At 40.3% G+C, this 72,089-nt stretch overlaps 1 long non-coding RNA gene and 1 pseudogene across 1 annotated transcript; one reads left to right on the top strand and one right to left on the bottom strand.

Moving 5' to 3' along the window:
• Nucleotides 1-28,791: 28,791 nt before the first annotated feature.
• LOC134165083 (uncharacterized) lies at nt 28,792-39,707 on the bottom strand. The gene is made up of 2 exons (XR_009965359.1): nt 39,560-39,707; nt 28,792-29,200 (listed from the first exon to the last, which is right to left on the bottom strand). It is a non-coding gene; the product is annotated as an uncharacterized LOC134165083 (long non-coding RNA).
• Nucleotides 39,708-40,157: 450 nt separating this feature from the next.
• On the top strand, nt 40,158-41,596 carry LOC134165128 (uncharacterized; annotated as a pseudogene).
• The last annotated feature ends 30,493 nt before the right edge of the window (nt 41,597-72,089 follow it).

Below are 72,089 nucleotides of genomic sequence, written 5' to 3'. Positions count from 1 at the left end.
ACAGCACCTTTTTCTTTTGGAGGCAGGGTATTTAAGTATTCTCAGTGTTTAAAGCTGTAGTTTGGCCCCACTCCACTGCGGTTTTCCAGTGTTATCTTGTCTGCAACATTCAGTATAAGATACTGAGAGATCATTCTGGTACATAAAATTGAGCTCAGTCTAACTGTCTTAGACCAAGGAAATGATTCAGACCTGTTCCCTCCTTCATACAAGAATTCTACTTTTATTGGGTAGCTACATGCAAGCTGCAGAGTGCCTGGGTTCCTGCAGTGAGGTACCAAGGATGTGTGGAAGTCACTCAGCTTAGAAATTTATGCAGCTAGTTATTTTTCTAAGTTCTGGAGACCCAGCACAGCATTTAAAAAATGCTTAATGTGGAGAAACTTGATTTTGCCCAGCCCAAAGAAATGTAGTTGTCACCACTGCCAACTTTTGCACTGCCATTAATTAGCTGCATTTGGCTTTATTGGTTTGGAAGACAGGAATCAACAGCTCCAGGGACCTGTATTAAAGAAAGTGCCAGTACACAGGTATAATGGATGTCCATGGAGTCACAGAACAGATTGCTGAATGTCCTCATAGTAGGATACACATCATGATGACACTCCAGCCATCAACACACATTATATTTGTATAAAAATTAATGAAAAATTAAGACTCTCCAAAAGCTGTAGCCCTTACATTATAAAAAGTGCAAATACAATCACTACATGAGAATTTCAATAGTAAAATTAATGTCCTTGACCAGGAGCTTAGGAGATAATATGTGGATACCTTTTAGACTGAGGATTTAGAGCTCCCAACTACCATTTCCAAAAACAAAGCCTTAAATGCACCATGTTGAATATTTTGGGGCCATTATGTAGCTAGATGTATAAGAAGAGGAAGACACGGATTATGGACTTTGTTCCCAAGTTCACTTCTGTGTATGTTTTGTTATTTGGGGTTTTTTAGAAGTGAAACAGCTCTGCTAGGAGGAAACCACTGAGAATCTCATTCTCCCATGTCCATTTAGACTACACATACTTAGACCAAGGAAGGGGACCTCATTCAGTGAGATCACAGTTCAAATTTTGGCCTCTAATTGGCAAATAAATAGTGAGGACATGAAAACAACAGTGATATTTCTGATGTCTGTATGGCTCCATCAAACTCTTGAGGAATGTGGGGTGATTTCTGTGGAATGTGATGCTCATCATCTAGTTCAGCATTTCTGAGTTATCTTGAACGTACAACAGCATTGGATCCCTCCCCTTTTTGCAATAATGTGACTTTGATTTGCTCTCTGGCCACACGAATCACCTCTTTCTAACTATACACATAGTGCTTTATCGTGTGAAAAAGTGCTCCATCCAAACAATGTGAATTAAAGGTAAAGCAGGTCTAGAGAATTCCTTCTTTGTAATAAGTTATCCATTAAATACCACTTAAGCTTTTCTTGTTTTAAAGCATATGTCAACATAATCTCAAATACTTTTTATAAAGTACTAGTAGTAAGTCATTAAAAATGACAAAAATGTCTTTAATCTATAAAAAATATTTTAATCAACTAAGATATCTTTTTCAACATAACAAAATAAACACAACCCAGACTGGGCTATCTAATCTTCAGCTCACAATGGGATGACTTTACAGCAGAATAACAGAATCACCAGCTAAAGTCATTAGGTGCTTACTGCTCTCAGAAACTTTCAGGTATGTATTCCTCACTACTGTGGAATATCCTAGTTCTTTTTAAATATTTACAGATGTTGAATGTTTATATGCCTGTATTTCCTCAGGGGCAAATGCTTGCACTTTCTGAAAGGTGGCATGATTGAGAAGTAGGAAATAAGGTTTTGGTAGCCATTGATCCAAGGTAAGGTAATGATTCAGTACTATTCCAGCCATTCAGAATTTCCATCCCCTTCATTTGACTGAAATGACCAGGAATCCTGGAAAAGGCAGAAGAGTTAGGAAAGCAGGAGAGAAAAGAGGAGGAACTGGTGAAAATATATGAGAATTCTGCAAATAATATTTGCCTGTCTGCTCTGACATCATTCTTTGGGAGAATTCAGTCATGGCAGAGTTAAACACCTGACATGTTTAACTTCTAATTTTAGGTAGTTTAAAACACACTTCTAATTTGGGATCTAAACCATACAGTCTGAGGATGCAATGAAGTCACTGTTGTAGTCTGATCTGTGCCCAGCATTACAGAAGCTTGTAACGAGTTCAATGACAGCAGAAATCAGACAAATTAGCCTCTCCAATTTATCTTCTGGTTTTGCTAATTGCTGTGGCTGTGCTCATGAAGTGGGACAAAATTTATCTCACAGAAAATGTAAGGCAGCATTGCAGGGATCATGCTTAGTGTGTCACTGGGAGGTGACAGTGCTTGCTGAGGGTCCCACACTGAAGAGGGACCATGAGCTCCAGCCATGTTGCTTCTTTTGAGCCCTCCATCAATGCGGCCAAACTGCAATCTGCAAGATGTCCCTGAGCCATAGAAATCCCTCTGTCCTTCCACTTGAGAGGAGAAATCTCTTAAAGACCACAAACACTAGCTGGAGTCCTTGAGTGCAATGGAGTTTCACAAGGTGTGGGCCATGCTCATCCGTGAAATGCACAGAGGTTTCCACCAGTATGGAATAAACATGTTTATGTGTTGAGACCACCACAAAACTTAACCCTTTCTACCTTCAGCACAGGTCTGCCTTGACTTGCTTTCACTACTACCCATCTATCTTAGCTATTTTAGGGACAGTCTGGAATAATCATATATACATAATATCAATATTTAAATTTAATATTTATCCATGTAACACACTGCATAGTTGAGAAACTATGCTGGAAGATGACCATCTGTTTTTAGAATTACTGTAATTGAAGCTGATCTGTATTTAATATGGTGAGGCTGTAATAAAGATCAACACTCAGCATAAAAGTTTATGAGAATGAGCATGGTTCAAAACATGTGCTTGATCTCTATTCATACTCTATATTTTATTGTATGACAATTATCAAATACTTATTTTCTGTGATCTTTGTTTCTTTTCATGCTTCTTCTAATTGTACAGAAGAGATCTCATCAGGGGGATTTCTATCATTTAGGTATAAAAATACAGTTTTAAATCTCTTCATGTTGTCTCCCCAAGTAAATATTTGTTGAGGTTTAGTAATCACAGTGTCTAGCAGTGGACAAATATAATTTCCATTCAGACAAATTTTGTAAGCTAAATTTCATAGATTTATCTCCTCTCCTCAAATTTAAGCTACTTTATGTTTAATGTTGCATGTTAAGTTATGGCCCGGTTCTATAGCCCATAGGAGGAGCTAGGCCTATAGAACTGACTGATGGGCAAAGGTTTAGTTGATTACCTTGGGACCTGAAGAACTGAGTAAACACAAGATCATCCTCAAAGCCTGAAAGCCACTCTCCAGGAGAGAAGGAAAAAAAAAAAAAAAGGCATAAATCACTCTTTCTACACCTGAACTGAATTATGGACATCACGAAGAACAGCACAGTGGAGAAATACAGCTCTGCATAGCTGTTATGGTGTGCAGGATGGTCAAAAAGGCCAAGAAAGAGTGGACCTTGGCCTTGCCTGTCTTTCCGTACACCCAACACTTTGCCCAACACTCTGCTTAGGAATGGTAGGGAGAACCAGGTGATGGGCTCTGCTGTACTCTACCTAAGGACAGTGGTCTGGTGCTGAGGTGGGGGCTTCTGGTCTAGCTGATCCTTGGCTGGGGATACACATAAGTGCTACCACATGCCACTCACACAACACCTGACTGGTTGTCTTGAGACCCACAGTTCATTCAACCCAAATTCATCTGATGGGAAAGGAATGGGAGATCCAGAGAAGCTGTTTGACCAAGGGACTTCTCTGAAGCCCTCTCTTCATATTTGAAGATATGTAGGTGATATGTTGTTGCGGCTTGGGGTTATGTGATGGTTAAGATCTGTTGCTCAGTGTTGGGAAATTTGGTCATCCCCAACCTAGACTGTCAGTTTCTGTTTTCTGCTGTCCCCAAACACCAGGAGGACCTATAGCTGTGACACATACTGAAGCACCTTGAATAGAAGTGAACATCCTGGCTTTCACCTCCTGAGAATTTGCAGGCACAAAGAGCAAATATTTTATTTTTTTTTTTTGGTAGTGGATATGTGTCAAGAAACTAATGTCTGTATTTGCTGTCAGTTGCCTGGTGGCCATGTCCTAATTCCCCTTTATTAAAACAGTAAGTACACTGGTGGGGTGTGTGTGTGTGTTTTGCAACATGCACACTAATGCACGCAGATTTCTTTCTCAGTACAGGGATTTTTATACCTTTCTTGCAATAAATGGAGCTGTAGTGTAAAGGTGAATCACAGCTAGCAAGAACATGTTTATTGTTTATTACTTATATTCTCATACACTATGTATCAAAGGGTAGACAAAAGTCACTCAGTATTTGTTTTATTTCTGAGATAGAATCATAGAATCACCTAGGTTGGAAAAACCTTTAAGATCACCAAGTCCAACCATTACCACAGGACTGCCAAGACCACCACTAAACCATATCACTGAGGGCCTCATCCACACAGTTTGGGAACAGTTCCAGGGACAGTGATTCCACCACTTCCCTGGGCAGCAATTCCACCACTTCCCTGGGCAGCCTGCTACAACACCTGATCACTCTCTCTTTGAAGAAACTTTTCCTAATATCCAGTCTAAACCTCCCCTGGTGCAGATTGAGGCCATTACCTCTTGTCTTATGACTTCTCATAGTTTATTTGCCTCCATTTTCTTCAGAAAAGTGCAACCAATGTTTAAAAATTTTTGTGAATATGTGTTAGAATTGCTTATTTGTGTAAGAGTTGTTAGCAATGTCTGCCCTTGGAAAGTAGCATGCCTCCTCTACAAAGAAGTATTTCAGTAATGCTTATATTTCTCACCTCTGGGCTGGAGAGACTATGAAAAGTATCTCCTTTTTCTTTAACAAATCTTTCAAAACTACTCAGCCCCTTAATTTCATTATAAATTGGACTTGTACAAATCCTTACAAGTATGGTTGCCCTTTGACAGTTCTTCCTGCTTTAGTCTTAGAACAGCAATGGGAACAGGACTCTTGATCACAGCAGGAATGCGTTTATGATCATGCATTGCTCAAGTCTGTTTTTATTTCTCATTTTATGTAAAATGCTGCAGTAATCCCTTTAGAATTCCCCTCAGCTTAAATCTCAGAGACTGTTCAAGACTGCCTCTTAATGTCTCAAGAGCACTTCAGCTCACATAAGCCTCATATTCAACAGGTAAAGCCCACTTTGTTCTATAGAGATGGCTGAAGTAATGTAAAATTAAAGGTTTAATCTTCTGTGGTAACTCAGACTGTCCTCAGTCCAACACAAAGACGCTAAAAGTCTGTTAACTTTTAAGTAAGTAGAAAATTCTTTGATTGACAGTGGTCTGCTGTATTGATCCCCAAAACTATGCCACAACAAATTTTATTACAATTGGGTGAGAAGACTTACTGCACACTTTGGGAACGCAAGGGGATTCATTTCATTATTAACAGGTTTTCTCCATTATAAACTTTAATTGACAGGATTTAAAAGCAATTAAAGTCGAGACCAAACATTTTGGACAAATTAAGGAAGGATTTTGGGGGGTTTTGTTGTTTGGGGTGTTTTTAAAAGCTAAAATTGGACTGAAGCAGTCAAAGGAGGGACTGGGCACTTGAAAGTTCAAACGACTGGTAATTATATGAAATGGAATATAGTCTGTATGCTTCTATTCTCAGTAGGAACTTCACACAGGAGCTTAACCCATCTTTATCTTTCGTGTGTTTTCTCCTAGTTAGTGGCCAGATGCTTGCACAATGGATTCCACCAATTAAAGTAGCCTAGGCTGACATTTAAAGTGGGTTAATACGGACACAGACAAATTTAACATATATTTCCTCAGCCACAGATCTATCAGGTACCTCCAAAACCCCCTACTCTTCCCCCAGCAAAGCACAGAAGGTATTTCAAAGTTGCCTGGGCTGGTATGCCACACTTCTACTGACAAATTTGCCAAGAACAAATGCAACTCACAAATGATTCCAGAAGCAAGGAGGCCAGACATTTGGTGTTACTGCTCTAGGTAATTCTGATATTTCAGGGATGCTTTTCTACCTTGAACTGAGACCAAAAGTTGAATTATACATTTCTTTGTATAATTCAGTGTTCTGGGAAATTACCATTTGCCAGGCACCTAAATGAAATAATTTGTTTGAGAATAATTAGTAGCAACCTGCTTCCAACACTATAGCTCCAAATCCTCATCAAAGATAGGGAGGAGCAGGCAGGTACCTAATACAGGATACGATGAATAGCTCCTTATACTAGACCTTACTTTAGATAGTCACTGACAGCAGAGGAAGCTCAGACAGCTCACTCCTATGAACAAATACTCATAAACCCATATTTAGGCATCCCAATATGTGAGATGAATCTTACCCAGAGTGATTAATCTCCTTTAGCTCTCTATTTTGCACAGGAAGATCACAGACTTTATAGTCTATTTCCTTTTAAAATGCAGCACTGGATCATTCCCACACTGATATTTCTGCTGTATTTTGAATTTCATATTTGGGAACTGTATCTCTTTGGAATAAAGTTCTGAGATTTGTAAAATAGATATAAAAGATAAAAAAGAACTGAGGTCTACGGATCATTCATTTTGCCTCTGTTTTGACAGCTCACTATCTAGAAGTATTCAATATCTCCCCTTCTTTGCCTTTCTTCCTGTGCTTTCTCTTGCTTTTACATCATAAATTGCATCCAAAATGATTGATTCAATATTTTGCCTTGGTCTTCATTGGTGAGAGCTGCAGCCACACCACACATGTTGCAGGAGGCAAGGGCAGGGACATGAAGAATGAAGGCCTTAAGCCCACTGTAGGAGAAGAACAGGTTCAAGATCATCTAAAGAACCTGAAGGTGCACAAGCCTATGGGACCTGATGAGATACATCCACGGTTCCTAAGGGAACAACTCCCTCCTGCTTGTTTGGGAGATGGCACAAATCTGCAGCCAGTGGATACCTTGAGCATGAGGAGCAGAGAGAAAAGGCTGATTCAGCTGCCCCTTCTTATCCAAAACTCCCTTGTAGCCTGGCAGTAAGGCAGAAAACTTTTGGGGGTGCTGTCCTCAAAAACTACTCTGGGCATAGGTGAGTCCTGACCTTGCACAACAAGGCTGTGCGTTGTGCTGTAAGCAGAAGAGAAATAAGTCTATTTTTATATTCTTTTCTCTTTCGGAATACAAAGTTATTTGTTTTCAATTTTTAAATACCCTCAAGTGAACAAAAATACGTATTTGGGCAAAGATATCTTCTGCACAATTTCTTAATACCCCTAAGTAAAAACTCCAACATCTCACCCAGGTCTACTCAGCTCCATCCAAAACCAGGCACTTAGCTGTGTCTCAGAGCTGCAGTTCTAAATGGTTTGCTGAAAGTGTACAGCCTATAGACCATTTCATTTTGTAAATGTAGGCTCTGTGAGCAGTGCCAGGATAAATATAGGACCCTAATTACTTAAAGAAAAGACAAGTTAAGAGGCAGTGAAGGTTACTCTTGCAGCATCCGTCTCTCTAGCTTAGAGCTTTAAACTGTTACCCATCACCATCGCAGCCGAGTGCCTGCTTTGTGATAGACTGTAACAATATATTGAGGTTGGAAAGAAAAGGCAATACATCTGCAAAATGTCCCCCAGCTCAGCTATTATCTGACCACTCTGTCATGGTGTTGTTTAGTCTAAAGCAAATAGTTTAGCAAGATCTTTTGGAACATACAACTAGAAAAACATTGGCAGTGTTACTCTACTTAACACCAGTGAGTGATAAATGCCTAGTCTGTGGGGTCCTATTAGCTTACTAGTGCCTTAAAGTAGGGTCTCAGATAAGTTTTTGTAAGTTTTCATGTTCTCCGTTTCTTATCCTCAAAACAGGAGCAATTCTGTAGTTTACTTAGCATCTAATACAACATAGAGGAGAAGCTCTGGGGCCAAGAACCAGAACTGAGATATCTTTATCTGCTTAGTTCCCAATCACTGCATTAGAGTTGCCACATCTAGATTTTTAATAACCTTTCCCCCTCCACCATACACACTCTTGAATTTTGTACTCCTTTCACTGGTAAAAAGCCAAAAAAGAGATGCAGATTGACCCACTAAGACCAGGTGGTGGGTGTGAATCCAGTGGCTCTCTGGGATCAAACGAATTTGATCACCTCAGATTGAGGGAAACTGGACCTGGCTGAGCTCCCCACTGACTAGACCCAGCTAGAACTACATCTTGGGGAGACTTTGCTTCACTTAAAGACCCAATCCCCCTGCGTCCAGTCCTTTAGGCACTAAGATGACATCATGAATACCTGCAGAACAAATTCAGTTCTAGATGCCTGAAGTTTCCTTTCACTGTGGCCTGTGCATGTAAATGCTGAAGTGCTTGTTTAGCTATTACCACTTTTGCAGGATGACATTCTCACCTCAGGAAAATCAATGAGTGTTTTACCACTGACTACAATACAGCTGAATTTTTTACTTAATGTCTTGGAGCTAATAGCCTGTTACTTGCTACCAGCTATGACTGGACAATTCTTGATTTAACTGCGAGATGAAACATTCTTGATGTCCCAGCTAAAATTTTTAATCAATGTGATCTAAACCCCTTCTTCTTCCTACTAGAATATTGTTTCTCTCCTCTCCCTGGGAAATCCCATTATCTTCTGTCATGTGTCAAAATATACCTACTAAGTATTGACATAAAGCAATTATATGAGACAAATCATTCATGTATGGTATGAAAGCTGATTAAAATGACTGCATCCTGAACTGCATCCCTTTGTAGCAATGTAGTGAAGGCTTCAAAACTCGTATGGAAATGAGCAAGGCAGGTAAATTACTTTGTCTAAATGGATTTTCATTAGAAGTGGAACCTAAGCCGTTCAAAATCACTAATGTTCACTGGCAGGAGCCAAGTGGCTGAGTCAACATCACTTTTTGTCTTTAGTACCTCTTTTCTATAATGCTGAACCACTGAAATAGTCTGATCAAACTTGGCATTGCAGAAAGTACACTGTGCCAGATTATTTAAGTCATAGACTGACTCATCCTTGGTGTATGACAAATGTTAAATGTGTTAGTGATCCTTTGGGTAGCTGGGTACAGTTCCCTGTGAGACTGGAACACAGACAGTAGGAGATATAATTAGTGGGTGGCTCTGTCTGTCATTCAGTTTAATTATTCTTATTTATTATCCATAGGTTTCTCATCTTCACCCTAGATGCTGATTATTTTAGCTGTGGTGGAAAGGAGAGAAGCCCAATACTCATAAATAAAAAAAACTATAGAGTCATCAAGATTCTTAAAGTAATTTTGAGCAGGACTCAAAGTTTATATTTTAAATCCTTCACCTATACATGCTACAGCCTCCAGGATATGAAGGGAGAGATATAGAGTCATAGAATGGTTTGGGTTGGAAGGGACCTTAAGTTTGTAAGATTCCAAACACCCTGCCACAGGCAATGACACCTTCCTCTAGACCAGGTTGCTCCAAGCCCTGTCCAACCTGGCCTTGAACACTGCCAGGGATGGGGCAGCCACAGCTTCTCTGGGCAACCTGTGCCAGTGTCTCATCGCCCTCACAGTAAAAAAATTCTTCCTAATATCCGTAAGCTCTAACCAGTTTTTGCATTGAAAAGGGTAGGGACTGTGCTCTGCTGTGCATCCAACAGCATCTCTGTGCTCAGACCATGCCTAACAGATATGTCTCTGTTAAACAGGCTGGACATAACTGCTCATGTGAAAGTAGATTCCAATATAGGCATCCTGAGATCCAAAACATAGGTGTTGACTGAAAGCTAAAACTTTCAGTGCTCAGTGATGATTTTTGAGTATATGCATCTGAAGTCTGCTTGTGTGTTGTTATAGGAGGCTATCCTGACTTGCATCTGTTCATCTGTATCAAGTGCAGAACAACAGACAAGAAACATAGTGACAAGACCCCTAGCAGTCTTTCTTGCTGCCTCTTTCAGGATGCACAAGTTTTCTCTGTAAGTCTTAGCCTACGATTCTGAAAGGACTCGCAGCTTTATAGTCTTGTGCTTTGCATTTGCTTTGTTCTGAAGAATTGCTTTGGATTCAGTCAACAAGATAGACTAAATGGAAAGCTCTTTTCCTTCTAGTTGTATTTCAAAGCAGTTTAGTTTGCATTATTGGCCATTGGGGTCATTCTTACCATGCTGTTTGTGTGCACAACTGTCATAACTAACACAGCCAGGCCTGCTCCATACTTGTTTCCATTGAGCTCCGTTTCATTCAACATAGTAGCACAGTTCACATTTACAATATGAATTGGATGACAGCGCATTGAAGCAAAACGAAAAACCCAAACCCAAAAACTAAAACAAAGAATAACCAACCACCAGAAAAAAAAAAAAAAGAAAAAAGAAAAAAAAAGAAAAAAGAATCAACCCCAAATTAAACAACCAAAAAAAAACACCAAAACAAACCAATCAAGATGTGAGAGCTGGCTTGGTTTTGCTTTTTGCTCATGGCCAGAGACTGACACCATTCTGCCTGAATCTACCTCTGGTGCTCTCCTACATGAAATGTGTCAGGGAGATTTTTGCCATTTTTAAAATAAAACAGAAAATATGTTTAACAGGAAGGGATGATCTGGAATGCCTGCTCAGTTGTGATATGGAGGTCCCAGTTTGCAGCCCAGCTGCTCACAAGCTGTGCAGGTGGTTGCAATGAGCACACCAGCCTGTGCTAAGGTTGTCCACACTGTCCTGGCACAAGATACAGATGGAAGCAGATAACTGCAGCTGGAAAGCTGTATCTGAAACAATTCCTCATCTGATTAAAGTCTTATCAGGTAGCATCAAGCACTGACAGCAACCTCCCATCTACTGTTACTGGCTCTGTCCCAGCTGAAACTGAAGTTTAGGTACAAGCAGTTCTCCTGCTTTCTGAAATGTTACGTGAAACTGTCTAAGTTGCACCTAAAATTGATTTTGCAACAGAACCAAATGTTTATGATCCTTGGGCATTTTCACAGAGATAACTGCATGATTATGTTCCCCAGGTCTTGGGTTGCAAGTTGTGGTCCGCTGTTCCTTGTCCATGTCGCACAAGACCCCATGCCAATTGCTGAGACTGGTGGTTGGAGCTGCTCCCTGGCCAAGCTGCACTCACCCCTAGTTCGACTGCATGCCCGCTGAGCAGCTGTGGTGCACATTCGGCTTCATTAAGATAAGTCAAAATAAACATTGAAACTTAGCAAATTAACTGTTACTTATACAAATTCCATTGTACAGAAAAAGCTGATGGTATACCTCTTTTTTAATATCCTGGAGGTTGTAGCAAATCAGTGGCAGTCCATTACAAGAGCTCCCAGAATAATAACGCAAGTGATGAAGTGCACTTGCAGACTGTAGATAGAGGTTTGAACAGCACCACTTGGTCAGCAATAGCAATCCTTCACTACCTCAATCTTTGCCAAATTAATTCCACGTTTTGGTATTAAAATATTGGTAAGCTGGAAAAACCTGGTCTGGAGAATGAGGTATTGTCTTAGTTCAAGAAAGCATGCAAGCCTCTAATGAAGGCAAGTATGATGTCAAACTAATAATCATAAGATTAGAAACTGCTAAAGGCTGCGAAAAACTGCTCGCTGTCCCTGTATCTAGAGAGTGCACAACAGGCCCGTGTAGTAGGAAACAGATACTTGTACTGACGGCTCATGAAGCAATGAAATATGTCTGACATTCACTTTCCAGGTCTGTTAGTCACAGGGGTACCACATTTTGCTTCAGCTAGCAACGTGACACACTTTATCCAACTAATTGACCAGATGAGGCTATTCATTTGACCTTAATTACCCAAGTGTTCACCCAATACTATGCAGACAGACAACATCAGTTGACACATTGGTCCTGCTAATAGTGATACTTAGCACTCCCTACCATTATTCATCTTCAAAGCACTTTCCAAATTTCACTTAATTAATATCTTTGAAGATGCCAGGCTGTTTGCTGATATTTCACTGATAGATTCTACTCTTTCCAGAGCAGAGGAAAAGATGCTATTTCCTAATTAAATTTTAGTAAAGACACAACTGAACTTCCCCTTCTCATCTGGTTTTCAGTATCCTTCTGTTTCCAGGAATCTGACCTCTTGCCAGTCAGCAGCTGGGGAATTATTGCCTTGCTTGCCTTTTAAATTGCAGATAACAAATTGTTGTCAAAGTTAAACCTCTTCATCTTTTTTCAGACAAATGTAGATGTTATACCCTTAACTTTTAGAACTTCAATCTCTTTCCTAGGAAAAAAGTAGGAGTCAATTAGTTCCAAAAATTAAGTTCCGTGTTACAGTTTTTCTACCTTTTTAAAGTTTTCTAGCTAGAGTTTACTGTCTTTGTGATTGTTAGAGTCTTACAAACATCTATCAGATGTTTGAATTATAGTCAGCTGTTTCAGCAGAAGCTTTGGCAGGTTGTTGAAATATGGATGTGATTCTGGATCTTTCATGTTTTCATGGAGCATCTAAAGCCACATACAGTATATGACATGTCATCAGCACTACTGCATCTGTCACCATCAGAGGTGAATGGGCTATTGGCAGAGTGCACTCTTAAGTCACAAACAAGCATTTCTACTGAGGTCATGAAGCTCATAACATTTATACACAACAGTGTATTAGCAAAAAAAAAAAAAAAGAAAAAGTATCTGCAAAGGATGGTTTTATCCTATAAAATGAAATGGAAAACAGAAGAATTTCACTAGATAGGAGGCCAATGTATTGCTCAGATAGTTTTACAAAGTAGACAGAGAGCAGGTTGTTGGAGACTGCTCCAGTGACCCCTAGGCCACTTGAAAATTGCTGAATTTTAAATTACCTAGACATTAAGGAAGATTAATTTTCTTCTTGTCCTTTTCTTTTCACCTTGTTTCAACCTCTTAACTATTTCTTCTAATTTGGTAGAACTGTAATCATCCTTCAAGTATATATATCTGTCAGACATAGTACTGTCCATCGGTTGTCACAGCTCAAATACAGACACTCACACACTCACACTGCACACACGTGTGTGTGTCTGGCTGTAGTTCTTTCATCTGCAGTTCAGCAAAGAATTGAGGCTGCTTGCATTCTGTTCAACAAAGCACTTCAACATAAAAGTGAGGATAAGGCTGAAGCTAAGCACACTGCAGTGAGCAATGGGCTGTCTAATGAAAGGTTGAGATGGACAGTACTTACTGGTACCTTGCGAACTATACAAAGAAACCTCCTTCCTCTAACTTTCTGAGAAGCAAAAAAAAATCTATTTCAGACAGGCAGTGGGTACTTCTGTCAGCAGAAAATCCATCTTCCCTAACAGTAATAGGATGTTAAGACAGTAACCGTGAGAGAAACACCCAGATAAGAAATACTTGCTAAAGATATGATCAGCAGCCAGTATGCTCCTCTGGGACTCACTGTTTACTCCTCTGGAAATTGAACATGAGCTTTTGTAAAAGAATAAAATAAATGCACCCACTCCACTAAAAAAAAAAAAAAAAAAAAAAAGGAAAGGAAAGGAAAGGAAAGGAAAGGAAAGGAAAGGAAAGGAAAGGAAAGGAAAGGAAAGCAAAGGAAAGGAGAGGAGAGGAGAGGAGAGGAGAGGAGAGGAGAGGAGAGGAGAGGAGAGGAGAGGAAAAAGAAAAAAGAAAAGAAAAAAAAGAAGAGAAAAGAAGAAAAGAAAAGAAAAGAAAAGAAAAGAAAAGAAAAGAAAAGAAAAGAAAAGAAAAGAAAAGAAAAGAAAAGAAAAGAAAAGAAAAGAAAAGAAAAGAAAAAAGAAAAGAAAAAAGAAAAGAAAAAAAAGAAAAGAAAAGAAAAGAAAAGAAAAGAAAAGAAAAGAAAAGAAAAGAAAAGAAAAGAAAAGAAAAGAAAAGAAAAGAAAAGAAAAGAAAAGAAAAGAAAAGAAAAGGAATTAAAAAGTAATTTGGAAGTATTAATAAAAAGAGGAGAGAGATCTCAGAGAGGAACAATTTTAAATCAGTTTACTACTTTCCCCACCAGAAGCCATTTGAGGAACAAAAGGCCTTTAAGAAGCTGTAAACTAAAAGAGCTCATAGAGGAGGTACAGGAGATAATTTGTTTAAAAGACAGAGCAGCAAAGCAAAGGTCACTTCAAAGATAGAATCCGGGAATGTTGGCCTGCTCCTCCCTTTTACACTGCAGTGTTGTCATGTTAGTGTGCTCTATCCTACTTGTGAAATTATTTCTAAACACAGATTATCGTGGTACTATTTCCCCTATTCTCTGCAGTTTCCAGGACCAAACTGTCCTCAAAGCTCCAGGACTGAAACACAATATAATTTAGTTGTAACACACCCTCCTGCAAAACAAAATTTCTGGGTTGTTTGTTTGTTTGTTTTTGCACAGCTGTATTTATAATTCTTCACAGATATCTCAGCTGTGTTTTCAAAGCTTTCCTTTAATTAATTGTGCACATCCTGCACTGGTTGAAACTGGATGACAAAGAGCAAAAGAAGAGCTTCACTGTCCTGTAGCAGCCAATAATGAAGCAAGCACATACACTGAAGAGAAAGAGCTTTGTCAAACAGTTAAGAAACCAAAGCCATATTATCCTTCTTGTTTCTGAGGTATTTTTGTTAGCCGTCAGTTTGGACACCCTTTCAAATCTAATTTTCTATTTCTGGCCATCCATAGTATTTCAGTTCTCATTTGGCATAGCACAACATATCTCAAGGTGGGTCTCTGCTACTGAAACTGAGAGGATGTAAAGGTTCTGCATGAAAACAAAGCAGTTTCCCAAAGATGTCTTTAACAGTTCCTTTTTCTGATCATTATTTTTCAAGAATGCAAATTGACAAATGCATCGCAACTATCAGGAACATGTAAGTTGAAGTAAAGATTGTGCTGGAGGAAGATTGAAACCTAGTAGTATATGCAAATCCATTCTGCTTTTGTAGTTCTTTCTTCTGCTAAAAATGAAGGAGTCTGAAGAAGACACTACCGACCTCTACTTCTCTAGGACTACATCAAGTCTGGTCCTCATTGGCCATGCTCTAGAGCACTGTCCTTTGGAAGCATTATGAAAATAGAAAAGAAAAGATTTCTTTGCCTGTCTGCTGCTTACCAATTCTGCAGACTTATTTTTCTCCAAGTACCTATACTGTTACACTTTCAAAATGAAATCAGCATCTAATCCATCCATGAGTAATTTAACTTGTAGGAAATAAAGAACAAAAAGAGTGCTTTTAGATAAATCCTAATTAATTGTACATGCAAATGTCTTAGATGGATGTGGTCATGCAATTCAATTAGATGACTAATTATGTTGGAATTATAATACCATATTTAAATAGATAAACACACATAAAAGTGCCTGCCCAGGAGTTTGCATGCTGGAGACTGGGATAGAATCATTTTTTGGCTCTTTAGTGCCACCTGTTGAAAACTGAAAACGAATGCAAATGAAACTGTGCGCCAGTTAGACATCCATTTAGAAGGGCAATGTCCATTTGCTTGGCAAGTGTGAAAGAGTTATAATCTTCATAAACTTAACAGTTGGGATGGATGTATTCAAAACTCAGTTGTCACCCTACAAAGGAAAGCATAACATACCATCGAGGATGCTGGGAATCAGGAGCTCTTGGGATATGTGATAAGTTCATAGTGTCACATCTATTAAAAAAATGAACTGATTTCCCTTTTTGCCAGTAAGTTGTCACAGGGAATATATCAAAATAGCCATCCTGATTACAGAAGCCTCCTCTTTCATGAGCAAATCCATAGCAGTAGATCCCTGCTAGTTAAGAACTAGATTATCACTGCCTTACTCATGCAGAGTTTTGCTGGAACCAGACTGACCACTTGTAGAGTACCGTGCTATGCAACATGAGGAAGGGAAAGTACCTGCTGTGTGTGTGGGAAACAAGCAAGACTGAATTCAATAGAAGTAGCTCTGCTAGTATGTTGTGTCTAGCTGTGACAACACAGTGACCAAGTTGCTGACTTAATCTTTGAGGTTAAAAGAGCAGATCAATGCAAAGAGAGTCCTAGAAGTTCAGTATTTCTTGCCTGCTTTACTATTTTACTCTAAAAAGAGTATCCCTTTTAAACTACATTTTCCTGTTGGTTTTAATTTTTTATCAAGTTCAATCAAAAATGCAAAACATGGCCAGATCTCAGGCCTAGGCTATGTATGTTCTTCATCATGGTAAAAATGTCTTACGGTTTGCAAAGAAAAAATAATGTAAAATTTCTTATTAAAGAAATCAAATCTATTTCTTGTGCAAAACCACTCATTTCATCCCATTACCTACAATGTGAAAAGACACTCTGCTAATTAAAAGAGAACAATAAGCTTGTTAGCAGTAGGTAAAGGTAAATCACGTGCCTACTTCACAGGCATCCCTTTGGTGGTAGGCTGGTGGTAGAGTGGCTTGGTCAAATGGAGCTTCAGGTGAAAAAGGGACATCCTGGTATAGCAGGATAAACCATGATGGAGATTGTAAAGAGTGCAAGGAAGCTAGAACAATGTAAGCGTGTTCTGTGCTCATCAATCTCTCTCCATCACTGGAGGAATCTGTCAAAGAAAGGCAGTGAGGGTTTAAGGCCAGCAAGTTTTCCTTTCATTGTGGACTTCAAGCAGTTTTATGGTGATAAACCCCACGATCTCAGTCTCTTTGCCTCTAGCTCGGCTGTGCCTTAAAACATAAGGGTTCATGCACATCATTACCTAGATGTTGAATGAACAAAACCCGATAAGCTGTGCACAGAAAAATGATCTCATCTATTTCAGAGGATATGTTAGGTTTTTCAAAATATGGCCTCATTATCAATAGAAACAATCCTCCCCAGATATTAGAAGCCATGAAAGAGAAGATGGCAGGTCCGAGCCCCACAGCTGTGCACCTATCTAGCTGTGGTAGGGCCTCCATTCTTTCCCTTAGGACATCCACAGGGTAAGCTGACATCGCTGGGCAGCTGAGGGACAAGACTTAAATTCTGCAAATGTCTGGCTAAAACAGAACTTTCTCTATGGATCATCTTCAATTCACTGCATTTCTTTTAACCAGCCTTTCCCACAAATTTAATCAAAACATATTATTAAATCCAACTATTACAATTGTCTACAGCATTTCTGACCTCTCTGGTTGACTCTCACTAGCATTGACAGATTGGGTTGCCCAGATGTTTGCCCAGGTGTCACATTCACAAAATTGCCAAAATAAGGGGTGTGTTCATCTATTTGCCTGGGCTTTCTAACATTTCTATGTAGGTATTTGAAAGGATAATAAGATACAGAAATCATTCCACCCAAATGAAAGTAAACCTTTGTCTGAAACATCAAATTTGAGATCATGAGCAACCTTAAGCACAATATTTTTGGCATAAAATACTTCCTGTTTCAATTTTAATCCTTTTTAAACATTATTCTTTTCAATTTAAACACCTGTTTTAGCCTTACAGAAGCTGATTCTATAGAATTATATTCGATACCCATTATTCTTCGAAGTGGGAAAAAAATCAGAAAGAATAGCAGAATAGCTATTATGACAGTGGCACTTTATTACAGAGTATCTTTTGGAAGAAAAAAGGTAAGTTGGTGGCTTTGACAGATAATTATGGACTCCTATTACACAGCAGAATATCTTAATTAAAATGCATAAAATGTCTTTCACATTTCAAATAAATGCCAGCTACTTTTTCCTCAGTTAATTGACTTACGAATTTAATGAAGCTGAGTTCTTTTAAATGTAAAATATGCATTCTTTGGGTTTCTTGCAATCTTTATGTTAAAAATATTCTAAATATTGCTTTCATGCATTATTTGGCTCTTGAGGAGAATTGTTTGGAAATTATTCAAAACATTTAATCCTGTTTGCCTTTGTAACAGAAAATGAGAGCAGATTTCACAGTAAAACACACAACTGTACTAATGTTTTATTTCTCTACTAATATGGTTTGAAAATACAGTTTCTGGATTAAGCACAAATATACAGCACACAAAAGGTGCTTTTTGATTATTTGTAGTGCATTTACATTGTGACATCCACCTTTACTTATAAGTAATCTGGAAAATTTTTGTTGCTGGACTGATCTAAGCACATGAAGGTGAGTAGCTTGAGCCACTTAGAAAAGGCCCAATTTGCAGAAACTGAAGGATCCCCTCTTTCAATCCACTACTACTTTTTAAACTATGTTACTTTTAAGGAGTTTCAAGTTGGATACCCCAGATCAATACTCCGTTTTGAAATTGGAGGTCTTAAGCTCAGCTCCAAATAGTGAAAGACCAGACACCAACTGGCTATATTGTGCTGTCTCAATTTCTGGGCTCATGTAGAAGAAAACCTCAAGCTGTTTTTGCAGCCTCACAAAAAGCAGACATTTATTTTTGCTAAAATGAATCCGTTTGCATGCTGTGTCCTACCTATGTACTTCCTGCAAGTTTATCTTAAAGAAAAGTTAAATAACCTATTTCAGATCTTCATCCCTATCTTAAGGGAGCTATCAGCTTTCACTGTATTGAAGATGATTTTACCAGTACACCCAATATACAGAGGGTTGTTTCAAACTAGACAAGATGAAATCTCCTCAGTATTTGCATTTGCATTCATATTTACCTGGGGGTTTGTTAGCTGGTGCAATGTTGGGAACAGAAAAATGATAACAGCAATGGGATAAAGCAAAGTAACATGCCAAAACCCCAGGGTCTCTACTGAACTGAGATAACTTGTTCCATCAAAAAACTAAATGGAACAACTATTCTCTTTCTCCCTTTTCTCCAAACACAGCAGTTATTAAAAGAATCCACTCTGAGCTTGTCTTTTCTGTGGTATCCTGTTAGGAGTGGCTGTCACCTCTAGCAGATAACAGGAGTATCTCCTGCAAGGCTTTACGGGAGAGAGAAAGAATTGGAGGGTAGATGGCAAAAAGCATTTCTAGCACCTATTCCTCGTCATTCACTGATCACCTTTCAATTTTTCTATTCCTGAAGGACAGGAATTGCTATACTGGGAGTAGCAACTTGAAAGATCACTTTGGATGTCATCTAAAGAGGTTTTTTTACTGCTTGCTGAGGATGCTGCGATCCTCGCCTGCTATTCAACATGGTAACAGTCCTGCTACATGACAGCAACTTATTCTACTTCGCAACACAGGTATTTCACTGATTTCAGTTAAAAAAAAAACCAACAAAAAAAAGAAAAAGCAGCTTTTATTAGATTGTATCTACACAAACTATGCACTAAAGGTACCAGACATGTTAATGGAATGAAAAGCCTGGGAAAAAAATTAAGCTAATAAATAATTGAAGCTCAGAGTAAGCAGGTGAATTTATTCATATTTCATTTTGCAGGTAGTAGGTTTACCCAGTGCTAACTTGGACCACATCTACAAATGATGGTGATAAAAACACACTCCTATGTTTCGGTTGATAGACATCAGAGAACTCCACTACCAAACCAAAAACCACACTCAAACATGTTCCTGGGAGAAAAGTAGGCTAAAGATATTGTCTCTACTTCCAGACAGGGCCTGTTCATTGTGGCTGGTGAAGATGGTTATCTCAGATCCAAATCCAGTAGGAATAACCTAACCAGCTGCCTGGAAGACTATGACTGTTCTTAAAAATATAGTAGCTGTTGCCTGTTCACAGCTGTTATTTTCAAAGACATTGTTAATTTGGGGAAGATAATTGTTTGGATTTTTTCCTAGTGGAAGAAGTAACTTTATTAGAATGATGAAGCTTAAAGGCCAAGGAATAGGTTTACATCAGAATTATAACTACAATCAAAGTTGGACAATGGTATGCAGAATGTTCACCTGCAACTGTGCTCTCGGAATTACCCTCTTTTGAATGTAGAGAATAATAGCACTATGCCAAATAAAGACTGTTGGTCTCCTATTTATCCCTGGGATCCACTTTCTTATTACAGACTTTTCTTCTTGATTAGCTCTTCTCTTAAATTTCCTTGCATTTTGTACAAATCCTTTTTGTTGTACATGGTAGAAACTGACTGATGCCTTTTTGCTCTGCCTCCAGTCCTGTGGCAAGCTGCCAGGACAGCCCGCTGATACATAAGACCCTGTTCAGAATCATCTTAAAGTACCTGATGTATGTCTCTATCTTCTTCTGAAGTAGACAATCCACTGATCTGTGTGAACAACAGGGACAGCAATGAAATACTAGGATTTCAACAACAACTTGCTTCGAGTATTTGCTCTAGATCATGTTACTGACCCTACATTCACCAAAATAAGCAATTGTTTGTGTTAATACATATGTTTTTGGATTCACATACAAAGGAGCTTCCCTTTTAAACAGGATGGACTGGATTCCTGATGACAGCCCAGGTGAGTAGCACCGCAGAAATGATGACCTGGGATGGGCAGCAGCAACAGCGCAAACCTGATCCTGTGTTCTTAGGACTTTTACAGCATCAGGGGTCTTATGGCTGTTAACAGTGTTAGGTGCAATCATGACTCTGTGGTTATCTTCACTGTGAACCAAAAACAATTTAGAATAATCTCTCCACACCTGCCATTCTCTGCTTACACATGTTAATTACTCCATGCATTTGCAGTGTGACAGACTGAGACCTTACTTCTATTCAGTGTGAAGGTTCGATCCAGATTCATTTATGACATATTTTTCACATTCAGGATATTTCTAGGGGGCCCAAATCAGAGTAGGGCCTTTTCCAAATACAGTACAAATGCATAGCTATAAAGAGTCTTTATAAATGTACTTTACCAAGAAAGAAAAATCAGAGACAGGGAAGAGGTGAGCACAGACCCCCAGAGTTGTGCCTGTACCACTTAGCCTTGATCATGATTTTTCCACAGATGTTTACCTAGCTGTGTACAGACTTGCTTGATGAAGACCTTGGATTTCTTCGATCATAACTCAGTTTGGAAGTGGCCACAATCAAACATTCCCTCTCAAATTAATTAGATCCTCAAAACATGGCAAAAGGCCTTGAAATGATATCACCATTGCCAAGGTAAACCATCTTCCCAAAAGCCAACCATTCATTTTATACAGTTAGAATCACTAGACCATTATCACATACCATACATTTAAAATCCCTCTTTATAAATGGTAATTCATCACTATTCCTGCTGGACCTTAAGCTATGCTCATCAATAGAACATTAAAACTTCAGGGAAACAGAACAGCATCTTACTCCCCTCACACCTCCAAGTAGTAGACAATTTGCCCCAAAATCATGAGCGTATTTGCTTCACAAGAGTTAATGGCATGACTTGTGGCAGCATTTTCATAGAAAGCTAATCTTGCAAACTTGACTTGTCAATCTGAGATGTTGTTTTATCTGCAGCGGCTTAGAGAGTGTGGAGCGGAGAGCACAGCTGAAATGTGAACTCTGACAAACGTAGACAAGAAAGCATTTGCAGCCACTGTCTGTTTGGTGCAAAGTTTTGGTTCATTAGCCTTGAAATGTTTCATTAACAGAGTGCGTTTGGTATGCTATAAACAAACTGTGAGTGCCCTTGCATGCAACTGCACCCTGTAAAAAATGAACATGGTTTATACCCTTTTATAAAATATTTAGAAAGGGAATGACAAAGTTAAGCAATGGTCACATTTGTGTGATCTAAACAGAAGAGTAACATCGTGGTAACAAGCACCTAAAAATACATCTGCTCTTTTCTAGTTCTCTCAGTGCTACAGTTTTGTTTGCAGCTCAGATATACAGTTCTCTCAACCTTTTGTATTCTTTTTCCAAATGTTTTTAAAATAGGAAAAATACATAAATACATACTGGTGCATTTAAGTGTTTTTAAAATTATTTAAGGCCAAGACTTCTTTCTACATCCGATCGAAACTAGTTCATGCCCATCCCTGGTCTTGTATGTAAAGGTCAAATATTGCAATTTTTAGTCTGGCAGAGCTTTCAGTGAAGGCGTACGTTTTTTGTGGTACAAAAACACAAGCTCCAGCAAACCAAACTGAAGATAGATGGAGTTTTGCCAGAAGAAAAGAGTTTGTAAGGAGATATTTTTTTTTGGATCAAATAAGCATAAAGAAATAATAATAAAAAAAGACATAAACAAACAAACAAACAAACAAAACCTGATCTGAATCATAGACCAGATTTTAAACTCTATCTTCTCCGAGATTAGAGATAATTTTGCTCCTCATTCCAGGCTTTATGATATTTACTCACATATTTTGACAACAAATTGTCCTGGTTCAGGGCAATGAAGAAGCCAAAAATGTTCTAATACAATGAAGCCCAGTGTTCTTCTTGAAGTACTTGAACCCATGAAAAAAGGCAATTTTTTCTGACTGTCTTTAGTTGTGGACAGCAATTAACTTAATAAAAAGCTAGCATACAAACAAGATCTCGTATAAGAGACTTCATAATACTTTGAAAATGTGTCCCTCTGTTTTGTGAATCTCTCTTTTAAAATTGTTCGAGAGAAACGACAGATCCTAAACAGATAATCCTGTGTATTAACCTTAACAGGGTAGGAGCAGAAGGCATAAACACAAGCAACACCTAAATTACCTCGGATGACTCAGCTAGGCCTAAATACTTTGCAGAACTTAACATTTTAGTTCCTTATTCTATGCAAAAGTTTGAAATAACATCAGCATTACTAGGTCAGCTAACACAAGAAAGGTCTAATATAGATTGAGGGAAGTTGCTGAATTGACACGTATTTTGCACAGACACAAGACTACCTGCCCAGGTTCCATGCTGTGCCTTCTTAGTACATCCCAAAATCTCCACTGGTGTGCCCATTTCAGTGAGACAAACAGCAGCAACTGCCTTTCAGGGTCAGTGACTATTTATCAGTGTAAGTATATCTGTGACTTGGATGAACCTTTTCCTACCTGGAAAAGCCCACAGCGATGGGGGTCACAGCAAGTACCATGCGAAATGGGGCATAATCTTCTAAGTCTTCAATTCAGTTGAATTTCCAATGAGGTCAGCAATAGGGTTGGGTACAGAACTGGGTCCTTTGCTCTGGACATGTTTTCAGGATTTAAATTGTACTTTACCTAATCAAGCTGTTTTGTAAGGGGTAAATTCTGTTTCAGATAACTTCAGAAGAAGAAACAGAAAAGGGATTGGGGAGGGGGGAGTGATGAGGGGTATTCGGCTTTAAGTCTTTGCTATGTAAGTGCCCATATAACACTTTATTTGCATATCTAGCATTTAAAGGGTTACGCATGTAATTATTTAACGTAACTCCAAATAAGCTGTTTGATTTTCTTTCATCATGAGCCAAACATTAGGCTTCGAAAGGAATTCCTTTAAACTTCAATAATATAAAGGCACATGGCAATGTGAAAGTTACAACCCTAGCTTAAATGAATCAGACATAAAAGTATTTATGACTGATATTTTCTGAATATACCAACTTCAGACACTTTAATGTCTAGTTCTGCTGTACAGGGCTAGGTACAGGAATATCAGGCATTGCACATCTGCAGAACTCTTACTTTCAAGCAAAGCAGAGTCCAGTGCCTAAACTTCTTTCTGTTTTAAGAAAAAAAAACAACATAACAAGCCACACCAGGCCGTCAGCACCTGAAGCAAGTAAAAGCAATTCCTTTATGAACTTCCCACCAGTTATTTGTTTTGTGAGGCTCATGGAGAAAAAAGGATAAAAAAAGCTAGTGAAAAAACCCTGTGTCCCAGTGAAAAGCATTACACATGAAAGAGAGAAAGAAATGAACTGAATGTTGTTTTTTCTTGATGAAATAGCAGATTGGATCTTAGGCTTTTTACAAACTCTAGCACAGGTGATCATCATTTGTTCTGTCAAAAGCATTTTCAATGACATGACCAGAACAATGCAGCTGTGATTACAAGGATCAGCATGGATTGAAAGATACTCAGGGCATTTACCAAAGGGATATTTATAGCAGTGCTAAAGACATTCGCTTTTTTAAACAGACTCGCAAATTCTAGGAACAGAAGATTTGAAACCAGGGTTGCTCCATTTGGTTTTGCATTTGCCATGATAGCCTGCAGAGCCATGTCCTCTCACAAATGAAGGCTGAACACGCCAGTTGAAATGTTATTGTCATGAAGTCAAATCCAAATGCTGAAGAGGAAAATTGAGATAGTATTCACTGTGAACTTTGATGTGAAGCATCACAGTTTTTGGAGGACAGCCATACCTTTGATCTTGCAGAAATTGTGAGGAATCAACCACCTTGAATCCCAATCGTTCAGCAGGTGATTTATGATGTTATACTATGACTGAAATGACTTTTCCAAAAGTCATGTAACGAGCAAAAAAAAAAACCCCAAAAACCAAACCCAAACAACAACAAAATAAATACAAAAATTTAACAAAAATTTAAGCAGTTCTGGTAGCGTGCAATGTAAAGTTCATAGCAGACTCTTAATTTTCTGGAAGAAACTCTGAGACACCCAAGCTTCAAAATTAGCCTGCCTGACTTCTAACAACACTGGAGTAGATAAATGCAGCCATTTGGGTGCTTTGACTAATAGACTATGCTTTGTCTATGCAGATAGGCACTGGGCTAGGATCATGTGAGGCAAAGAGAAGGCAGAGCCTGATGGAAGGAGCATCTCCTGATGGTAGACTAGCTCCCTAAAACCTTCCTTCGGCAGGAAGAAGAGGACAACAGCTGCAAGGCAAAGGCTGCCAACTATAATCCTCTTAATTAGTGGATAATTATCAAGCAAGGTGGTTAACAAGAGCAGGGACCGTGATTACTGTAAAGGGTTGCCCTGTGCATACCCATCCCTCCTTCCCTGGTGGCTTGGGAAGTTGTCACTGGCAGCACTGCTGCAAACCCTGGTGGCACAGCCACCGTCAGGCATGTGGGGAGGTCCCTCCAGGACACAGCCTCTGGTAGCTGCCAGAGACACTTCCCTGAGCAGCTTGTGTGAGGACAGAGAGAAGTGTCTGGGGTTTGGCATCTCCTACCAGCAGAGCCTGGCACCCCATGTCCCCCACACTGCTGTTGAGATGGCTCCACAGATGGGCTGCTCTCATGCACCCTCAGCCAGCAAATGAAGTTCACTTACAGCTTGCCTGGCCTTTCCAAATGGCTGCATTTTGTTTATGTTAAAGAAAATGTTCCTGAAGCACATTCTGCTGTTTTCCCTGAGGTGGCCATAGTATGGGTGCTCACAATCCAGAAAACACCAAGCAAGGTAGATTTTATGTGCTGACCCACGCTTAAGATTAGAATTCTTTTACCTCAGTTAGTGATTCCTCCTATACCAGAAGTGAGCAGAAGCTTTAGATTTGAGATATCTTGTTTTAATGGTGCTCAATGAAATTAATTTCGAGATCAATGTGAGCAAGAACAGAGCTGCTTAAATAACTGTGTTACAGTTGTGTGGCCAAACTAGAAAGAGAAAAACAAAGACCATGTCTTTAATCGAGAAGAGAGGAAGGACTCTTTCATTATACTTTCCTTTAGCAATTATTTTAAGCTCTTCTTTCAGAGCATAAGCAGTACCCATAATGAATTTTTTTCAATGTAGAACTGAATCATTCACTGAACTATTTTTTTTCAGACAGAATATAATCCCTGAATTCTGTTTAACCAAGATCCGTCAATATTTTCATACAAACTATTTGGTGGATATAGAATATTCAGAGTCACTTATCTCTAGTTAAAACATAAGCTTCTTACAAACATACGTGTCATGGCTTATATTGTCTTTTTTAGTCTTAACTTATTTTAATTTGAACCACAGGTTGTGAATTTCCTTGTGATGAGTATTTGTTCCTTGTAATTTCAGACTTGTTATGTTTCTTGAGGCTGCGGATCTATCTTCCCAGAGAATTTTGCTGGCTTATGTCTCAAATTTTTGAAGAGTCTTTTTGGATAAAATTACTACCTGTATCCTACAGCAAGTAGGTTTTGATGTCATGGCTTTTTTTCCTTTTTATTTTTGGAGATTTGCAGAATACAGATAAAATTTAGTAATAAAATTTCTCAGTGCTTTGAGATTCTCCTGCCATAAAGCTCCCTGCTAAAATACATGGTAGGCATGTCTTAAGAGAAATTATATGCAGGAACATGACTCGATCAGCATCCCAGTGAGATACAGGATATTTTTTAGCTAGGGAGTTAATGGATGATGATACTATATTTGGCCAGCAAAAATAATGACACACTTTCCCTGGTCTACAAGAACTACTCCCACATTGATTTTAACTTAATATCTCCCTCATTACGAACCTGCACAGAAGTTTGGCAGAAATACCCAAGACACTTACTGGATCATTCTCTGGTAATAATAGATATTGCTTTTTTTCTGAGAATGTACAGGCTAGGGTAATCATAAAAAGGATAGCCTTGAAACAAAAGCTTTTTACAAAATACAGATTTTTATCAACTCCATCACTGTTGAGGTTAAATATTTTATGGAGCTAAATAAAACTCGGACTTCTCCACTTTCGCATTGTGGGATGCAGTAAAAGCTTAAGAGCCTGATTCACCCCACTGCCGAATGACATCCATTACGCGTCACATGCCCTTCACTTTACAGTGGACTCTGGCTCTCATATGATCAGATTCCCAAAGCCCAGGTAACTTGATATACAATTTCAAAATGGAAAAGTCCACCCCAACAACTGGGAGTGGCTCTTCCTGGGACCTGCTGTGATTGAAGAGCTGCATGCACATGCTCACTGGCCAAAATGCCATAAAGCACTCATGGTTTTCCTCAAATTGAGCCAAGCACTTAAATATCTTTCTACTTAACAAAGCATCTGCATTAATTCCATTGAACTGTATAGGATGTAAGTACTGGCATAAGTGCTAAACTCAGGCCTTGGATATGTCAAGCCAAATAACCGCTGCCACTTGAGTGCTGTAAGCCCTTCTGATGGGATAATGAAGGTATCATCAGGCTCATTCCATGCCTGGGAGACCAGGAGGACAGTCAGTTGATTGCTCTTGTAGCTAAGAAAGTGACAAAACTATTTAACGGTGACACAATTGAGGCTAATAACCTGACTAATAATGCATTGCCTCATTGTTTTTCTTTTAAGCGCACTCGTGAAAATTAAAGCTCTGGGTCTGAGGTATGAAACTATTATCTATACAACAGCTCACAGAAAGGGTTATCTAATAACATGAGAAATCTATTAGACCCAGTGGAAGCAAGAACTAAAGGAAATAAATCATGCAATAATGGTAAATCAGATCTCTAATTATGGCAGCACAAAGGAGGCCAGAAGAGAAATACGTCCCTAGGACCACTATGAGGTATTTCTTGTCCTCTCTCTCATGTTAGAAGCATTCAGTCATATCCTCTTGTCTAAATCCCATCAATCCCACAGTAATTTCTGAACAAAAACTGGCGTGCCTGGCAAGGAGACGACTAACAATCACCAGTATAAGCTACTTCTCTTAAACTCCTCAAAGTCAAGGATCCTCACATATTTTTCTCTGCCACTGATGCTGGAAATCCCTGCACCAAAAGCCTGTGGGGTCAGAGTAGCTTCAAGCTCCTGCAACTCCTTCATAACTGGCCAACTCTGCTTGTGACGGAGACAAGCCCACTGCTGGTGTCTGTTTGTACACATTCTTTGGTTATGTTTGCAGGTCCCTTCTCTGAGCAGTAGCCTGAGCTGAGACCTAAAAGACTGCAGTGAGCAAGAGCAGATGCAGGAGGAACTAAAGCATATTTCACTTCCTCTCCATTCAAAGGCAATGGAGGGAAAAAGCACATGGCAGTAGGAACCCAGAGCAAAGAATTTTATTTCTCCATTGCTCTCATGCAAGACCTCAAGCAAAGCCGCTTCATTCTCTGTTTCAGCTTTGAGAGTTTTGCCAGTGTTAGTGTGAAAGTGTGGATTCATTTGAGACGGAAAGACTTTTGTGTTGTTTAGCGCCCTCATTCAGACACATTCAGTGCAGCACTATTCCCTGAGTACCCAAGGCCACCACCACTCCTTCTTACCCCACACCAGAGGTTGCACCCCATATCCACAGGCAGATGCGGAGGTATGTGACCTTCCAGCGATCTGGAAGCTCTATGAGTGCCCTCCAACGCTGGTATGCTGTCTCCAAAGCACTCTCCAGGTGGATCTGCCTGGCATACCAAGCTGTGCTAAAGCAAGCACACCATCAGGAGGAAAACAGTGCGTAGCACCAACAGCACAGTTTAGACTAATCTGCAGGGATCCAAATAAGTATGTCTTGATGCAATTTGCAGGCAAGGTGTTAAGGATAAGATTCATCTCGCCTAGCTTCAGTGTCTAGAAGGTAGACAACATGACTTCCTCCGTAGTTCCACTTCCAGATGGAAATAATTTAATCTATTTTGGACCTTTATCGTAGGATGCTTTCATTCTCCCTGTTAAGGTGCTTGTGCTTTGTAGACAAAGAGGTGTTGTGCTTGGCTCTCCAACATCTCTTTCCAACCAAGATACTGCACAGCTTGAGGACACATCCCTTTCCCAGGTTTATGACCTCACTGATACATAGTGGACAATCTATGATACACATATCTATGAGGACGATAAATCATAACTTGATACTATCTAGATATCACAAGCACCACTAACTAGCAGTGTGAGCTTTCTCCAGGAGCTACACAGTCCCACAGTAGCTTTTTATTATTTTGTTGGGACTGAGGACACTGTGTACTTGGGAATTGCCCTAGGTGGAAAGACTTCACACCCACAGATGTGCTCAAAACTAGACTTGGCTCAGTAGAAATGCAACATAAAAATCATTAAAAGCATCTAAATAAAAGTAAATAAACCACAGAGGGGCATAAATAGTAGTGCTGAAAACATCATCAGACTTTTAATTTTAGCTCAAGAAAACTGTTGAGAAAACAGTTTATCAGGAAGCTACGATTTCCTTTGCTTTGTCTTCACCACTTTTGCATGCGCAACTGTTTTCTTAGACATTCACTTTGGTCCAAGTCCCGTTATAATTACTTTTCACAGTAATCAGCATTTCTCACTGACAGGAGGCCAGTCTGCAGCACTGTGGTTTTCCATTTAGAGGTCAGCTCAGAGGTCTGTGCATTCATAGAGCTGTTTTCAGATGGATTCCTCCACAGGGTGAAAGGAGAAGCAAGGACTCTGCGGGTCCACTGCAGGTAGGAAGGACCATTCCCCCTCCTCACCCTCATGTAGAAAGCAGAGTTTGTAAAGGTTGTCTTAAGCTGTATCTGTATGACTAAAGAATTGCAATTAATGCTAAATAAAACAGGTCTGAGGCTAAATGACATGACTTGGTCAAATCCATAACACACAGCACTTTGTCCTGGGTTTCTTCTGGGCCATATTATGCTGCCAGTGGGGTCCTTAAAACATAATAGTCACCCTTTGTGTGTTCTTCTGTAGTTCCATGTGTTTGAAATTGTGAGGGTTGTGTTGCTGCCCATCCAGGTGGTGTTTTCATAGCATGAAAACTTTGGTAAGAATGGTTTGCATCAGGTAATGGCATGTGAGTATGTAAGTGTACAAATCCATTTGGGATAGCACTGAAATACTAGGCAATGTGGAGTGAGACAGAAAGTTTTCAGTCTTACTTGTACTGTCTCTTCGGAATGGCCACGGGCACATGCCATCTCCTGGTGGGGACTGGGACATGTCTAATGGGATGCCAACATGCAATGAAACAGCATGGACAGTGGGAAACCACTAGTCTAATCTGAGCCTGAGCCCCAGCCCTGCTTCATTTGCTAACATAGACGTATCTGCAAAGGTAAGATTGTTGTTAAGTGCAAGCTAAGGCCATTTTTCACCCAGAAAAGAGATGACCCAGCACCCCAAATGACGTGTTCAGATGGATACTGACTCCTCAGAAAGAGTTTGCACCCCTATTTCCAGTGAAACAGTTGTGCAGGAAATAACAGGAAAAAAGGTGGCTGTCGGAAGAAGAAGCTCATTTTATCTGATGAGAAAATTACATACACAGAACTTTACACTGTTTCCTTGCAGCGAGGCGAATTTAGCAAAATCTTCACACAGTATATCTGAAAACTGATTAAAATCCCAAACCTTTAACCCTTTAACTGAAACCTTTTCCACTTACACAGGAATGAAACAGAATAAACTCCACATTTCCACACTCACATATTACTGTAGACATAAAAATATTCCTGTGGGATCACACAGTCAGAAATCACCTACTCAAGGGGATATGAATGATGACTTCAATAGAAGATGGACATAAATTTTAATTAGTTGGTTATTTGATCTTGTGTTGTTAGTGATGGAGGATCTCAGGAGGGAATTAAGTATGCTTAAGACTGAAATTGCTTAGAACCAAAACACACTGCAAGGTAAGTTGGATGCCACTAAATTAAAAGAAAATTTGAACCAATTAGAGATAAAATAAAATAAAAATGGCAATTACAATTAACCAATCAAAAAATGCAACTGAGATCAAACCAGCTATGGGGATAACTAAATTTATCCTTTACTTAATCAGACCTGCTAAATATTTTCAAGCAAATTGAAGAAAAAGCTTTAAAATTCCTGGGAACTTTTTCTTCTGGAAGATACAATTTAGGAATAGAGAAACCAGGTCCTTTTTTTTTTGTTGTTGTTTGTTTCATTTTTTTGTTTCTTTAATGTGGTTTTCATTGCATTTCTTCTTTTATTTATATATCCTAAGCAAAGCATCTCCTGCATCATTTATATACTTTCTTGTTCTCTCTAGTATCCAAGTCTTTTCACCTACTAGGTACTACCTTATATCAGGAATACCTCTAAAGTTGTCACAGCTTCAAAAAAATAGGAAAGCAAATTATTTATTCTTTTATAGTTTTGCAATCGATAAAATTGTGCATGTGCAGCTTAACATGAGGCTGGGCACATAGGACTGCAGCCTACTTTGGAAAGTGAAGCAGGGTCATGAGAAATGCATGTGCTCCAGCCAGCAATCGCCCATGCTGGGAAACTCCTGGCTCGGCACGTGGCACAGTTTTGACTTGTGCCAGGTGTCTCATTTTTCCCTGACAAGGTCTGGGCACAGTTCAGGGGTTGGTGTAGATCGGGTACCACTGCCAATAAGCAGCAGTGGATGCAGCTACTCTTCTAGGGGACAGAGAAAATTAAGCTGCATGGGTTTGAGCCATGCCAGACTATGCCAGCTGGCCTCCAGGCCAAAGAAAACTCCCATTTATTTGCTACTGTATATCCAGCTTCTACACACAAGTATTCAGACTGTGTTAGCAGCATGTAATGAAATCAATCAGTCCTGCCTATCACTGGCATCCATTTTCCTGTTATTCTTAATTTTCAGCATTAGAAAGTTACTACCATGATCGCATATGACCTTCTTATTCTGCAGAATGTTTGTCTGAAACTGTCTGCATGATCTAAGTCACATTCTTATTTCATTTCTCCCTTCAAATCCTCCTGTAAATATAATTTCAAGTACAGCAACTAAAAGGACCAGTCCTCTTTTCTAATAAATATCAACAGATCCAGATGCAAAAACATGAACATCATAAAAAGATTCTTGTTAACTCTGAGTACCTAACACCTTTTCCTTTCATCAGAACTTCAACAGTATAGTATCAATTTACGTCCTGATCCTACATGTCTACAAGCTTAAATACATGATATCTCATACTTGAATTATTTTTTCCCTCTGTTTTCATCACTAGAATTCACTAATAATCTCAGTGCTCCACTGCCTGAGGAGGGAAGGAAGACCTGACCTCTCTTCACTAGGGGAAAAGTAAACCATCATTTAATTGCATGTTATATTACATATGTTGTTGTTCTCTTTATGTTCAAAGTAAATCAAGTTTCTAATATTTGCAGAACTGAAGTTCTCTGGGCACTTGGTTTAAAACAAAGTGAAGAAATTATGATGTTGTTGGCCCTATACGTATTTCTGCACATACAAAAGTGTATGTACACTAATACATTATGTACATTATATATGTATGTGTACATTAGTGATAATAATATGAAGGAAATGCAGTAAAGGAGCAGGAAAATCAAATGCCTTGCCATGCTTTATATTTCAAAATAGCTGTAAACTCACAATTATAATTTGGTAAGCACAATGTGAGTTCCTGGCAAAATAAAAGATCACCTCTTAACGCACACAAAAAAAAATCTGAATATATGGACAGAATAATAAAAAAAAAAGTGATTAATGAATCAATAGATAATCCTGAATTTATATAAGGGTCTTATACAAGCAAACTGTGGTAGATGAACTAGAGAGAAATTTTTAGTCAAACTACTTCATTCATGGATGATTGGATTTTTAAAGATCCTAAAGTTCTTTATAAATTAAAAACTTAAAGAAGAACCTCCTATGGGTACCTATACATGGACTGAAAACAAGTGGGCAAATAGGTTCTTTGTATGTAATACAGATGTGAGAATTTGAGGGATTATTGGCCAAAGAACTGTTAACAACTTTAATCAAAGTTGCTGTGACAGCCCTAAATTTAAAAAATAAGTGCAAGCAAATGCATGTACACAGCTGTATTTAAGCCTAATGTTGAGGAATGGAGCTCTGAGGATTTGTGCAGAGTAGTTAGGACACAGGTCGTTAAGGTCTTATCTAAAAGATAATCTCCCTACAAATTGATGGAAGCCCATTGCTCTGGTCACCCAGAACAGGACAAAGCATTGAAGAACGTGCTTCAGGAGTAATCCTCTACTGGCAGGGGAAGAGATTAAATGGCCCAGTAGCTTTTTCCATCTTTAGTTGTTATGATTGCACTGTAATCCGACTAGTGCCACTTGCCTGAAGAGGGGAAGAAGACCTCAACCTTGGGGGTAGGGAAGGACACAATATTTCATTGTGTAACAATATTTCAGATGCAATTCTTCCTGGAGAGCTCCGCTCAGATTAGTGTTGTTGGGAAAGGTTTATCATTTGCATTCCCATTTCTGCAGTCAACCCAAGTAATATGATTGTGGCATTAAACTTATCCTACAAAAGGTATTTGTTTAAGACATTTTTTTTCCATTATTACTCACACAATGAATGTATGCACTAAGTTTCTAGAAGTCTGCACCAAAAACAACTTTTAAGCCCAGAATCACATTTCCTTCTCCATCGGCCTTAATTCCTCTATTGAAACTTTTTGCTGACTAGCTGAAAGGGGCCGTTCACTCGCTTTGCAAAACCCAATATGCGATTTATTCCCACATTTCAAAGGAAGAATGGGAAGCTTTTAAATCTCTACAAAGGAACCGAGAAATACTGATCAAGCCCATCTGACAAGGGGACAGATGTAGGGTGATGAGTGAATTCTGTAAGACGCTTTAAAATTTGGATCAGTGAAGACAAGTGCCTTCCAGGAGTAGCAATTTGATTCTCCCTGGCACAGCTTATTTGGCTGAGTAGAAATGCAGCAGTTCCTCTTTCAGTCTTCAAGAAGCATAAACTCCATCTCAACAAGGTGGACATGTTGTGGTCATCAAGTGCACTGCAAAACGAGGTCATCTGCATTGTGACTTATTAGAGCCTCTAAATTCAAAAAGCCTGAACAGCAAATGTATTTGAAACCCTTTCTTACCCAGGAATACTCCTCTTGCTCTTCCCAGTTCTGGAACTCTGTATCAACTTTATCTATGTGTTACTCTTCTTGCCCCAAACTTTCTTAGGTTCTCTCCACTGTTGTACTATGCACTATATTTTTAACAATAATTTCTCAGACATACCCCTCTCAGCTTTTCACCACACCATGTGGTACTTCTAGCCACACAGCAGCAGCATCTATCATGCTTTTAGCTCCCTGCAGAGCTGTATTTTGGTTCTTGTGTTATAACTGAAGGATCTGACTTGTTACTGTTTTGACAATGAATTTTACACAAAATTTCCTATGAGATTCATCCCATTAAAAGTGGGCAGGTTGCCATGACCTGCTGGGTCTATATCAAAGCTGGTACCTCCCTGAGCATTTCTTGTCCTTTTCTGACTTCATAAAAGGTCTTATAGGACTAGGAATATGCCCACAAAAGACAGAATAAAGATTTTGGACCCCATAGGAAAAATGTGAGACCCAGCTCTGCTTACATCTTAAGTCCACTTCATCATTGTAGTTGCACTATGAAAATAGCCATTCTTATGGGCAAAATGGATGTAAAGAGTCAATTTAGGAGTCAGCAGTACTCTACCATAAGAATAGTCAGGTTTTTATTCAGTTGCAAACCACTGGGGGGTTTAAGGACACAAACAGCAAGATACAAATTAGTTTGGTAGTTATTTGTACCCAGCAGAGATGCTCCCTGTGAGAGGAAATAAAAATCTAGCTGATGAATTTGTTTTTCGCCTTCTGGCTGAGGGCAGTTACTATGTTTTCAGCAAACAGAACTTACAGAAGTTTTCCCTGAGTGTTAAAAATGTCTGTTCCAACATTTCCACTACAAAAAAAAAGCTGGGAAGATATGTTGCCTTGATTTTTAGGGAAATACAGGTAATCATTGCAACAAGATTTCTGAAGAGGGTTTCTGTATATACTTTAGAACTGAGGATTTTTGTGGTCATTTTCATGCATAATACATTTTACTGTATTTGACTTTTCAACAAATGAGTCAACAATTTTAAAATGTCATAGCTCTCCACTGGAAGCAGTGCAAATAACACATCCTCACCAGCTTCCCTTTGCACAAAAATGTACCTCACACTAAACAACTGCCCCTGCTATCTTAAAAATAAAGGCTCTCCTTTGCCCCACATCTTTCTTATTATTTCAGATATTATACTGCATTTGTGGTGAGGACTTGCAGTATTTGCAGGGTAGTGTAAACTGTACTTCCTCCATTAACTGGTATCTGTGCCTGAGAAAGGAATGTAGTGACTGATGGAGCTCATCTAACAACATGGGAAGAGTCCTGCCATGTCAGGCCTGCCTTGCATGAAGCTGCCTCATCCTCCAAGGAGCCCAGGGTGTTTTGATGTACAACTGTAATGCAAAATGTGTAGAGTCCTGAGGAATCTTTTCATTTGTCCTGTTTGGCCAAAACAACTTGAAACAAAATAGGTATCCTAACCCTTGAAACAGGAGAAATTTAAGGAGTTATTTCTGTAAATGGAAAATACTTCTGGAAAAGCAGCTATAAACATGAAAGGAAGAGGTAGCTCTTTTAGTTTGTTTTGTTTGTTTACCTTCCTCCAAGTGTGCTAAAGGGGGGGAAAAAAAGATAGGCAGACAGAAAGATGCAGACGGAGATACAGAATGTACCCATTAAGTATCTGCAAGGAATGCTTTATCAGCTTGCTCGTCAGTTGCCGAGTTGTGCATTTGAGGGCATTAGATTCCCAAGAGCGGGGATCTATAGAGGATTCCTACCTTTGGAAAAGAACAAAAACACAGAATAAAAGCCTTAATCTTATAACCCCCAATCTAGCCAACTAAATCCCCAATTAGCAATTCAAACAGATTAATATAGTCCTTCCCTCCATTAAGCATACCGACATCATGTGGTTGTGTATTTTAAAGTTACATTTTTCTTGTGTGAAGCTCTCTTTCTCACCAAAATTGACAATTCCTTTCAGACCATCCTACTTTCCCATCAACTGGGAATGGACTCTTTTTCTTTTTTCCTTTCTTTTTCATCTTTTTTTCTTTTTTTCTCTTTTCTTTTTTTTTTTCTTTTTCCTTTTAAGTGCACTCAGTCTTGTTGATGCACTCTGGCAGAATTTCTTAAATTAATGCTCTCCTTTATTGTACATGTCTCCAAATGTCTGTTCACCTTGCCATTTCTATACTGTGGGCTGTTTGTAGGGTTCCCACTGATAGCAATGCAAAGAGTGGAACAGCACACTTCTCCTGCTTAATGGAGCACTCATTCTTATTGCAACTGCTAAAGCCTCCCTGAGCAAGGCAAAGTTAGACCTTTCTCAGATCTCAGACTGTAAAACAGCCAGTGGTAAACACCTTCAGACATACCAAGACCATGTTTCTAGGAAGTATGAATTGCCTGCAAGTCCTAGCGACCACTAGAGGTGGCCAGCAGTCTGTTGACTGACCCTATAACTACTTCTCACATTTTTGCAACCCCATTGGGCAAGGTGTAGCAGAGGACCACGTATGTCCCTGGTCCTCTCCATCACCCACTCTATTGTATGTAAAATAATAAGGAAAATGTTTTGACACCTCTGCCCTCCCCCGCCACCAGTTTCATCCCTCTCCTACAATTTTCCTTTTTAAGTAAAGGTAAGTAAAAGCTGGTCATTTTTTTCACATATTTTCTTAAGCAGACAATTTTAAAATCTCTTCCTTTTCCAACAGCGGCAGTAGATTCTGAGCAGAGAGGCTTTGGGATGAAAGTTAGTCTGGAAACAGAGCATGTCTGTGGCCTCCCATAACCACCAGCTGCATTAGGCAATTGTGTTTGGAAGCACTGAGGCTCTTGACCATGCTATACTAGCTTTCCTTGCACACAGGGGCAATAATCCTCAGTGAGTGTGAAGATGCACAGAATTTTTTGTCTTGTTCCATGTATCTCTGCTCTGCTTCAGACAGGTGACTCAAAAGAAGACTACTTGGTAAAAGTAAACCTGAAAGGTTTAGAACTTACAAAAATACAGTTGGTGCTAATGTTTCTTTTGCATCTGGTCCTGCACTCCAGTGGAAAAAAGTCAATGTAATATGGCTTTGTAGATAAATGAGCTCATATTTTCTCAGTTGTTATCTTTGTGTCTTGTTGCAGAATGACTTTAAGAGCAGAACCATAGAGTTCTGGAGGACTGTGCAAGCAAGGCAGGGGGTGGCCCCCACAGGTGGGGGCCAAATAAATAAACTAGAACAAATAAACTAGTACAAATAAACTAGAAGTTGCTTATCACCCATATTGGGTTGGCCTGTCTGCTTCTCCTCGCCGCTTACAGTGTCTTTGGAAATTAATCGTGATACTTGAAAGAAAGTTTAATAAAAGGAACGCAGGCATGAGTATGTGAAGATTATTGTAATGATCAGCATTCTACATATATACTCCCATTCTGCATATGCCCAATCACCAGCAGCATTTCATAAATACCTTGCTATGCTATCTACCATTTTACATATACAGGTGTGCTTACACCGTATATAGGCAATAACAGGACCCAGTCTGACTTGTGGAGCACAACAGGAATAACGAATACACGTGTGCTTTGCTTGGCTACCAGGTGAAGCAAAGCTTCCCTAAACATTTTTGATCAAAGGCCTTTTCCATCAAACAAACATTTTGTCTGTATTTTTAAAAGTTTAACTTGACTTTTCTATATTTTAAGTTTGCTTTAGTTTGGGTTGGGTTTTTTTTTGGTTGGCTGGTTTTGTTGTTTTGTTGTGGTTTTTTGGTTTGTTCTTTTTCTGTTTTGTTTTTGTTTTTCTTTTCACATGGTGTTTAAAAATCTAACAGTCAAAAAGAGCAGTTCTGCTTTAGAAAAATAATAAATATTTTTTGAAAAAGTATCAATTTTAACAGTTCTTGTCTTAAGCTTTAAATGATTCATAAAATAAAGAAATCTCATTCTGGCTGAACTTGCTTTGAAGTTTTGCTATCACATATCAGAATCCCTCATATTTTATATTTTGGTTTGTGTCTCAGAGTCACTGGTGACCTTCTAAAAGCTTACCCTATTGGAATTAGGATTTTGCTCAAAAATATCCTTTTTCTCTTTCTATAAAGGTCTTTGGCCCTTAAAATTCAAAGATTATGGTGGGAAACATGATCAGAATGTAACTTGAGTACTTTGAAACTATGCAACAATTAAAATTACCTGAATGGATGCTAGCTATGTTTAAATCTTAGCATTTATTGGTAGCTTCACAGATTCTCAGCATTTTACATTGACCATAATGAAGTTTCAAATGCAAGCCTTACTAAAAATGGGTTGTATTGCTATAACAGTAACAGATGGATATGCATAAAGATGTGGTGTTCAGGGAGAGTCTCTGCCCTTCTTGCTGTCCAGAAGACCAATTGGTGAACAAAACAGATGGAAGAGGACAATACAGAATAAGCAGGCGTAAGGACTTCATGTCTGATGAAATCCCTGTCTCCACAGCTCCTGGCCAGTCTGGTTCACCCACACTCCCTCCCTTCTGAAGGATGGATCAGCCCTCCACAAACACGCACACACAGGGCAAACACACGAGTTTGCAGTCCCATCTGTACAGGAAGTGTGGGACACACTGAGAGCAACGTTGGGTAGCAGGTATCACCCAGGGTAGATGGGCCCATGCTGGCCCTGAGGGCATGGGCTGGGGGAGAGGGGAACTGACTGGGGATTTCCAGCGCTGAGCTGGAGAATACAGACGAGAAGCAGGAAACTCTGGCTGAGCCAAGCTCTGTGGCATGACTCCCAGAAAAGGAGTCAATATCACAGGGATCTGGAGGCATCAGAGGTGGTTTTCAGCAGCTGTCTTTAGCAGCTGGATCTAACTACTTTGCTGACTGTGAGACTGCACAGTAGCAACAATAGGAGAAAATTGTCTCCTGTCTATCCCAGACCCATGTGGGTTGGCCAGGGGTAATTGCAGACAGTCAGAGTAACTGGGCAGAGAGGCTGATTTTTAAACAGAAGCTAAACACTTGCACAGAAGTCAAGCTCACAGGCTAAGCTGGCTGTGGGCAGAGAGCTACAAGCTCTACTGATACAGCCCATGAGTCATGGGCAACATTTTCACCAACAGCAGAACATTACTTTTTTAATGACTCCATTAATAGGCTCTCTGCAAGATCAGGCACACACTTCTTCTTGCTCAGCCTATTTGCTCTTTGCACGAGTATTCTTCTTACGCCCAGTGAGCTTTTAATTTGCAGTCAAGTTAAAACCTGATCTGGTTCCTTCCACTGTCAAAAAATAGCAATGTCCTCCGAATTCCTTGTTGCACAGAAGAGCCAAACCTCACCCATATGCTGGCAGGTTGCTCATTTTTGACAGCTAGTGGCTTGCAGCAAGCATGCTTTTCTACTTTGAGGAGCCAGCTTAGGCCCAATCCTGCAAACACCTAATACTAGACAAAGTCCATACTCAACAGGCATAATTCATTGAAGGAAATACTACACCTATTAGTGTTTTGCAAACCTTTTTTGCTCAGATACTGGTAAGGAGTCTCAGGTATTATTTAAGAATGCCTTTGAGGTCGTTTCATTCTCCTTTAGGTGTAATGCTGTATACAGGTTTGCTTACCAAGGTTTAAGTTCTTTCTTCCTGAGATGTTTGTATTCTTCCAATGCCACTTGTACAGTACAATCCACCATAACCTTCTTTATGAACACATTTTAATAAGACTATATAAAGACTTCAGCTGCAGATACCAAAAGTAACAAAGGTAACAGTCAGCAACATACACTTTGCAATTTAATGAGAAAGTATTTTAATGAATTAATGCATCAAGGGGAAAAGAGTGCTCTTAATCCTATCATAATGTCTCTAACTATATCTTTAAAGCCCACAGATTAATGTTTCAAGAGGCTCACATGCACAAAAGGGGGAAAAGCTACCAACATCTATCAAAAGGTGAAACGCACTGAAGCTAATAAAAGAGCAAAATAACAATTAAATGATACAGGTTTTGATTCTCAGAGAAGCAAGGAGCGGGATCAGCAGAATTGCTACCTTGGACTTCCAAAGAGCAGACTTTGGCCTGTTTAGGAGGCTGGTTGACAGAGTCCCTTAGGATGCAGACCTGAAGAGCAAAAGAGGCCAGGAAGCCTGGACATTCTTCCAGAAGCAAATCCTAAAGGCACAAGAGCTGGTGGAGAAGAAAACTGGCCTGGCTGAACAGGGAACTTTGGCTGGAACACAGAAAACAAAGGAGGGTTTATGGCCTTTGGAAGAAGGAGCGGGCAACTCAGGAGGACTTACAAGTATGTCATGAGGTTATTATGCAAGGAGAAAATTAGAAGGGCCAAAGCCAAAATAGAGACTGAGCTGGCTACTGCTATAAAAGACAATAAAAAGCTGTTTCTATAAATATATTAGCAACAAGACGCATGCTAAAGAGAATATCCATCCTTCCTTGGATGTGAGAAAGGATGTGGAAAATGCTGAAGTACTTAATGCCTTCTTTGACTCTGTCTTTAACAGTAAGACCAGTTCTCTGGGTACTCAGCCCCCTGATCTGGGAGACAGGGATGGGAAGCAGAATGAGGCCCTCATAATCCAAGAAGAAATAGTCAGTGACCTGCTACACCACTTGGATGCACACAGTGCTATGGGGCCAGATGGGATCCACCTGAGGGTACTACGGGAGCTGATGGAAGTGGTCACTGAGACATTTTCAGTCATTTATCAGCAGCCGTGGCTCACCAAGGAAGTCTTGGTTGACTGGAGGTTATCAGATGTGATGCCCAGCTATCTACAAGAAGGGTCAGAAGGAGGATCTGAGGAACTACAGGTCTGTCATTCTGATCTTGATGCCAAGGAAGATTATGGAGCTAATCATTTTGAGTGCCGTCACACAGCATGTACTGAACAACCAGGTGATCAGGCCCAGTCAGCATGGGCTTATGAAAGGCAGGTCCTGCTTGACTAACCTGATCTCCTTCTATGACAAGGTGACCTGCTTAGTGGATGAAGGGAAGTCTGTGGATGTTGTCTACCTAGAGTTTAGTAGAGCCTTTGACACCATTGCCCACAGCATTCTCCTGTGGAGAAACTGGCTGCTCATGGCTTGGGCAAGTCTACTGTTTGCTGGGTTAAAAGTTGGCTGGATGGCTAATTTTGAAGAGCAGTGGTGAATGGAGTTAAATCCAGTTGGTGGCTGGTCACAAGTGGTGTTCCCCAGGGCTCAGTACTGAGGCCAGTTCTGTTTAATACTTTTATCAATAATCTGGACAAGGGGATCAAGTGCACCCTCAGTAAATTTGCAGACAACACCAAGTTGGGTGGCAGTGTTGATCTGCTCAGAGACAGGAAGGCTCTGCAGACAGATCTGAACAGGCTGGATTGATGGGATGAGGATGGTTTAACAAGGCCAAGTGCCAGGTCCCACACTGGAGTCACAACAACCCCATGCAACACTACAGGCTTGGGGAAGAGTGGCTGGAAAGCTGCCTGATGGAAAAGGACCCAGTTGGTCATCCAGCTGGCTGAATATGACCCAGATTCTGCCCAGGTGGTCAAGAAAGCCAACAGCATCCTGGCCTGTAGCAGCATCAGTGTAGCCCGCAGGGACAGGGCAGTGATCATCCCCCTGCACTTGGCACTGGTGAGGCTGCACCTTGAATACTGTGTTCAGTTCTGGGCCCATCACTACAAGAGAGATATTGAGGTGCTGGAGTGTGCCCAAAGAAGGGCAATGAAGCTGGTGAAGGGTCTGGAGAATGAGTGTTCTCAGGAGCAGCTGAGAGAACTGGGGTTGTTTAGCCTGGAGAAAAGGAGGCTTAGGGGGGACCTTATTGCTCTTGACAGCTACCTGAAAGGAAGATGAAGAGAGGCGGAGGTCAGTCTCTCCTCCCAAGTTACAAGGGACAGGACAAGAGGAAATGTCTTCAAGTTTCACCAGAGGAAGTTTAAATGGGTTATTAGGAAAAATTCCTTCACCGAAAGGGCTGTCAAGCCTTGGAACACGCTTCCAGGGAAGTGGTGGAGTCACCATCCTTGAAGGTATTTAAAAGACATGTAGATGTTGCACTCAGTGACATGGTTTAGTGGTGGTCTTGGCAGTGCTAGGCTGATGGTTGGGCTTAATGATCTTAAAGTTCTTTGCCAACCTAAGCTATTCTTTGATTCTATGGAAATAGTAAAAATCATACCACCTTTGTTGCACTAAAAGCTGTATAAGTTATCAGAGGCTGCATTATAATAATTTTATCAAAACACATGTAAATATTTTGAACAAATTACTATCATCTGCAATTTTAGCTTCTTCTCATTTTTTCCACCCTACCCCATTATGATGGATTTTATGTCTTAACTATTTCCAGTTCTTTCTAAAGCAGGGTTCATTACTCAAGGAGAGACAATACAGACATACATATAGATACAGGACTTTAAAAGTCTGCATGTTTCCAAAGGAAAGTACACAAGAGTAGTTTTGTGGATGGCAAGAGGACACAGAAGGTTTGCTAGGACGTACCAATCCAATGGAGACTGGGAGTCTGATAAATGCAGAACATGGTTGGACATAAACAGCAAAGAGATACAAAGCTCAATGGGGCTAATTTGAATTTTCAAGCCAGCATTTCCCTTCTCCCTGTCTGGTATCTGTTTCAGTGGGAAGTTTGTCAGGATACAGACCATATTATGGGTTTGTATGGTGCCATGTCCTATGGTCTTTTAGTGGGAAATCTTCATTGGCCTTTGTTTTGCTCTGGGATCTCATCCCCCCTATCATGACTGTGGGTATATGCACCTCAGCTCTACAGTGGTTGATAGTGTCTTTGTCAGGAAATGCCCAGTACCGATGGGTTATTGTTGTCTGGGTCTGCTCCTGGTGTGTGTGGGATAGATACAAATCTACCTACCCATTCAGGCTTGAGACTGTGGGCCACGCTCTGGCATGGGTCATGAGCGTAAGTAGGATATGGAAAAGCTACCCTAAGAGTGTAATGCCAAGGTGGCAGAGTTAGAGCTTCAGCCCAGGACTCCCAGCCCTGAATAAACTAGGAGAGCTTTTCTTAGACAAAATACGCTTGATATTTGCGTGCCTCCCCTGAGAGTAACCACAAACCCTTTGTCCCGCTCTGTCTGAGTTTCTGTAGGGTAACCAGGCCTAGGTGTCTCCCATTCAGCCAGGCAGAGGCTTCTGGGCAGTTGGAGGGCTTTCTGAGATTTGTATTTTTCAGAAGAGTTGGTCTTTCAGGTTGGAGAAGTCTGTATCTGAGGGGCTATAGAGCATTCCATGGAAGCTCCCATTTTTTAAACAGTTTATTTTTTTCAGTCTGAGCATGCACCCATACTGCTGCGGCTGATATTCCTGGAGGGCTCTGATGTCTGACGCTTCTTTGGGCATCACCTCGGGCTTCTCTTTCAGCTCTGGTGACACCTGCCGTGGATGTGCCTGGTGGTACTGAGCCGGGTTGCTTGTGTGCACATTGCCCATCAGCATCCCAGGGCAAGGGCAGCTCTCCCAGGGTTTCTGATGCATCCAGCCATGTTCCATCAGAGGGCAGGGCCTCAGCAAGCCTCACCACCATGCAGGAGAGGAATGCACAGGCACCCAGCAGCGCACACTTTATAAAAGTCGCAAACCATTTTATCCAGCTTTTTCTTCCCACTTTTTCACCCTGTGGTTATAGCAGCCGTGGATAAGAGAGGACATTTTGATATCAAGGTTACCATCCCTCCCACCTCCACCAACCTCCTGCCCCGCCTAGACACGCTTTCTGACATCTCTTAGCCCAGTATCCTCTTGATCCTTTGGCTAAACAACAGACCTTCACTATCACCCAGGAAGCTGAGCCTTTGAACTCAAATCATGTATGTTTAAGGTGGGGAAAACCATATCTCTGTGTACGGAAAAAGAATGAGTTGGGTTTTTTTTTCTCTCTCTCTCTTGGTAGCAGTTTTAAGGTCTAATTAAAAGAGTAAGAAACAGAAAATCCTGGGAAATTTCTGGTTGGATCACTTCTCTGCAGTAATAGGAAGAATCCTAAAATAGAAAGGACATGCGAGTGTCATCAAATATTCTGTAGTTTTGGCTCAGAGCGCTAGCAATCACAGAGCTAATAACTTGGCTCTCTACATGGTTATTTTTTAACTCCTGCACACACCTACTGAAGCCAAAAACACATTTGCACACCCGAAATAACAGTGACCTGGTGTCAGCACTTTCATGAAATTATGCACACCAGGTAAAGATTTTTAAACTGAGTTTATTGCATTCTTACTTGCTTTTTTTGGTTTTGTTTTTTTTAGCAGTTACAAATTCTAGACAATTGCTACTTTAAGAAGGATCTCTTTAAAAATACTGAAGCACATTCAAAAGGCTGACAAGTTGTATCTGTGGTTTTCAAAAGAAATAATTTTTGAGCGGAGCTACCTTTTTGGCATAAAGTAATTGGAAAGTACCATAGAAATCTCAATAAAACACATCAAAAGTAACTTTCTATAGCTTGTTTTGACATGTCCACTTGTGGGTTGTATCAACTTCAACTAAACGTCAGTTTTTTCCTCCGTCAGTACAAACCATTAAAAATATTCAACAGAAAAAGCAAATAGAAATAACTCAGTACTCTGTTTGCCTATTTTCAAATAAAAGGAGATACAGAAAGGAGTGGTCACTGCAGTTGAAAGTGCATTTTTCTGATTCATATATTTGCTGTAACTATTTGCATAGGATTTAAATGTCTATGAAAAATGCCTGGCCGTTTCAAAGAGAATTCTGCATTTGAAAAAGCTGAAAATGCTAATCTGGTTTCATATTTACAAAGGTTTGTTTACTGTATGTGTGATCAATTCACCAAATGACAGAAAACTTCGGTAAATACAGTTCTGATGCCGAGATTCTTTGACCTGTTTATGGAGGAATAGAAAGCTTATCTGCTCTAGAACCAATCCTAAAGGAGCACATTGTGCTGATTTCATTTGAGATCTTATCCTTTTTCTCTCCTTCCTTCTCTCTCTTTTTCTCCCACCCTCCCTTCTTATGAACTCTGAATGCTAAGTTATTTCCTTGTCAAGGTTGCTTATCAGGACTAGATTTACACTTGATATCATTTTGTAAGCATGCAGCAAATGGTTTATACATTAAGAGAAAAAGGGTATTTTATTATTACAGTGTATTCCTGTGAAGAGGAAAGGAATTTCAAGAAAATATATGGCAGTTAATTAATATCCTAATAAATAATAAATAAAAAAATCATTTAATCATGGAACAAGCCTGGGAATCAGGCAGACAAATTAAGACTAAAAATAGGTCTGCACCCTCTTTGTTTATCCTGCACAGTCAGAGGCACTTTCTGTTCACTGCCGCTATGCAGGTAAGTTAAATGCGCAATGGAGGATCCTGCCTTCAGGAAAATAAAAGTCTCAAATATTTCAGTGTATCAGCATCCTGTCACTGCTGCAGCAATGCTCAAAGTGGCAATATTTGTCTTACAAAAGAGAAACCTGTCTAAGGCTTCCTTTTACGTAGCCCAAGGTAACTGCACCATTTGCAATGTCAGTAGGCAATGATGTTAGGAGTTAGTCAATGAGAAAGACGAAGAGATAATCTATACTGACTGGACTTGCTTGCTGCCAATGATCCTTGTCAAGCAATGTGTGCATAGACACAGATTGTCCCTGTGACCCCAGTGCTTACAGTTTCAGTGTTTAAGGATTCCTGTATCTGAAGTGCTTTTGCTGGAGAGAGCCCAATGAGAGCCCAGGGAAGAGGAAGTGTAAGCTTGGGACAGCACCTGCAATACAGATAGCGATAGCCTCTGTTCTCGTGGCCAAAGATGAGAACCACAGATGTTTTCTGCAGATTTAGATGACCCCCAAATGAAGAATTCTAAACTGTGTGTTACAAAGAAATAAATCTGTAACACATTACTTATGAACAACACCCATGTAATCCACACAACTTATTACTGGATAAAACCACCTATAATGTTTTCCCATTACTAAATCCTAAAATGCAACACAGTTTTGTACTGCCATGATAAAGGTATACATGGCATTAGGCTAGGCAGTAAATATATAACACATTAGGTCCTCTGCATCAAATGCCCATTTCTTGCTTTTCTCATATGGTTCATGTATAGGCAATACAATACCAGGCAGTTGGCTCCTCAACAGGCACGAAACTATTTATGTGTGCCGATCTTTAGGGACAGCACTTGGACACTTAGAAGCAATACTTTCTTGTCCTATCTGCTTAACTACAATAATTATTAGCTCATGATTTCAGATTGTCTGAAGCCATTCAGGGCACCATTTTCCTTCATGAGCTAAGGGAAAACAGGCAAAAGTGCAGTGATAGCACCTTGCCTTTCAGATGTGATTGTCAATGAATGAGAGGGACCTAGGGCCAGACTTGAGCTAATTCCTGCAGCTTTCAAGAAGTGATCTTTGCTGTACAACTCTGAAATCCAAATTCTTTCTAGATTATGTGCTAGAGACTGACAGAAAAGGAAAGGTAGATCTGCTTTTAACTTCTTTTTTCTGATCTATTTTCCTCTTCTCTCAACCTGCTCCCCATTTTCTGTCCTGCAACCTGCATTATTTCCTGATCCTTAACATTACAACCCTATTCTCTACTGATGTATCTCCGTCTTTGTGCATTTTCCTTTTTTTTCTCCTTTTCTCTTTCCAGAACTGTTCTTTCAGCCAGGCCTCATTCTTTGCTTCCTGTTGTGGAGTGACCAGTGGGAATCTGAGTACGACATTCCCTCCCAGAGAAGGTACAGAAATCCAGGGTTCTCACAATCTGTTAAAACAGAAGTTGCAGTGATGCAAGATTTCCAGTGTCTTCTCCATTAAAGCTCCCAGGGCAATTCTACGAGTGATGCGGAAGGAAGGTAGCCATGACAACTGAAGGCTTAATAGTATCTGGTGCCTTCTGCTGATGAGCCTCTTATGGACCCCAGAGTGGAAATTAATGATGCCATCTCCAGGGTGATACATATCCTCCACTATGACCTAATGGACTAGAACAGAAAAGAGGCAAATCTGGCATAGAAAGCATTATTTTGAATGCAAGCCAGAAAGTGAAGATATACCATTAATCATAAAGGGAAAAGGAGATATCAGGTCCCAGACAGAAGTAGAGGTTGTGACCAGACCACCTAGGCTAAATATGTAACTCAAAATTTCTGTCTGTCTCTCTGAGTTGGCTGGACAAGGGTCCAGGCTCTGGCAGATTGGCAAGGTAGTCTGCCTCATCAATCTCTTGAATGTAGATGACACTGAAGGTACAAATTCTAATGCAAAGCTCCATTGCATGTGATCTGAATATACTCCTCCATGGCCCTTCATAAAGACTGAATGAGAAGTTGCAGAATTTGTGATCTATGGTGTGGTCACCTTGGAAGAAAAGCAATACAAAAACTGAAGGGCTGAAAGTGAGTTAAACAACAGAGCCCACTAGTGGGACACTGCTTGCTTCACACAGACTACAGAAAGAAAATTGGACTTCTTTGTGATTGCATCTCAGCAAACTCCCAGCCATTCACCTCTTCCTTATCAAACTCTGCCTTTGTGAGTCTGTAGTAACACTGCAGTGGGAATAGTTCCAGGTATGACCCTAGGAATTCAAGTGATGCCTCTCGCCTGTTGCTGCGATCCAGCCTGGCTGACCAGACCCTCAAGAAACACACAGTCAAGGTGGATTGTAGTTCCATGAGGAAAACCAAGGCAAGATGCCAGTTGCTCCTTAATATGATTGACTCCTACTAGTGGACCTCAGTCACTGAGGATGGAAAATAGACTAAGCAAGAGAATAAACTTTATTTTTTAATAGCTCAATTAAGTTGTGCATGATTTAGGATACTTCTGACAAGAAATGCACTTAGGAGCTCTACTATTACATCACACCAAGCAGTAATAGGATAAAGGTTAAAGTACTTGGCTTCCAAAATAGTGTAGAGCTAAGATCAATCAAGTGGGTACAAATCCTGTCTAACACGTCTGTCCATATTCTTAATAGTATAGTGGTACATAATGCAAAATCAGATTCCCTTAGTTAATTCCAAGGGTGGCACAGGCTCTGTACCATACAATGCCCCTGTTAATTTCTGAAATTTATACCAGGGAGGCAGATGAATCCATGGTTAATCAGCTGTGATTTTAATTATGATTTCAAACTGATTCAAGTAAGAACTTTGAAGAAGTGTTCAGCACTCATCTATCTTTCTACTCTTCATGAAAAAAGGGGTGCAAGTTCTAAAAAGCCCTTTACTGCAGCCTTCTTCATGAAGAATTTGTATTTCATTGCTTTTATCTCCTGAAATTTAGTAATTTCATAAGGTCATCTGCTTATATATTAAAAAACCTGGACTCACTTTTTGGTAACATCTTCTCTTCATGAAAGAAGCCTTCAGAAGGTCACATTGAGGGTTTTCCTTTACACTGTTTTACAGGATCTTCTCTTGAGGTCAGTCATGTAAGGACAGCCATACTGTCTACACTTTCATTAGCAAATTAGGCTGCATAGGAAACATTTCTGGCCAGGATGTCTAGCACTATTAGCACTGCCTAGCTTATTTTCCATGAAAGCAGAGTTTTGCCTCCAAAGCAGATGACCACATTGAAACTGCCCATTGCAAATAACTGCTGGTCTATACAACCCAAACTATCCCTGTGCCTTTTCTTGGTAAGAAAATTTTCTCACAGTTGGCACAGGTCAAACCCATACCAGGGACTAAAATGATAAAATTACCTGTGACAGCCCTCCTGCCTGTGTCCTGGCCTGTCTTGTTTACTAGCATAGGCATAGCCAGAGGGTCAGAAAGGTATTCTGCTGCCTCCAGCAGAGTTTAGGAAAGTGCTTAAGAAACAAAGTACAGCATAATGCTACCATGTCATCTGGTCTCCAGTTCTGGCAGTCAGTCAGTAGAGAAAAGGTCTCCATTAACCAGATTTTCACATGGATCATCATTTTCAATAGCCATCAGTCTCCATTTTGTCTCATTTTGAATTTTTCTAGCCTCTTCAAACCCGCTGCATTTCCACACTCCACCACATCCTGTAGCAACAAGTTAGTAGTGGTCTAATGCGCAAAAAAAAAAAAATAAAAAATCTTCCTTTCTTAAATTTTGAACCTGCTGCCATTATGAAAATAGTGAATCATCATTTCCTCTTTATGTTCTTCATTGCATTCATGGATGTTCAGATGTCTTATCGTATCCTTTCCTTATCTTCTCTTGTCTATTCAAGGAGCCTTGTCTATTCAGTCTCTGCTTGTATGCAAGCTATTTCATTCCTCCAGTAATTCTTATTCCTCTTCTTATTACCTTCAATAGGGAATTATCAGAAGTTCTTTTAGTACACAAGACATGCAAGTACCATGGATTTATCTAGTGGCAGAAACATGTTCTTCATTTATCGGTGATTTGTTCCATTCTCTGCATTGTTGGCTTGTCACCACTAATAGAGGCTATTAAAATCTTCATTAATTGGAGTTTTCAGAAATGTTGAGGTGATTTGTGAGTACAGCCTTTACTAACATTCAGTGAAAGCCATGATCCTACGATTTTCTTAAAATTACATTATTATGCAAAATCACGCATCTTTTTAAAGACTTCAGCTCTTGATTTATTCTCTCAGCCAGCCAGATGCTATTAGGTGTTACAAGAAGAGCCTTCTCATAAAGAAGAAATGGGGAAACTCTTACAGAGTTCACTAACAGTCAAACAAACCTACTTGACCTATTTTCACAGTCTTCAGATAGAAACACAGTGAGCTCTTTGCCCATATCTCTGCTAACATCTCTGTGCTTTCTATTATCTTGGGACAACTCTAAAATGATGGGAGCATGGAGTAAATCTTGTCCAGCTGGCCCCAGTACCTACTTTGGCTCAGAGAGACCCAGAAAGATAACAATGTCTTTAGTGAGTGTAAAAAGACTTCACCCTCACAAAGAATTTAGTATATTTTTCGCACCCTGTTAATTAATTCAAGGAGAAAGTATTAGACAGACTTGTGTAATTGTGCTGGTCCACTAATCTGAGGAATAGTATTTGTTTTGACTTGCGAGTAATATATGGTACATTTTTTCATAATTATGAACTTCATCATAAGGGTAGGCAAAGAGATTCTAATCTTGAGTTGATAAATTTTGCAGGGCTGGGTAACAGGTGGAGCCATTTATCTCTGTACTAACTTGATCGTGTTTATGAACCAATTGAAGAATCCCTCAGAGGAGTTCCAGACCTTCCTTGTTACTTATTTATTAACCACAAAGACCATGGGAATCCTAACTGGGTTTACAGTGCAACTTGATTATCCAAAATTGTAGCTGTCCACAGTTCCCTCTCACTGAAAACAGAGATTTATCCCTGCTTGTCTACTTGTTACAATGAACACTGTCTCAGTGGTCAGAAGTCTCAATTATCCAAACAAATCCCTTATGACATCTGGATAATTGAGCTCAGCTACTCTTGTGGATTGTTGAAATACCAACATTCCCATGTAATTTCTCATTAGGATTTAAGTGAGCTTAGATTATATCTTAGAAATCCGTCTTTGATCATAGAGCTATAATGCAAACATACAGATGACATTATTCCCACACAATTAGTCATTAATCTTAAAGTGTATTTTAAATATTAAGGATGATATGTCTTCTTGTAAACTCTCCCCAGTTTACCCAGAGAGCTTAACTACTAAATCAGTACACCAGAAGACAGGGATAGTGACAATCTACCTTTTATCAGAAAAATGAGATATCGTAATACAGTGTAATTTACAGCGAGCAGCAGCTACTGTCAATAGAAAGGAGCTTCCAAACAAATCACATGATTACATTACTGAAATTAGAGAAAATTAGTTTATGATAATAATACATCAAACTTGATGTGGCTAGAGGATAAGGTTTTGCCTCAGTGAACATAAATAAATAGAATGACCCCACTGGGAAAATGCCACAAAGCTAAAAAACATTTCACTAGGAACTGGGCTGTCACTGAGAGGTGGTGGGACAGGGCAACAGTCACAGGGGCTGATGCACAAGAGTGCAAGTTGCCCTTTGCCAATCACAAGCAAAATGTCTAATCTGCACCCAAATCTGCTCTTGGGGTGGGTGCACACCTTGGCCTTCAGTGCAGTGAACAGCAGAGCCTTGACAGGACAACAGTGGGGTTTGTTCATAAACTCCTATGTGAGAAAGTTATAGCGTAGATGGTAAGGTATAGGACATGGGGACTGCTAAAAGACACATCATGGCTTTGGCCCCATTTGATGGCAATGCTGGGGCTGATCTGGTCATATGGGATGGGGCAGATTTCTGGACTCAGAGCAAGGATCTCAGTTTGGAAGCAAGAAGGAACAAGGGTGGGTGGTGGGAGAAGAGGAGAGAATGGGTATGGAGGCTAGAGACAAGGCCAAAGGCAGGTCAATAACGTCAAAAGATGTTATTAGATGTTATTAGATGTTAGAACATGAGAAAAAGAAGCCCAGAAGAGCTTCTCGGTTCATGACCCTTCCTTCCTTAACTTTCACCACAAGCTTTCCATCTGACTGCTATGTTTCTAGACTTTTGCAATGCTTTTGCAGCTAGACTGGGACAAGCTTGTAAAAAACATTGCTATAACCAACAAAACATCAACACCTTTAAAAATGCTCCAATCACTGGTCATTTTCACCATGTAGACAGTCACCTGGCATCAGCCAGTAACTGAACTCCCTGCACGCATATACCAGAAGTTTAAAACCTTTTCATGGACCTGAAGTCTTGAAGCAGGCAGCCACAGAAAGCTGAATTTCCAGAGCACTCAGGGAAGTATTGATGTGCATTTCAACTTGCAAAAGCTCCTCATTGCAATGCCATTGCGTACATCTCCCAGCAGACCAATGCATGCACTTGATAACTAGCTGCTGTGACTGCTTCCAGTTGACAGACGTGTACAAAAGGTGTCTGGGGTCTGCCCATCCTGCAAACACCTAAATGGACTGGAAGATTGCTGATGGTCAAAAGGGGTAGAGACAGACTTCTTAAGCTGAATTCCCACCCACCCTGCTCAAGCAGGGTGTGCCCTAACCATGCTATTTCCTGAGGCTACTGAGCAGGCTGAAGGAGTACTCACTTTGCTCCTACTGCTGCTCAACTTGCTCAGCCGTCTCCTCTAGCTATTAGTGAAGCAATGGGTAGGCATAAACCTCTTCCCACAACAAGGAGTATAAAATACCGCTGGAGCCAGTGTGTCTTGGTGAGAGTAGGCAGCCATGATAACAGCACAGAGGCTAGTGAGAGGGCCCTGGATAAGGGTTTGAGCTCTTGCCATCCTTGTTTTAAAGGGCGTGATTAAAAAAGGGATTGCTCCTACTGTCAGCTCTCCCTGCTTCAATGACTGCTTTCCTTCACCCTCAACAGTAGAAGTTGTTATTTCAGAGGCCAGTGAATGATGATAAATTATTGCCTGGAGAGACCTGGGCCACCTGGCAAACATTTTCCTAGAAGCAGGAGACAATAGTCACTGCTACTTTTTTCCTCTTACAGATATTTCCCTATGAAGAATCGATAACATTTTTTTCCCCTGGAGCTCATCAGATTATCCTTTAGGACATCTCCAGGAGGATGGCTGCTAGAAGAACATGATCATTTGGAAGTAAATGGCAGAGAGCAGCGAAGGTTGACAAGGAGATAAGCAATCCACCTTACTTTGTAATCCCAAGACTGAGTTTGGGCTGGGGAAACCAGTGACCATGAAACTCAGTATGGGTGAAGACCTCTTTCCTTCCTTCAGTGGTTGATTAAAACTTGTCTTTTCAGGAAAACAGTTATATGGACTTGATGCCTTTTTGGAGCCTTACAGCAGCACAAGCAGCTTCCCACTGCCTCTGTGGAGATAGACACCTGCAGAAAGCAGTTTTAACTACCTTCTAGAGCGACCTTTCACCGATTTCATATGATGCCCATCTTAGACTAAACAAATACCTTTCAGGCAGCTAAAGTTAGATGAGACAAGTCTCATCCCAGGAGCTACAACATCAGACACAGCGCTAGGTGAGATGGCTACATCCAGGTGAATGTACCTCTGACTTCACATCCTTTTATGGAGCAAAGACCTGATAAAGAGGCAGGTGACTTGAATAAAGCAATGAGGGATTCTACATGTCCTCTCAGCTGTTTTCTTTTACTGAGCTCCTGGAGAGCCCCAGTGGAAAATGAAAGCTGCCTTAGCTCCTCTGCAGTACTCTCCAGGGAGGGCAGGAAAACACCTACCCATTTTCACAGTACGTTGTCACTTGGGCACATGGCCTGGCTGTTACTGAGGGCTGTTGATTCACCTGTCTTCTTGGTACTTAAGATGTGTCTATATTTTTTAATTGTCTGGGTCTATCAAAGTTGTGGGGAGAATTTAGAGAAGTTTAAGACAGCTGAAGCAGAAAATTCCCCAACTGTCAGTTGTATAATTCTTAAATCCATTCCAGGAGAGCTAGCTTTAGCCCTGTTTTCTGATCGCTCAGAAAAAATTGAGACGATCAATTAAAGTTTTCCCATGCACCCTCTTGGACAGATGGTTAAACCATTTAAATTAAGTGTATGTATTGGACTGACAGAGTTGATGTATCTGACGTGACAGACTTTTTCTGTGTTCATTTAGGTTTTTAATTTTTCACTGTCTTTAGTATGCCCAGAATCGTGCTATTTGCATTGTGCTTTCAGAAGAATTATTCAATACACTGTGGATCGTTTGGATTATTAGATTTTTATTGCCTGTTATTGTTGGTTTTGGCCACAGTGAAAAGCTCCTCAGTAGCAATTAGCTACCACTCTGGCTCTAATAACAGAAGGATGTCTTTTTGGGAGATCCTGGTGGAAGAATAGAGAAAGGTACAGATTTTTTAAGCTATTTAGATACTGAGAAGGGCAAATAGAGGCATATTGAGATTTTTCAAAAGCATCTAGGAACCCAATACCTCAGATTTCAATGGAACTAAAATGGCTTTGAGCCAGATATCTGCAGCTCTAGATATCTTACAAGTCTCCCTTGCTTCAGTAGTATGTGGTGAATGCTCTCTTGAGTTCCCATTCAAAATAAATTAGCCGGATGCTCTTGCTTCAAGGAGTTTTAAAATGAGACACATGCTTCTCTTTTCTTATATCTCTTTACATCTGGTGGCCTTGCAAGAGGTAGAAGTTACCTCTTGCAAGGCATATGGCATTAGTGGCCTTCAAACTCAGGACAGAATCCCATGGAGTAGAGGGCTCCCACTTACATGACTTGAGTGGTGGAATCTGAGTAAAAGGAGGTTCCTAACACACACAAATGGTTTCACAGCTAGAGCTCTTCTGCATGTGTACCAGTCTGTAAGTTTGTTATAACCAGTCCATAATAATGTTATAATGGATATATCGAAGCAGAGAATTGTCAGGACTTTTTCTTTCCTTCTTATGAAATGCGTATTTGCATAAATATTAAACATTGTTAGAATATGTCCAAACCTTACCTGGGCTTCTTCACATGATTTTTTCAATCTTATTTTAATATTAATAGCTGTTAATAGATACATTCAGTATTAATGGAACTTTCTCTCGGTTTCAGTGAATATCAATCAATAGCTGCAAAAGTACTATATACTGGAATATTGTAGTGGCTACAAATACTTTTCTTATTTCCAGTGTCTTTACTTGCTGACATAAATGATTGTTTTCACCTAAGATAAACTCCTACGCTCTTACATGTTTCATGGCAGAAAAAGCATTGTCTCCTGCTGGTGGGAAAATCATGCTGGAAAAATACTTTTACAGAGCGCTGGCTGACATGTTCATTATAGAAAAGTAGAAAAGTAGCATCTTTATACTCCAGACTTTCCAACCTCACATGGGCAGGATTTCTCTACTGGAGGAAGCTAGATTGCCTGAATGGTCTTTGAGGAAAAGTAAGGGGAAATAGTAAAAAGTGTGAATGTGATCATACACTTGATAGTTCTGGAAGATATTATATTTGTGACATAGCAGACAACTCGAAAGAAAAGACTAAGGAAGCAATCAGGATGTTCTGATCAGGAAATGCAAGAAGATCTGAGGTTTAAAAATAAATATGTTCTCTTCTGGATAGGCAGAGCAAGTGAGAGAGAGCCCTAGGTATATTCAGCTTTTAATAACATGTATGTATAGTCCAACCAGTGCATGTACAAACCCTACACTCCTTCACACACTTCAAATACCTGCAGGCATAGATAAATACTTGGATAAGCACATACTTCTTTGCTTGCTTACATGAGAGATTTTGTTCATGCAATAAAGGCAGAGCACTTTTTTTGCAAAACCTCATGCTACATCTGCATATGTGAGTATTCTGGGAGATTCAAAACAGCTAGACATCAAAAGTCCCAGTAACATGCACTATCTGGGGGCTTTCAGAGAGTGGGCTAATAAACTTATTGAATCACTAACAACTGTTTTTGAGAGGTGGGGTAGAGAGGTAGAGGCAGTGAGTGATAGCAGAAGGGAAGTAGAGAAGGAGGGAATACCATGCTGCTCTGCAAAAGATGGGTGAAAAGTGTCATCTTGGGAAACACTGACTGAAAGGCCCAGCACTGAGCAATCTGCAGCTCTTTTCTAGCAACAAATCAGAAATGTTAATATTCCATGCAGTATTATAGTGGATGTGGTACATTGTGCTGTCAGATCCACACACGCAGCTTCAGTAAACAGATTTACCCTGACCAGAATTAGCAATAACACATTTGATTTTCTAAGAGAAGCATCTGACCTGATCTAAGAATATCAAAAGGAGTCAGTAGCTCAGACTGACATTATTACACAAGCAGTTGCATTTTGATATTTAAGCTTGTACATTCCTCAAGCCTCAGTTGAATTTCTTGGCATTGTCAAAAAAAAAAAAAAAAAGAAAGAAAGAAAAGAAAAAAAGAAAGAAAGAAAGAAAAAACAAGCCATGCTTCTGATGAAAGCAGCTGTCATTCAGCACTAGGACTTGCCCTTAGAACAGCTGTACTTGATCTCAAAACTCTCACCTGCACAGCATGGTAGGCTGAATCAACTCCGCTCTTTGTCTCACTACCTCAGATAAGCCTGTCATCAAAGTGAAGAGATAAAAAAGAGACAATCATAACTCTAATGTCATATTTGACAGAGGAAGCTGCTAGTCAAGTAGCTTTAAACTGTTTCTCCTCTACATGTATCGAGTGACGTCCTGGCACAGTGACAAGAACTTATCACGGTACTTTTTTATATCAGAAAGAAGAAAAAAAAAAATACCAGAACAGATGTGTCATCATAGACACACCTTTTAGTGGACCTTCAAAGTGAAGAACTGGAGAGGCTCTTTCAGGAGACAAGTGTCACAACAATTCCATCTTCATAGATGTGCCTATACAGGCCACTGCAGACAGCACATAGCAGATATTAGAGGTTACTATGCTAACAAGGAATTGGCTCAAAGTGCCAAGAAAACATGTTTCCTAGGGCCAGATCCTGAATTTGCTACTTAGGCAAAATGCTAAGTAGTGTAGGAACTGGTCCAAAGGCAGCTTCCTAATAAGAAACTGAAAATAGCTTGCTCATCATAGCTGGCATTCCAGGAAAGGTGAGGAGGAGAGCTAGCCCCAGATGTACAGGCCATGGTGCAGCAAATATAGGCTGTTGACTACTCACAAGACCAGCTTGTGAGTTAACCAGTCCATCATATCACATAATTATCAAACCTATATTTGAGTATCATCAAAGTTCCACTTCTAATACAGCAGCAGCTTAAAAAGCTGCATTTGCATTTATGCACTACATTTAACCCAGGGAAGCTTTAGAAATTACAGTGATAAAGCTCTGTTAAGATGGAGCTTTTGTGTACAGAAAAATGCTTATGCTGGAAAAGCATAAGAACAACCCTGGGCCCATGGGGCCCTACATTGATATAAAAAGGAGATGAGTTGGACCTAATTCAAGATATCCACAGCAATTTTACACACCTAAACTACCTTGTGACTTCTTTACCTGCCTGAAGCTCCCACAGTGATCTTATGCAAAACAGTCAGCATCTAGGAGTTTGCCTTGACTTGGAGTTTTTGGTTTCAGCACTGTCTCTTCTGCAGGTTTCAGCTAGATCAAGGTCAAGGAGGAGAATAATTCAGTGAATTTGACTCCTAACCTTTTAAATTTTGGCTTCAAAAATGCCTAAAAAACAGATGCAGGCAATGCTAGCTACTAGTTACGTGTGCCTGTAACAGTATTGTATGGATAACTCCAGTACAGTACCTCACTTACTGTTGGATTGACTTCCCGTAAGTTAAGTTTCTAAAAGTTAAGCATCTTATGTAAGCCGTGGACCTCATCTGGGGTCTGTGGAAAGGGTCAGAAACCTCCACAAAGTGAGTGACAGTGTCCTGAGTTGGTTGTCTTTCACAGGGATGGTGCCTTGCCCTCTGACTGGGCTGAGCTCTTTGGGACATGAGTGAGATGGTTTGCTTAGGTTAGACATGTGTCTTTCTGGTGGCTAGTGTTAGATGTGATGAATCCCACCCACAGAGTCAGATCTTTGAATGTCTCAGGGTCCTTCCAGACAGAGGTATTTTCAGAGATTTCTGGACACTCAGCTGCTATACAGCTCATCAGGAACACGGCACCTCAGAAGTTTTTAAGAAGTCCTGCAAACTTCCATCTGTATGGTTAAATGTTAAATGTCTGACCCTAAATCTCCACAAAAAAACAGGAATGACAACCAATCACAAACCACAGCTACGTCACAGAGGTGTTGGGGGAATAATTATTTGTTCTGGCTGAGGATGACAGCCCAGTTTGAAATTGATTTGAGGGTTTTGAAAGATATCCCCTTTCTCAGTAAGAAAAATGTGATCAGATCACTTGAAATGTTGTAATGAAATTAAAATATTTTTTTTTAGTCTGATTTTTAGGTGCTACCAATGAAAGAAATAAAATCCAAAGTATAAGTAATCTTAAAATTATAAAACGGCATTTTTTTTTCCAGATGCAGAAGGGATGCTGCCAAAATCCTTCAACTCTGCACCAGTGTTCTTCTGAATCATCCACTAAATAATTTCATTTTTCCCAGGTGTTTCAGTGTTTTCAGAATTACATCTACCGTTTCTTATGCCATTTGTGTTCTACTGAAGAAAAACACTATGTGATCTCTGTGTTAAAGCTGTTGTGTAGCTAGGAAGTGTACGTGCAACTACGTGATTCATGATAAACAGTTGTAACGATAAGTCCTGAACCTGAAAGCTGATAAACCTCGCTCTCTGCTTTTACATTGATCCCGGAATAGGAAATGTCTAACTTCTAACCTGTGTTCTTGTAAGTGCTGCCAGATTTCAAGAAGTACCTTGGGCAATGTACAAAATTGTCTAAATGCTCTGCTGCTATTTCTCAACTTATTTTAAAGGAGTATTTCTAATTTTACAAACTTCACACATTATAATTCTATATAAGCTACCATATTATTAAGTCCCTATAAAAGTTAATTATGCACCTGGCATCAAGGAAAATCGGAAAAGTATTATTCAACCTTTAGAGTATCTCCAATTGAGAAGCGATGAAGCATACCATAGCAGAAGTATTAGCTGAGCACAGTAACTGTAAGAAATAACTCTATGAAGCACCACCATTTGTAACTGTTGTGACTCACGGTACTCGATACACAACTCAAACTCCTGCAGTCAGCCCAGAATGGCAACTCAATGTATTTTTTTTACATGAGGCCGTAATGGAAACACTATAAAAAAACCCAGACAAATTAAATGCTGAGGTTAATACTGATTTTTCATAGCCACCTGTTAATAGAAGGCCCTGACTTTTCCTAGGCACTGCCATTCCTAACGGTCACTGGCCTTGCTGGCACTGACTAATAGGTACAAAGAGGAAAAAGAGCCACTAATAGGAACAGAACCATTTTCCACCCTGTGGTACTGTGTGCACCCCATGCCACAGATGCAGCAGGTCTGGCTGGCTCACTCCCGGCCCTGCCCTGTGCTTGTGGGGTCAGGGGAAAACCACTTAGGCTGATCCAAAGGGAAGGGAAGAGATCCCCTTTCTGAAGGTATTGGATCCGGCTTTCATCTTGGCCTGTGATCAGAGACACAGAGACGTGGACAGCTCAGTGAACAAGGAAGGGCGAATGAACACTGAGTGCCAGGTACACCCTGCACCAGCCACTCTTTCTAATGAACCCTCAACATGCTGAGGGGCAAGAGAATTGAGTCTTGGATAATTTTTACATTTGACCTGTGAAATGCAGGTCATTCAGCAAGGATGAAACATAATACTTCCTAAGACCCAGACAGAAGAAAGGTTATTCCTACTGTGTCATAGCAGCTAAGCCACAGGAAGCTGGTGAAACACTCTGCCAGCTTTCCTGAAATAAAACAGTTTTAGTTTCATGCATGTAGTAAATTTTTACCTTACACTTCTGAATTTGAGCCACAGTTATCTTATCTGCAGGGTGATTAAACAGTCTATTATTTCTCTCTTTCTCTGCTCCTTAACCAGAGGTCTGCTAGCCCGTGGGTGTTCATGATGCCCAGGAGCATCCTGCCTTTCCTTGCTGTGGGTGGTTTTGCAGACATGTGATGGACTGGAGCACATCTGGTATAGTTTGCTGTTTGGGCAGGGACCCTGTCTGGGTGCTGCATTTTCATTGGTAGCATCATCACCCAAACTTGCTCATTTATACCCTAGGTTACGTTCTGCTGTGGATTTACTTCCTCCTCATTTATACTGACTTTCCATCATGGTGCTATTTTTGAAATCACACTAGATCAAATTCTCCACTTAGTTCCTCTGGCACAATCACTGCAGGGCAGTGTGCATATAAATGAGGGCATGGTTTAGCCCACTGTGTATAAATTAATGTGAACTTAGATATTAAGCACAGGTGACTTGCAGTTTCTCTCTCATATAAGCAGACTCTGCTCTGAAATGCCAGTGAAATTATTACATTTAAGGTAGTGCTGAACTCAGCAGTTTTCTTGCCTGCTAATGCAAGCACCTTCTTTTTATGTTATCTTTAATGTTGCCAGCAATGGTCAACATAGAAGACAATCATGAGGTAGACAAGGGGTTTACCACCTGCAAAAAGGAAGACCATTCCTGTAGATATAAGAAAATCAACATAATGAGTGTATTTTAGAGAGACTTTTCAGTCATGCCTTTCTCACACAGCTTTATGGCAGGTTGTTGGACTGAAAATAGTAACTCAGGAAAACTAAATCAGACCCAGCTAACCCCAAGTGTATAAGCATGCATTCCCAGTGTGATTAATACCTGTGTGCAACCAGTTTGGGCCTCACGTAGGCAGGGACCACTGGCAGTAGGACTTTTCTTCATCTTGCACTGAGCCAGTCGATCTTTCCTGCAGCCTTGAACTTCATGGAAGGTGCCATCAGTCCATCACTGGATTAGTTACTTCCTTTCATTCAAGTTATTCTCCTGACAAGCTGTTGCTTCCTCTGTTATGATGCAGCAAGGGGATCCCTTTTAGATCTGTCTTCCTTAAGCCTTGAAGTCATCAAAACATGTATTATGTAGGGAGTGTTTTATCCTGTATTTCCAAAACATGACAGAAGCATGGCTACTTTCTCATCCCTGCTGTTTAAAAGCTGTAGGTGACTCTGCCAGCTCACAGATTGCCAAAGTGTGCTTTATAACATCAGAAAGAACATGAGAGTGTGGGATCCCCTTGCTGCTCCCTGAAATACAAAATTCATCTGATGATTGAACTTTAAACTTGCTAGCCCAGAAATAACACACACAATGTGAAAACATAACTTGCAGATCAAGGCCTGGGCATACTATCATTGAGAAGATGGACAGCTTTGTGGCTGCTGCTTCTTACAACCAGATCAACAGCTGGGAAATGACCTGTAGTTCCTTGGGTCCCATGAGAAGCTTCATTAGCAGTGCTACACATCTCTGAAAAAGCCAAAGTTATTATACATCATTACCCATACCTAATACAAACCATGCATGAGTGACACTGTCTTTGCTGTCTGGTGTATCTGCCTTGACCAGATTCTTCTACAGAACCAAGACTATATAAAGATTTTGCAAGGTATATGCCTGATCACTAAAAATCGCCCCAAAACTATGTGGCCTTGTGTCTACATTTGATATCAAGCAATTTGCTCTATAGCTACATCACCTAGACACTGAGGGGACCAGTGGTACCCCCTTCTGTCTTGTCTCATTTAAGCCCTTATGATGTGGCATAAAATGCTGCCTCCCTGGTCTGAGGGTGATCCAAACCCACATGCACTACAAGATGTGGTCCAGTGATGAATCAGATCAACATTCCTCCACTCAGATGTATGAGATACACAGGAAAAGTTCTGCCCATGAAAACTTTAAATGCTAGCTATTTGGCTAGTAAAGCTAAAGAAGTCAGAACATCAAGAAATCAGAACCACAAATTCAAGCTCCCTGGCGTTTGGAACTACTTCACACAACGCTACATTCTCACCACCCACTCTCCAAACACACTCAGGTGCTGGCATTTTCACCCAGACTAATTAACAAATAGTGTGGCAATTAAATCACACGGCCTCACCATTGAGTTCAGAAAACTCCCTTACATCGCCGCAGAGTATAGCAACATAACTCATAAAATTATTTTATAACAACAATTTAAGTGAAGCAAATATCATGAAAATACAACACAAATGTGATAATTATTCTAATTTATGTGATAACAATGTTACGTGTAAACTAAATTGTCTTCCCAAGTCCATCCAAATTTGAACAGCTTCCCTGCTCCACAAATGTGCCTCAAGTATCCAGCAGTATGTGTGGAGTGGCATAGGGTGACTTTTCTAAATCTGACTTTTCAAAGCTTCCCATTGCAGTCAATGGGGAAACAGCCTTTTAGAAGATCTTCCAACAGGGAAAACTTTAGCTACCAAAAGGGCTGTCCCATCTCCCCAGAGAGACAGGAAATATGAAAGCAAGGTGGTCCTTCAAAAATACTATTTTGCCATTCCTGGCTGGTCCAGATACCCCAGTAATTCCAGCACTGCCAGACTTCATGGTGTTCTTCCCCATGTTGCGTGGATTGGTATGAGCCAGGAGGGACAGATCAAGGCCAAATGTTGTCAAGAGCAGCCTTCGTGTGGTTCACAACCCCAGAGCCCTCATGTAAGGGAGGGTATTTTCTATATTTGGTAAATGAGACGTCTGCCTTCCTGTTCCTCAGATCCTAACTTTTGGACAGCTGCAACGAAGATAAGAAAAGCCTCAGGAAACTAGGAGATGCTCATTTGGAAAAGGTATCTAGAGGGGGAGGTTAATACACAAACAGAGGGAAACAAAACAGCAGAGTAAATCAGAAAGGCTTGGGGTACTTTTTTTTTTTTCTCTTATTTTTAAAGTAGGATTAGTGGTGGAGAGATATCATTTCTATGAAGGGAAAATGAAAAAGTCCACTAATTACATACTATACGTACATTAGTAAGCCCAGCATTTTCTGAGTCACAACAAGCAGTTATAGAGTGACAGGAAAATCTTTTAAAGTGATGATTCAAAAATAAAAAAGGCATTTGGAGTCATTGAGCGTGCAGAGTTAGCCCAGGTAACCACATGATCTTATCATTACTACCCTTCATCTGTCTGCCGCCCTCTTCCCACCTAGCGTTTGATACACTCACTTGTTGCATCTTGTCTTGCAAGTGGCATGACTTCAATTGCACTAATTGTGTGCATAAAGTTAACCATGCATGTAAATGTTTGCAAGATTGGAAACTCAGATTATAAACACTGGGAGAGGGCTCATCTCCTCCAGTGTAATCATGGACTTAGAAGATGCAAGGGGGACTCAGACATAAGAAGAATTTTTGTGTATTATAGAAGAGAAATTACATCATTAATACACTTTAGTTTTTATTTTTTTGATTCTTTTTGGCTTTGGTTATCTCACATCCTCGCTTCCCTTCTGTGCTGCTGCTTTTCTCTAGAAAACATGGTGGCAGAAAAGTAGCTGTAGGCATTTAGACAATTCCATTTGCTTTCAGATTGAAGGGTTATTATTGTGTATTCTCTTATCTGAATATAGTTCTTCCAAGGTAGCTACTGTGCTAATATTATACAAAATTACGTAGGTGTTGCATGAGGCTGTAATTTGCACTAGAGGTTTAAAGGTTGTTATTATTTATTACCTGCATTACAGCAGTATCTCAAGAGTCTGGTGGGGAACCGGTGTGCTGCGTTCTGCACAAACACAGAGCAGAAGGAAAGTCCCTGACCTAATACCAACCATCAGCTCCACAAGCAGATCAGAGAGCATCCAGGTGGGGCCCAGGGCAGCAAGCCAGAGTGGATTGGGCGGCCTTTTTGAGGGAGACTGGAGATGTCGGGGTCCGAGTCTGTTCAGGCAGAGGAGAAGTAGCCGCCTGCCAAAACAGGCACAGATGGCAAACTTCCCAGGAAAGAGGGGCAGCAATGGCAAGGAGTGAAACTTGCTGAAAGCAGCTTTTAGCAGCAGATTCTCAATGCCCAAAGTAAATCCACCCCTGGAACAGCCTGTCCCTAACCCACGGAACTTGCAGTAGAAGACTAGAGGCAGCACATGAATGCTGGCAGAGGGAAGGGTGCAGAAGGCAACAGGACAAGACTGGCCAGCTGTACAGACACAGTGACGGCCACGCTATAAGACACTGTAAAAGAGACCCCTCTGCCTTAAATTTACAAAATGACTCACTAACCTATAATAACATTACCTAAAACTCATAGTGAGCTCTTCATCTTCAAAGCACTTTACAAAGATTAACTAATTAATTTCACTGTCAAATCTTTTGCAGATCTAGTAATGGTATTTGGCTCTACCTCAGAGAGCAATTTTTTCCAGGTACTGGCAGGGTAAACATTCATAATGATATAACCAGTGGGAAGAATGTTTTTAGCACTTGAATGATATTTTAATGAGAGACAAAGGTTAGGGATTGACCCTAGACCAAAGGGCTTCACTGGGCCACTCACTTTGTAATTGGGACTCCCTCTTGTTCCTAGGCTGGTGCCAACACGACAACCCACATGGTTCGTGCATACTGTATTTTAGGAAAACCCAATTAAAATGCCAGTTATTTACAGATGTATACATGAGTATGGCTGTTCTCGGGTTTCTGCCTTGTACATTGTCCCTCCTGAGGGCTCATTTCCTCTGTCTGTCACTGCTTTTCTCACCATGGGTCAAGCCTGGACCCTCGCCCAGCTGTGCCACTGGGAATGAAAACATGGCAGGAGTCTGGCTCCCACAGGCAAGTTTCACTTTCAGTCTCCTGGCTGCCTTGCAAAGAGGGAGAGAAATTCTCAAAGACATTTCCTTCCTCTCCATCTAGATGCTCAGCTAACGTGGATACTGATTTATGGAGCCTGGGCCTGGCTGACAATGTTCTTCCAGAGCAGCTATATTGGTTTCAGTATGAAAAATTCACAGCAGCAGCAGCAGCCAAAATTAAGCTGAAAAAAAAAAAAAAAATCATCCATGTGGACATGGAGAGGAGAGAGATTTTGTCAGTGTAGATTGTGTTGCCTACAGAGGTTGTGTACCTACAACAGCAGAAAATCTCCTTTTGTTACCTGCTGCAACAGTATTGCAAAGACCTCTTGGCACTGCTGTGGGGACAGACACGCCTTCATGTCAAAAACAGGACAGACACAGGTATAAAAACTGGTGACTTTTGATGTAGTAAAGCAGATTCTAAGTATTTACCACGGACTGAGAGCTGCTGTTCTAAGTGAATACAGGGGTTTTCTTGTTTTAATTTGTTTAAGAATAATATTTGTCAGAAATTCTAAGACGTTAAGAAATGCCAATGCTAAATCATGAGTTTCCAGCCATTATTTAATGAACTGCTAGGTATGTACCTGTTTCCCCTAGAGTAACTTACTCCTCTTAGAGTAACAATTAACAGAGAAAATAAAAAGTTACGGGTGAAAAAAATGTACAGCAATAGCTCTGGAAAAGAATTGAAAAATTATATATCACATTGCAGGGAAGCAATAACAGAACGTAGCTACATGTAACTTGGAGATCTTTGATTTCTAGTAAAGGAAATGTGTAAGGAAAATGTCACTGCTGTCATGGTCATTCCACCTGAGATGACTGTGTTTGTATTCTGGGACTGAAAAGAAACTTCACAGGCTGCTTGTAAGTTTGACACTTGGGAAAAAATGCCTGAAAGCTGATGACAACTCCTCACACCAAGTGTATGTCAACTATTTGCACTTCACATCTCAGACATAATGAGATAAAAATGTTACAGGAGGTAAAATATCTTGTCAAAACACCTTGATCTTTCCTTTTGCACCTAAAACTCACTATTGTCTATATTACTCATGGCCAAGAACAGACCTCAGTTACAACAGTGAGTCTAATTTGACAGGCTAACATAAACAAGATCCAGGGCAGAATTTCATGCAGCTGAAGGTGTATATTGCTAAAAGTCCTCACCTTCATTTTCTCACTTCTTCCAGAGGTAAGGTGTTTCTGGAACAATCTAGTGCAAATGTCATTATACTGTACTTTAAGCTTACTGCCAGTTTTTCCTTAGTCATAACAATAGCGCAAACATGCCAATACCAATCACAAAATCAAAGGTGCCCAACTTGAATTCAAGACTCTAAGTGAGCTCAGTGAGAGTTTTCAGTGCTAAGAAAGGACAAGTTTGGATGCAGAGTATTTGGCGACAGCCGTCTATGTCTCCCTGGGTTGCCTGGGAACAAAGAGCAAATGACAGCCATTTTGAGCCACGGATGGTAAAACTCTCTAGGGCATTTCCAGGCTCTGAAAACCTCTTTGCAGCAATGAATGAGGTTGTGCTGCTGGCCGAGGAGCTGTTGACCCTTGCATGTCCTCTGTTGCTGGTGCTATCTTGGAATGCAGGGAGACTCCAAAATAAGAGTGTAGTGTTTCTTGGTGGCCAGGAGAACAAAACTTTCAGCTTCAGGAATGTGAAGTGCGGTTGCAGAAAGCCATCAAGTAGCGATAGTAACAAAAACACCACTGGCATCTGTTATGGATTGTAGCAAAGAAGATCCAGCTAAAACACACAGCATCATTCTTTCAGTCAAAGCAACCAAGACACAACTGCACATGCCTCTGAAAGCTAAATGAAAAAGCAGTGTTAGGGTCATACAGGGAGTTTCAGAAGGGAATCTGCAAACATACCCTTGCTCTAGTCTACATAATGTCTGTGTGGTGATTCACATCTAAAGCATAGCCCCTGCACCCCTAAACTTGCCTGCCAGATCCCTCAAATGAGCAAAATCTAAAGAGGAAGCATCAGCTATTAGTTTCATAAGAGTTAATAGCCATTGCTAATGCTTTTGAGTGTTCAGCCCCCCAAGCCCCTCCTCCTTTTGCATTCTGCAAGAATTCCCCCGTTCACATGCATTCTGCACTTGCCTGCTTGAAAAGGACTTCAGTTTTGTGCTGCTAGATGCCCAGACAGTCAGCCTTGGTGCCACTGCTAAGAATTGTTAGACAAATGAAAAAAGCCACAAACCCTGGGGGAAAAGCCATCACTGTCTCCATGTTCTCACAGTCCTACTTCAGCAAGCCACATAAATACAGGCATCATCCATATGGGCATCCTATCCGTCTCCTTTGTTGGGATGGTTTGTGCACTGAAAGTTGTGAAAGTGTTTATGCTCCTTGCTGATTCAGGCCCTAATTCACCTGGATTACATGTCAGCCCAACATTATGGATCAAGAGTGAAAAAAAAGTGAGGTCTCCTTATTGACTTTGATTAACACACACACATACCCCCTCCCCCCAATAAGTTTACCATTGCAGAATTGTATTGCCTTGGAGTGGATAGCGATGGGTGCACCCTTCAAATCACCCACTGAAATACGGGTCTATGTCATGTGAGAGACTAAAGACAATAGCTCCCCAGCTGTCACCTCCCTCTTATTTCCAGCCCTGAGCTCACTGAGCTGCTCAGTCCAGTAGAAATTAGACTTAGGTGTTGCCTTATGTCTTCATTCAAGACACTGTTTCACTTACAGCTCTCTTTCCAGAGAAAGAACAAAGTGCATTATGAGGTGGATTAAAGAGAGGAGAGAAAAAAAATAAAGAAAAACTACATATTTTCATAAGATCTTTTTCAGAATGTTTCTTAAAAAATGTGCTGATTTACCTCCAGTCTCAGAACTGTAAGGTTTAATGAAGCTGACATTTTTTCCCTTCCAATGTTATGTCAGACTAAAAACCTTTTCAACTTATAATAGATACGTATGGTAATAGATATCTGAATGAAAGATCAAACAGACATTAAGTACTGCAGAAATAGCCTGCTAAAAAGATGAAGTCACCCTCTAATGACATTATTATGACATACAGATTAAAAGAAGAACCAGTAAAAAAGAAGGATGATAATGCTATTGTGTTACTCCACTAAGGTATTTTACCAGTACAATGAAGTTACTTGCTTTCTGCATCTATCCACTCAACTGACTGATGGTTTCAGGGGAAAAAGAAAAAAAGTGTACAGGAGAAAAGAATTGTTCTTGAGGAATTAAAAAGCCCACCAAGCAAACCCTACCTGTATTTGGGGTTGGTACATAGTATCAGATGAACACTGCATTTCAAGCGTTTGATCCTGTGCCTCCAAAAACTACAAACACCATAAACCAAAATTAAAAACTTCGCCAGCAGTCTAGTACACATAGTAGGTTCAAACTGAACCCCCTTGAGGAAAGGATAATTACTACCTTGTTGTAAAGCAGATGCATTTTTGGAAGCAGATGCGTGCAAGGTGACCATACTTTGGGAAACCACATTTGAAGCAAATATTTATTTGTATAACAAATGGAATACTTTCTACCAGCCCATTATGCAGCTAAGATTAGCTCAGACCTTTATAGTGACACTACATAGATAATAAACTGAAAGTGAATTTCAGCTGGAGCAGTTTCGCTAGTTCTTCAGCCCTCCAATCATGTCTGGGTAGAATGCATGGAGAGCCATGTCACAGTCTGCCAGCAGTAAAACCTCTGAGAAAAGGGGTAAGAGGGGCAATTCCACAGCACAGGATCGGCAGGATAACTCCTCATCACACGGGGAGCATCTCAGAAGTATTGCCTGAATAGATTCAGGCTTCCCTATTCTTGTACATCTAGATAACACCATTCCCTAAGGAGTTGTGCAGTCATGGACACAGCCCACCTCTACTGCAACCTATTTATATCTGCCACACAGACACAGGACAACGTGATTCATTTGTTAATCAGTTCCTAGCAACATTACGTAGGCTCCTTGAGTAAAAAGCAGTCTAGTTCTGCAGATGATGCAGCAGCACATGGGGCTCCATTGAACCCTCCTACTGCAAGTGCTGACCTAACTTAAGCACAGTGACTGCTTCTATCCACTGTCTGCACAGGGAGCCAAAATCTAGCAGACCTGGACTGTAGGTGCCCGGTGTGCTCACCAGATTATTGAACTAAATTGCCGTAACAGTCATGACAACGAAGTGAGGCACCTATTGTAGGTGGTCTGAACACAACCCACATTGCCAGAGCGCTGTTCTCTGCCTTCATCTACTCCTCCCATGAAACCAAAACACCATCAATTTGCTACAGGCTGCAGAGAAATGAGAATTTATTTCCCCTCTACTTGCCTCAACATGGACTTTAAATGCAGCTCCTCTCTTAAAAGTACCTGCAGAAATGGCATCCCAGGGTTATGCATGGATTCTATCATGAAGGCTGTACGTTGTATACCCTCACTTTGTGTGTAAATGTGTTTTTTTTTTATTGTTCATGCTGTCCAGCCAGTCTGACAACTGTATATGAAGGTGGATTCTCTTAATATCTCTTACCATTGCAGAGTGGGCTCTGCAGACCAAAATACCTTCTAAACTCCAGGTCTTGAGGAATTCAGACATTCTGTGCAATCCAGCTTCCCTGAAGTAACTGATGCCTTGGGAGGAGCAGAAACTAGCAATAGATCCATTCCTCTGTGCCTAGGACTGAAAGGCAAATGCTGCGCTCTGCCCTTTCACAGCTACATTTGTGTGTACCCAGAAGCACAAGGGGGTGCCACTTTTTTTGCAGTTTTTCAGAACAAAGCAACACTGCAGATGTACAGATGATAGGCAGCAGTAAGATACGTACTGTTAGGTTCACAAAGCACTTCCTCCTGTACTGTAGGAGCAGCCCATTAATGAAACAGTCAATACTTGGCTTCTTTTTCTCTGCTCGTATCTTCTACCAAAGGCTGAACTGGCTGAGTGAACTGGGTCTCTGTATCTCCTTTGCAAACCAGTATCTTCAGGTTCACTTTGAAGAGGTTTGTGTCTGTGATACAGTAATACTGTTACATTCACATAACAGTAACAGTTCTCTTAACATAGTCCCATTATGCCTACTTGGTGCTGCTGGGCTTTACTTATCTCACTTTGTATTTGTTTAAATAAAATGCAATCATAAAACCCACCATATAGCTGACACAACAGAGATACTGCTTCTTAAACCCGAAATGAAACTCTGGTTAACTATATACTATTTTATAAAAAGGTGATAAGGATTACTGAATAAAAAGTAGATTGACTGAGCAGCAAGACCTAGCTTTACGCATGCAGTTGGCTCTGGGTCTCTTTTGTGCTCCATTTGCTGCCTCCATGGCCCCAGGACACCATAGTCTTCAGTTGCGTCTGAAATCATACAAGATCTGTGCTGCAGACTGATGTTCTCACAGGATGAAATGAAGGTTGTAGGTATACCACATGGCAACAGCGGAGAAATGCGCAGTGGTAAACCATATCTGGTGCAGCCCAGTCCCAGGACACTTTCCCCAGAAACATACCCAAGCAATATCTATGGCAGTGTTGTTCGGCACATACAACCCTCTCAGGGAACAGGCCAACAATTTAAGTGTGGAAGATCAGCAGTCCAATGCCTGGGCTCACTCCTTGGGGTTGTCTGACCAATCTTAGATGTCCAGCATGACAGGTGATTAATTATTCTTTGTTGATGCCTGCTTTTCTCCATTGACTATAAGGAGTATGAAAAGTAACTTGCTTAGATTTAGACTCTTTACATTTCAGATTGCAAAGAAGAGCAGGTGAAGAATGCCCTTTACTTCTGCATTGATACCCTGTAGTTGATATCAAGTAAGCAACCATAATGCGTATGGAATCTGGCATTACAAATGATCTGTGTCACAGCAGGTGTTGCAGAGGATTACAGAGCAAAGATGTATGATCCTTACCCCGAAGAGCTTAGGATCCAAGTGAACAGCATATATGCATATTCTTTGATGCACTTTGAGACCATAAATCAGTATATAGTTTTTTTGAATGAACTCTTTTTCAAGAAAATAATTATTTTAATATATGAAAACAAGCATATTTCATTTCCCTATTAAAAAGGAATTAAAATGTAAGCACCACATTGATCAGGAAATGTTGATAGTCACAACTGTCACAAGCCTTTCAGTGGGCCAAATTTGTCAATGTAGCAATAAAATTTACCTTAGTATCAGCAAAGAAGAACGGGAATCTGACGCAACCACTTTCTGATGCAGCAATCTCTGGGGTCCACCTCCCTCTGGAGCCTTGGCCATTGCATCTTCATTTATATGAGTGTGTATTGATTGTACAATGGCACAAAATGGAAAAGTGATTCATACCAGGTCTTCATCCATTTGACAAACTGGAGGGCACTAGCAGACTGTGGTCCACAGGTCTCTAGCAGAATTTAAATACTTCTGCAGTGTCCAGGGAAGGTTGCTAAGAAAAATGAGACAGTCCTGTGGGCTTACCTTGCACTTAAAAGCAGATTGAGAGGAGTCTACACTTTCATTAGGAGACATAACAAAGTTGACAAGTCAAAAAAATCCAAATGCCATTGCAGTGGAAGTTGGGAACATCTAAACCTACATTGCTGGAAGCCCTTGCTCTTGACAGAAGTGTAGAAAAGAAGCCTCTCTACAGCAGGGAGGCAGGTTATGACAATTCATCAATGCTCAATTGCCCCAAGCCCTAACCCTTGATCAGTACCCCTGGATTTACCAGGTGTTTTTCCAGCCACTAGAGGGCTCACATTTTGCGTATTTTAAAATCTAAAGTAATACTGGGGAGAAGGACATGATGAAAAATATCATCCATTTTTTGAAGATAAAGGCAGAAAGCATTATCTTAAAGCATGCTCCCATCTGGACTGGCCGGCATAGAGGACTCTGTGATAGGCAGTCCTGATTACAGTTTAATCCATTTCTTCACCATTTAATTGTGCTGAGATGCCCCAATCACAGAGCGTGTGATCAGCAATTAAAGACCAACAGACCTTCAACCGCTATAAAAGCCACATTGTTTTAAGTTGTCTAGATAAATTCTGGACATTTTGTGTAAGAGAGGTAATGACATCAAGGATATGTACAAATGTAAATGGGCAGAAGAGAAGGAAGAATGTGATCAAACATTATTATACTGCAACTCCAACAGAATTTGACTTTATCGCTAGATCATGCAGAGGTGGTTAAGGCTGAATGGGATTTACAGATATTATTTTGGCCACCAGAGGGTTCCCATATTTTTCTATTTGTGCAACTGAAGCAGCGAGACAGTGAAGAGTGTAGAAAAGACACTTTAAAAAATGCGAGAAAGAAGTCAAGATCAAGCAAAATGCATACCCAAAGTAATGCCAATAATATATCTGCAAGTCCAATTTCACTATTGTAAAATACAGTGACTGCATTTTGCAGAAGGAAAATAGACATTTTCTGCGCTGAATGCAACACCCTTATTCTTATCTGCACCACTGCGCATGAGATCAGTATTCAAGCAGCTGGCGATAAATTCCGTGTATGTAGGACACCTATTAAAGGCTTCATGTGATGTTAGAGTGAGTAGGTTAGTACAAAAGAAACCCCACAAAGTAAATAAGATTTCAAACGTTGTGGTATTGTCAGGGCAAAACCCTAGATTCCAAGTCAAGTTCAATCCTGCAAAGCTAGTAGTGGCAGTGCTATTTTCCTAACTTGGCTTCAGTCACTACCGTGACTCTCGATTCTCAAATAATAGGTGATTCATCTTAATGTTATTTGGGGAAGGAGTCACAATGGCTTTGATAAGTCAAATGATGGTCAGATATTTTTCTTACAGCTCATTAATTTTCCCAAGAAACAATGGGCCAAATCCTGCTGTCAGTTATGCTACCAAAGTCAGCGTGCTGGAGATGCTTTTTAATCCATTCTAGATCTAGATACGCCTCTGACACGTATACGACGGGCTCTTGGGTTTGTGTTTTCTGACATGCTTCATCAGACCTCTTGAGGATCTCCTGAAAATGTCAATCAGAAATATGTTTGCTGCAGCAGCTTGATAAAATCTGTCTGGGGAGCGTGATCAGGGACAGTCCCTGGTCTGAGCAGTCTCCTTAGAAAGTCTATTCAAGGTTTCATGGTTCCACCAAAAGACTCAGAGCCCTGGAGGGGAAAAAAAGCTCCTTGTTGCCTAAAACAGTGGTATTAGAGCTCATAGGGCTGCAGTGCCTTTTGCCAGTAGGACAGAAATAAGGGTGCTCTCTCTCCCCTTATTGGTAAGCATGGAGATCAGAGGAGGTAGCTCATGAAGATGTGCGTGTTAGCC

This window comes from Pezoporus occidentalis, unplaced genomic scaffold, assembly GCF_034315485.1.
Source record: "Pezoporus occidentalis ecotype Australia unplaced genomic scaffold, CSIRO_AGI_Poc_V1 ctg23, whole genome shotgun sequence".
Classification (NCBI taxonomy): Eukaryota; Metazoa; Chordata; class Aves; order Psittaciformes; family Psittacidae; genus Pezoporus; species Pezoporus occidentalis.
This window is presented reverse-complemented; position numbering and strand designations above follow the sequence as displayed.